The sequence below is a fragment of the Phasianus colchicus genome, chromosome 6 (genome assembly GCF_987193195.1).
Source record: "Phasianus colchicus chromosome 6, bPhaCol1.hap1.1, whole genome shotgun sequence".
In the NCBI taxonomy this organism is placed as follows: Eukaryota; Metazoa; Chordata; class Aves; order Galliformes; family Phasianidae; genus Phasianus; species Phasianus colchicus.
Window position 1 is genome coordinate 51,022,254 of NC_143441.1, and position 67,747 is coordinate 51,090,000.

General features: G+C 44.9%; 1 protein-coding gene and 2 long non-coding RNA genes across 5 annotated transcripts; 2 read left to right on the plus strand and 1 right to left on the minus strand.

Annotated features, from left to right (window-relative positions):
- Positions 1-2,929: 2,929 nt before the first annotated feature.
- WNT3A (Wnt family member 3A) lies at positions 2,930-39,874 on the plus strand. Its single transcript, XM_031607831.2, has 3 exons — positions 2,930-3,146; positions 35,923-36,188; positions 39,353-39,874. The coding sequence occupies exons 1-3, from the start codon at positions 3,020-3,022 to the stop codon at positions 39,830-39,832; spliced, it is 873 nt and encodes a 290-aa protein (XP_031463691.2). The 5' UTR covers positions 2,930-3,019; the 3' UTR covers positions 39,833-39,874.
- Positions 39,875-50,523: 10,649 nt separating this feature from the next.
- Positions 50,524-58,591, plus strand: LOC149917620 (uncharacterized). Its single transcript, XR_016467570.1, has 3 exons — positions 50,524-50,689; positions 55,726-55,768; positions 58,471-58,591. It is a non-coding gene; the product is annotated as an uncharacterized LOC149917620 (long non-coding RNA).
- On the minus strand, positions 51,544-67,349 carry LOC116238290 (uncharacterized). Of its 3 annotated transcripts, XR_004168933.2 has the most exons (6): positions 66,216-67,349; positions 65,849-65,892; positions 64,971-65,053; positions 54,641-54,778; positions 51,911-52,030; positions 51,544-51,751 (listed from the first exon to the last, which is right to left on the minus strand). It is a non-coding gene; the product is annotated as an uncharacterized LOC116238290 (long non-coding RNA). The 3 variants fall into 3 exon arrangements; XR_016467569.1 differs by having other exon boundaries at positions 51,544-52,030; positions 65,849-65,889; XR_004168932.2 differs by having other exon boundaries at positions 51,544-52,030.
- Positions 67,350-67,747: the final 398 nt, after the last annotated feature.

The window sequence follows — 67,747 nt, forward strand, 5'->3', positions numbered from 1 at the left end:
TGAGTTTGGCTGTTCAGATAAACTGAAGTTTAATCGGTGTCCTAAAGTTTCATCTAGCTTCTGTTGAAGTGGCTGAAGAAAGTCCTCATCTTGGCTTCACAATATGGCACACCAAGCCTACAGCAGGTCGATCCTACAGTGGATACTTTTTTAGGAAAGCTTTGGGATGTGTGCTGGTGATGTGGGAACAAGCTCTGTAAATTTTTAACCCAAGTTAGCTTTAAGTACTGAAAGGAGCCATCCTAGACTCTCGCTATCGTCAGTGGAGGAACTATTCTCTGAAGGATGAGTCAGAGCAAATGCTGGTGCTCTTCTCTGGAGGCTGGAGGCTTCAGTGAAAACACCTATTTCTCCTCACTGTTTACAGAGATAAGGGCCATCTAACTTCAGAGGTTAAAGTATTCTAAGTTGCCTTCTGGGAATAGCTGCTATCTCCCATGCATTTGGGCTCTGAATAGACTTGGAGTTGGAGATGTGGCACCCAGGTCTCTGTATGCCCAGCAAGGCCATATGGGCAACACCCTAAGTAAGCCCCCTGCAGCCTGAAGTAGTGTTTCAAAAGGTGTTTTTAGTCCATCAAGTGTGATCCAGCGCTTTGTTTATTGCTTAACAATTAAATTAAAAGTACACTGTGAAGTCAAAGTGAAAACACCCTTTGGTCTGGCATGGGATCCATTCACAGGTGCTTTTCTGCCACTAGTTTTTCCCTGAATTAATCAAAAGTTCAAGAAAACCCACATCAAGACACATAGATAGGGAAAACAAGTTAGCTGGGTCCTTTTCTTGGCTTTCTTCTGCGGGCTCCTGCAGGAACTCACCTCCCTTCTACAGCCTGAGTCTTTGCACAGACTTCAGCACAGCACTCACCTTTCCTGGGTGGGAAATTTTAAGGAACTTAGCCATACCCGTTGTTAGATGTAATGACATGATTCATCTGGAGACTTGTACAGTGCAGACATATCCCACTCAACTGCTCAACCAGGGTTTTTTCTCTCTAGTCTAGCCAATACACTCAATGGAGGCAAGGCCATGATTCACCTCATCCTAAGCAGATGTCTAAAATGGGGCAGATGATTCGTGCCCTAGAAACGCCTGTTTCTCTCCTCAGACTGATTACAAAGGCAGCTTGGGTTGTGTAGATCAGCTGGAGACATAAGAAGGTAGATGAAATGAGCACAGCTCCTAGTCAGTGTCAGCTACCTGCCCTCCTCTTATTGGGAAGAGGCAAGCACTTCTGGAGGGCAGTCCATAGTTGCCTCCTATTCCCTCCCTGGAATAGGAAGAATTGTCCTTCAATGTTAGGTGAGATGAATCTTCAACTCAAACCACAGCTGAAGTGGAAAAAGGCCCCTAAGTTTTGGAAATCAGCTGAAAAATGTTTGCTTTCACAAACACCTTTCACCTCGTCCATCTAAAATTCATTTACTTGACAATGTTAGAGCAAAAGAGGGGGAAGACATTTCTCTGGGTGCCTGCTGATAATTCAGACACACCAGGCTGCTCCCAAATGAAAACCACATAGCAAAAAAAAAATAATGAATGTAAACAGAAATACACACTGCCCAGGCAGGTTTCTGTTTGTCATTAATTCTGAGCAGAAAAGTCAATCAAGAGATTTAATTAGAAGAATAGGAAATTATATTCTAAAAATCCCTTCAGTTTTAGTAATCAAGGTTATTATTAGAAGCACCAGTAAAAACACTTTAAAAATTTATCTAATTAGCTACGTATCTGCTGATCTATGTGCATAGCTGACTTGTTTGTCTCTAAGGCTTCAACCAACATAATGGTTCGTGGACACTCCTTTCAGAAGACTTCCATTTGGCTCAGCGCAGAATCTGCACTCCAATTGTTGTGGTTTTTTATTTTACCCTGTTCATTTTAACTGCAGCAATTCACAGACTGATGGCCAAAGCAGGTTTTGCATATCCTCGTGACAGCACAGCAAAGCTGGGTTTTATGAAAATGCAACCCTGGTTTTGAAAATTCCCAGATTAAAACTGGTGTGAGAGCAAAGTGAAAATCTGCTGAACTATTATCCAGAGGCAGACTTTTAATACTTAATTTTTTAAGCACTTCAAACTGATAAAGCCTTGCAAAGCACATGCCTGAACTAAGCAGGTGTGGAAATACTAAAGAGCAGAAAATCTTTTCCAGAATGTACTTTCAGAGAGGTCACCAATGGATCCATGGATCCAAAATTCCATGCACCCTTGCACTAATGTTCCTAGTAACACGAGCCCAGTTTTTCATAAAGGAGGACAGCACTGATGTTGGACCAGCATTAAGCTCAGTCAGGTTTTTAGAAGCTCTCAAGGTCCAACCTGCTCAAATCTTTACAGTCAGTCTCAGAAGTTACCTGGTAAGGTTCAAACACAAAGGGCACACAGATTAATTTGGGTGGTATTTGTCAATTCGTGGTGCTCTTCCAAAGTCTTGGAGCACGGTGTCTTCTACTGTCAGTCTTATTACCTTGTGTAGCTTTGGATGTGTTTTTGACTCTCTTGGGCTTACTCAGCTGCAAAGATTTCCAACAAAAATTGCATGTGCTAGTGCAAGTATGCTTGGTTTCCAAAGAAAGAAATGTGGCTTAACCTCTGTTTGCAAATGGAACTGACTGCACGAGGTGAGCATCTTTGGGAAGAGGTACAGGGATGAGAGAATGAAGGAAAGGGAAGGAAGATATTAAAGATAGAGCTGCTCACTTGTTGGTCCTCTAGGAAACTTCAGGAGAGACATAATGATGTTATTTTGGAAAGAGATGACAGTGGAAAGGATGCTTTCTGGTGACGGGATCCACACTGAAACTGAAAATGTTGATTTTCTTTCTCCATTCCTGGAAACCAAATGCAAAACTCAATGTCAGACTGACAGCATCTGTTTTCCTTCTGTTTTGTTTTCCAGGTCCCTGGCAATTGGTCACCAATATTCCTCTCTGGGGACTCAGCCCATCCTCTGTGGGAGCATCCCAGGACTGGTCCCCAAGCAGCTACGATTCTGTCGGAACTATGTGGAGATCATGCCCAGCGTAGCAGAAGGGGTGAAGATTGGGATCCAAGAGTGTCAACACCAGTTTCGAGGGAGGAGGTGGAACTGCACAACTGTCAATGACAGCTTGGCCATCTTCGGACCCGTGCTAGACAAAGGTGAGCCCTGTGCCATGTGTTTGGTGAAAGCAATGACCATGGTGGAATAGCATCAAAGGTTTTGATAAACCCACTGTGAACTTGTTGCTGTGTGATAAAATCCCATGTAAAATGGGCTGGTAGAGACAGGACTGAATTTCATAAAAGGAGGCAAATGGCAGAGGCAAGGAAAAAACTGTGGGCACAGGACTCTATCCAAGATAGTTTTCAAACCTGATGCAGAGGCACTTGGTAGAGACTAGAAGAAATGTAAACCTTCTCATAGGGGTGACAAGTAAATCTATGGCTCTCTGGTGTAAGGTGATGGGCTGCGGGGCAGTGTCTGAATGCAGTCATGGTTGGAGATGGTTCCTAGGGGTTGGACAATCATTGCTGATGCCCTTGCGGGATAAAATGAAGATCAAAAGCCTGAGGAACTCACCTTGAGTCAATGGTGTTGCTTTCACAGGGTTATGAATATGGCAAATTAAAACAAATTCTGACATGGGGCATTGAAAAACTTGGGAAGAAACATCTCTAATAGCTCCCATTTATACCAGTGTTTTGTCCCGAGTTGTTGAATGTAGTGATGTTTGAGTACTTGGCTCTTGATACCCTCTGTTCTTTTCACCTATACGTGAGCAGGGACCTATTTTAGCTGATAAGAATTGTTTTATCCTTCTTTGCCCTTGTAGCATGCCTTCAAAATCCAGTCTGGGCCTACATTTAATAACACACCAGAGAGCACTGCAGCAGCCTGCAGAGAACAGAGCTATGATCTGTATTGCAGGGCTTCCACCAGCCCTACCAGGCATTGCACACACAGCCAAAGGAGCGTGTGTTTCAGCTGATGGATGGATACTGTTACCCCATTAGAGCTGGGATGCTAACACCTCTGTCACTATTCAGGTTTATCAGAGATCAGCCCCAAACAATTACACCTGCAGGAGCTGCAGTGTGGTATGCTTAAGCCCATATCAAGGTGTCATATCACAATGTTTGGCACAGAATTAAAGCAACCATTCCAGGTACATCATTCCTGGGTGACTACAGCATTTGAATTAGGTCAGCAGAGCAAAATATTTTCCCACAGGCACAAGCCCAGGGTGACTTTCCCAAAAGCATACACTGGGCACAGGGAGTAAGTGAGCCAATTAACCTAACACCTTTGTCTTGTCTTGATGTCGTAGAATCATAGAATGTCTTGGGTCGGAAGGGATCTGAAAGATCATCAAGCTCCCACCCCATGCCATGGGCTGGTTGCTCCACATCAGCTCAGGCTGCCAGCATCCATCCAACCTGGCCTTGAGCACCTCCAGGGATGGAGCATCCATAACACCCCTCTGGACAGCAGTGCCAGGGCCTCACCACCTTCTGAGCAAAGAATTTCTTCCTAACATCTGACCTGAATCTTCCCTCTTTTAGTTCAAAGCCATTTCCCCTTGTCCTATCATCATTAGACCATGTAAAAAATTGCTCCCCCTCCTGCTTATAAACTCCCTTCAGTACTGGAAGGGCACAATGAGGTCTCCCCAGAGTTTTCTCTTCTCCAAGATGAACAAGCCCAACTTGAGGACACGAATAACATCTTGGATGAGATGCCTGATGTTGTCCTGTAGGAATGCTAGCAGGAGAGAAGCAATCTTCACCTTCTTGCTTATCGAAGGGGCCCTGATCCCACAAGCCTTATCTCACAGCTATATCAGCACGAAGGGTCCATCCGTGTTCAAGTCTGCAGGCTTTCAGTAACTGGGCGCAGCGAGGGAGAGAAGGCTGGGACGATTTCATAACTGAAGAATGTTGTTCCTTGAGGGAGAATCAAACCACCCTTCAGTTTTGCTTCACCTACAGCAGGAGGGGGGAGAAAAAACAGCTCAGTCACATTCTTGTGCGGCAGATCCCCCAGGGTAGGAACATATTTGAGCTCCTACCCAGAAAGAGAGAAGGAGAAACAGAGAGAGAGAGAGAGAAAGAAAGCAAAACTCTGTTTTGTGGCTGGAATTTTAAGTCACTCTCGATTCGACTTCAGCTCCCCATCTTTGCCAATAGGGGCCCTGTCTTCCTCCCCCCAGTACCAACATGGTCACTAAAGCAACTCCTTTTTTCCTAACATGACTATCTGGACTTCTCTGATTGCAAAGGATTGATTTTAATGCCTTCAAGAAATGCTTCCTAGGCCCCAATCTCTGAGGCTGGCTCAGTGTCTGAGCTGCCCTTGCTGCTTTGCTATCTCATTGCAAATTCAGGGCTAGGCTTGAGTTGTGATTCAGCAGTGCCAAACTGTCACCAGAATGCTCCCCTTAAGACCAATATTCTGATCTGAAACCAAACTCTTTTTCCCCATGAGCCTGTCTGTGGGAAGAAATCCCATTTGTTTTAGCTCCTATAAATATTATATGCATATAAATATATAAATATTGTATATGTAATGTGCATATATATATACATATTTATATTTAGCATATCCGTAACCAGGATTAATGAATCACATATTAAACCACAACGGTATTAATGAGCACATGACAAGGGAACGGTGATGTTCAGAGGATCCAGGTTGGCCTCTGTTTGGAGACAACACCTGACAGGTATGGCCCATGGCCTTTTAACTCAAGCCATATCAGGAGCAGAAGCCCCACAACCCATCCAGCTATTCAGCCCCTTGGTTTTGCCTGCCATTGGCTATGGAATAGATGCTCCTTATTCAAAGGGAACAGTGCTATCTTCTTCACTGCACTGTGGTATCTGCATGGGGAAAGATTCAGGCATCAGCAGGAGGTAACGTTGCTGTGGGGCTGTTGGAAGAGTTTTTCTCCTCCGTTTGGTCTTGCAGCTGTGCAATTTCAGGGAGAAAATTTCAGATAGAAGATTCCACCAGTGGATCTTCCTTCTGAATTGCTAGGAAATGGGTTTTTCAGGTGTCCTATGCTAATGTGAGTGCAGACAATAGGATGCTCTTGTAGGAAAAGAAGCAAATCTGATCTCCTTGTTGAACCCACCCAGCTGCCCATCAGTTGTGTTAAGCTGCTCCAGTTTCTAGCTTCCCCAAAGTTCAAATCTCAGCTACTGTGGAGAGAACGATAACCTTCACTTGAGCTCTTCTAGCAGAGCGAATTCTAGAGGAAAAAAAAAAATCTGTTCTCATTTGTTTCCTTGGGACTCATAATGGGTTTTTTTTTTCCATCTGTATACTGCGAGGCAGTGAAGCAGACTGTGGATATAGCCATGCAATGCTGAGAAACCATGCTAGCCCACAGCTGTGCCTGGCAACTTATCTGAGAGGTTGGGCTGTTTGTAAGGCAGTTTCCATAGCTTCCAGTTTCCAAAGAATGAAGGAAAAATGCTTAAGTTGTCTTTAAAAATATGCAGGATAAAAGTTTGTAGGATGTCATAGAAGGACATGACTTCACCATCAACAGAAAGTGAACCGTGCAACCCAGCAGGCATTTTCCATCTCAGGCTTAAGTGACTGTTGGGAGTGGTGCCACTTGACCTGCTTTTAACATTTAGGGACTGAAGACACTGTTTATGGTTAAGTTGTGGTGCATTTTCTCCCCTCTAACCACAGTGCAAGCTCTCTTTGAAACTCCTCTGGTCAGAAATATGAACCAATCTCAAGAGAAGGAACACAATAAAAGCTTCTCTCAGCCTTGTCTCTGTAAAGGACCTCAGCACATAATTAAGTCAAAATAAAAGTTTCCTCCGTCTCCTCCCCCTTTCAATAAAAGTAAATTACCTCAAACTATTTAAGTCCCTCGGTTGGTTTAAATTTAAAAAGGGAGCCCTTGTCTATCCATTTCTTTCACTCACTCCCACCTCCTTCTGCTAAAGACTGGCTGGGGCTCTAAACCTGCCAGCTGGGCTGAGAAATGGTTAATAGTTATTGTGGAGGAGCAGCTTTTAATGAACTATTGAAGAATGATACATTGATGGAGTAATGGGAGTTTAAGTCTCTCTGTAATGAAACAGGTTCTCAGCGCGGACCCATTGTGGTGTAAATATGGCACGTCTCTCCCACTGTTTGGTCAGGGCTAAATAGCAAAGGCCAGAGGGGGGTCAGCTTATGGGGTCTCCGCTTTAGTTAATCAATCTGATTGGATTAGGGTCACTGCGATCCCTAATAATGTCAAAGGTTACGCCAAACTGGATTAAATGCTTTGTTGGGGAGGGCTCAGGTTCTTTCAGCTTTCACCGATGGGGCTTGTTTATTAGAGTTTAACACTCGTGCAACCTTTGGAAGCCACTCCATCTCCTTTTTGTACATCAGGGCATTTGCTGGCGTGCAATGGGGCTTGGACGAGCCGGGGCGGGTGGCTTTGTCAAGCATCTGCGCCCGTCGGATGTGCCCTCTGAGGACATATATCAAATTCCCTGCTGGACAAATGAGAGCCTAATGGGTGATGCGGAGGTTCAGGGGCATAAATTCATTCCGGAAATAATTGTTGGCCCTGCTAGAATGGGAATGACCAAAGCCACAAAAACAATGGAGTGCCCTGTTGTTCATGGCAAAGAGATGCTCACTGTGGTACGGTTCCAATCTGTGCAGATACCAGGATGGGCAGATGTGAAATACAACTTATCTGAGATCATACCATTGCTTCAGCTGGGCGGAGGTCTTGCTTTCCAGCACAAATCAAGGTGGGATGGCATGTCATCCAGGGCGACCACGAATCCCACAGAATTACTGAAACCTTCACTCATAATCATGGAATAATAGAATCACAGAATCATAAAATCACAGAACTGCCTGGGTTGAAAAGGACCACAATGCTCATCCAGTTCCAACCCCCTGCTATGAGCAGGGTCACCAACCAGCAGACCAGGCTGCCCAGAGCCACATCCAGCCTGGCCTTGAATGCCTGCAGGGATGGGGCATCCACAGCCTCCTTGGGCAACCTGTTCCAGTGCCTCACCACCCTCCATGTGAAAAACTGCCTCCTCATATCTAACCTAAACCTCCCCTGTCTCAGTTTAAAACCATTCCCCCAAAGGACAGTGCCCTGTAGACAGCAAAGCATCCTTCAGAAATTGATTCCAAATTGTTTCCTTGGTGGCCATCTGGCAAAGGAAAGGGTCAGCAATAATAGCATGTTATTGATACAGATGTCTCTGCCCTCCTTCCATTACTTTCTTTCCTGCAGTAGTGTTGATATTTAAGGCACATCAGGACTGCCAGTGCATCTGGATTTCTTGCATGGTGCATGCTGAAGCATTTCACCTCAAGACTTCTGGAAAGAACCCAAAACCTGAATTTGACTAGGACATCTCTTTCCAAAAGATGCCTTATCTCAATGTACCACCAAGAGATAGACAGCACTCCTTTTAGTAGTCTCAATGCAACACTGCTCTGGCATTGACAACCATCCACTATATTTACCTCTCCTAGATTCAGGACAACTCTTTTAGAGCAAAGCACTGTCTTTGCTTCTTACTCTAAACACGGTGCTTGGGAGAACTTCCAACTTTGTTCTCTACCAGAGGAAATTCAAAAGTTGAAACTGAGGGCTGCAGAAGAGCATGGGTCAGCAAAATTTTGGGTGCACTGTATCAGACAGCGAGACAGGTCATGGGAGTTTCATCTGATGCTGGGGTCCTCTGGGGCATGATTCATCTGATGTCTTGTAGACATCTGGGATGAGACTATTCACACCCTGACATTTCTGCATCTCTACATCAACCCAGGATGGGAAACCAGGGAGGCTGGCTCTTTGGTGGGAAGACTTCTGCTCCCAAGACCACATGAGGGGCAGAACAGGCTTGGAGATGTGGGGATTCAGGTGACAGCTGATATTGCATGGAATGCAGGGCACTGTTTGAAGCTAAACTTAATTTCAATTCTGGATCTTCTGGAAATAAGGCCTCTCTCAAGATGCAGCTGTGTCAATGTGTCCTTTTTCCCTTCTACCCATGTATGACACCTTGTGCCTAACAAAACCCATCTGAGCTTTTCCTCAGGTTCAGCAGGAACAGAACAAAAACTCCCAAATTCAGTTATAATACCTGGGGGAGACAAGTCTCCTTTTTTTTTTTTCTTGTGTTGTAACAATACTGCTCCACAGGCTCTCAGATAGTGCTGATCTCATCTCCCAGAGTTAGATGTCAAAGTCTGAGCTAGTCACCCCAGGCTCCCTTTGTAGTCACTGGAGAGCAATCGCTATCTCCGGAGTGCAATTCATCTGACCTATCTGAGACACCTATCTCAGGATAACATGAATCATACCAAGATGTTTATTCCTCTCCATTGACTATAGAGGGAGCCTAGGGCTACAGCCTCAGCCTTCCATGTGTGCTTCTTAGAGGCCCACTTTGGGGGCAGAGAGCTCCCACCCCCATCTCTCTCTTGTTGGAAAGTGGTCCTGACACCCAGCCTCTATTGGAAAGGTCATTTTAGTAACATTAGAACATAGCACTGGGAAGGATCTCCTGGACCACTGAATACAGGCAACCCTTTGCTATTTCAGGCATAATCCCATCTCATAATGTCTTGCATGATTTAAAATTAAGATGTTTAGCAGACCTCATCATATTTTCCTGATGGCATTCTGGCATCTCTGTTGTCTCCGTGCCAAATGCTTCCCCCCCCCTTTCCCTGCTCTAGATCAGGCTTCTTCACTGCTGCAATAAAGTAAGGCATGAGCAGAAAGCCACAAGATACTGATCCATCCAGGAGGTTAGTTACATGTAGGAGGTACTCTCTGCTCTCTCATGAAACTCTTCCCAAGAGGATCTGATTTCCAACCACACCCTGTCTACCTCTCCGCTAATGGCAATTTGGGCAGCTGCCCTGGTATCAACAACGGAGATCTACAAACTCTACCCTGTAACTATGGGGAAGGAAACTGGAAGGATCAGGATTGAAAATGTGACTATGCAAGCTCCGCTCAGCCATCAAGATGCATAAATACTGCAGGCCGGAGATTTGCCAGTGCTGCTGAGAAACAGACTGGCAGCTCCTGGCTGAGGACAGAAGCATTGGTTGTGTTCAGCGTCAGCATAAGCTGAGCATGGAGCTGGAGATTACTTTGGGAGAAAAGTCAGCCCTAAGTATATTATACCAGTATATTATATATATTTTATATAAGCCAGTGTATTGTGTGCATTACATAAGTCAGTGTATCACAGGGAGGTGGTGGAGTCACCATCCCTGCAAGTGTTCAGGAAGCATGGAGATGTGGCTCTGAGGGATGTGGTCACTGGGCACAGTGGGGGTGGGTTGGGTTTGGACAGGATGATCTTAGTGGTCTTTTCTAATCTTAATCTGTGATTCTGTTCTGTGATAGGATAGCACCCAGAGGATTATGTTAGCATCACAGCTGGTTGCATTTGCCTCTCCAAGGCGAACAGCTGAGTCAGCTGAAGGCTGGTGTGGCTGGGTGGGCTCAGGTGTAGTCTGGTTTTCTTTGCAGGAGGTTTTGCCCTGTTCACCTTTCCACCTGGAAAAAGACCTGGTTTTTGCACCTCTGCAGGAGGTTCTGCAGAGAGACAGCCCATGCAAAGAGCTGCTTTCTGCAGCCAACCCCCTGGCACGAGCTTAAACCCGAGAGAGGAGTGATGGTGAAAAGGAAACGGCAGCAGCGCCAGGAGCCGATCCTGTTTGTTTGCCGTGCTTCCTCCTACCTCCCACCTCACCAGCCTTCAGCTGTCAGCCCCGACGTGGAGAATGGCGACTAAAACACGAGACTGGAGATCGGGGAGGGGAACGGGAACAAGACAGCTCGTGGCTACAAAACCTGTGCCGTCTTTCCCGGCGGCGGGAGGCACTGGAAACTTCTGCCTCCGGCAGCGCACAATGCGATGGGCTGGCAGTTATAGATTTATTTCCTTCCCTCCCCCCCCCCCCCCGCCCTCCCCTTTCCCTGCTGGATACATCGCATTCCCCAACTGGGCTCAGGCTGGTTGCAACAAGGAGCTCCCTCTGCCGCATCCCAGAGTGCCAAGTCCAAGCGTGGGAGCTAGTCCTAGACAAAAGGCAACAGTAGAGGGAGCTGATTAGCATCCCTTTGTCCTGGGAGAATCCCGGCCCCAAATGGGCCCTCGGCGCTCAACGGGCGGCACAAACACGCACACGCATGGACGAAAGCCAGGGAGGGAAAAAGGGGACAGCAAGGCCACCGCGGTGGGCACTGGGGGAAGGGGACGTGGTGGCTTCAACCCTCAGCACGGCTGGGATCGACCATGCTATGGGACGGGTCCTGGGCTGGGGTCCATGAGGGTATGCTTGTATGTACCAAATGTCCCAAACAAGCAAAGTCTTCTGACAAAGAGGGATCCGAGCTTGTGAATGTGGCTCTCTCTCTCTCTCTCTTTTTTTTTTTTTTCTCTTTTAACCCTGTGTTGGGAGCTGGCAGCGCTGAATAAAGGCAGGGATTTTAAGGGCTGTGGGATCATCTGGTTGGATTCGTATATAAGAAGCAGAGAATTTTCTCCAGCGTCTCTCCCCAGACAGATATGGTTGGGCAGCAAGAAGGAAAACAGAGCATATAAATCTGCCCTACACACTCCTTTCTGCATGGCAGGGGAATGGATGTGATGCAGAGGTCATCCCCATGGCCTATCTCCCTTCTTGGCACTTCCAGTGGGGCTGAAAAGCAAAGCACAGCCCTGCAAAGGTCTGCTGCAGGAGAAAGTGTGTTTCTTGATGGATTCATTCCTATGGTTCCCTGCTCCCTCGGCCTCATCTTTCAGGGAGTACATTCATCAAAGGAAGGACTCTCATCATCCAAGAAGGTCCGTAGGATTAACAGAGAAGCAGGAGTTGGGAATCAGCGAGACAGAAAGGTTAAAAGGGATTGCTATGACTCTGTTTCTGTTCTGTTCTACCTGTGAATGATGTGCTGGAGTGATTAGGGCCCTGCTGCACTGGCTGCTGCACAGTTGATTGAGCAGCAATGACAAAGCAAGGAGAGTAAAGCAGAGTTCTGGGTTTCCAAACACTTGGGGGACACAAGGTCACAGAATTTGTGGGAAGCAGCGCCCTGCAGAAGTACAGGATCTTAGGTTGGAAGAGATGGGATGGACCTTAAGGATCATTTGGTTTAAACATGCTTTAGTGTGCATGGTGGTGATGGGTTGGTGGTTGGACTAGATGATCTGAATGGTCTCTTTTCCAACCTTAATGATTCTATGATTCAGTGATGTAGTTCCAACCCCCCTGCCATGAGCTGGTTGCCACCTACCAGATCAGGTTGTCCAGGGCTCCATTCAACCTGGCCTTGAATGCCTCCAGGGATGGGGCAAAGTAAGCAGGGACTACCAGGACTACTCCTGGTAGTCAGGGGTGCTGCACAAGAGAGGCATTTTTTGGACAATCAGCATAAGATAGGTGAAGACAAAGTACCTGAGGGTGATGTAAGGTGGACCCCCAAGGTATTAAGCAGGGAAGCTCCATCTGCTACTCACCTCCAGCACACTCCCATGGGTCACAGAATCACAGAATCACAGAATCACAGAATGACCTGGGTTGGAGGGGACCTCAAGGATCATGTAGTTCCAACCCCCCTGCCTAGCAGGGCCACCAAACATACACCTTTACTAGATCAGGTTGCCCAGAGCCTCGTCCAACCTGGTCTTGAACACCTCCAAGGACGGGGCATCCACAACATCCCTGGGCAGCCTGTTCCAGGACCTAACCACCCTCCTAGTAAAAAACTTCCCCCTAACATCCAACCTAAATCTTCCCTCTTTTAACTTAAAACCATTTCCCCGTGTCCTGCTATTATCAGCCCTTATGAAGAGTTTACTCCCCTCCTGGGAGTAAGTTCCCTTCAGATATTGAAAGGCTGCAATGAGGTCGCCCCGCAACCTTCTCTTCTCCAGGCTGAACAAACCCAACTCCCTCAGCCTGTCCTCATAGGGGAGGTGCTCCAGCCCCCTGATCATCTTCGTGGCCCTCCTCTGGACCCTTTCCAAAATCTCCATGTCTTTTTTGTACTGAGGGCTCCACACCTGAACACAGTACTCCAGATGGGGCCTCACAAGAGCAGAGTAGAGAGGGACAATCACCTCCCTATCCCTGCTGACCACCCCTCTCCTGATGGAGCCCAGGATCCCATTTGCTTTCCGGGCTGCCAGAGCGCACTGCTCTGGTCACTGAGATGCTTCCAGCCCACAGGACAACACTGTGAAAGAGCTCATAAAAGTGGACTAGGAATATGTCTCAATATGGGTATACTTCAGGGAAAGACTTGAAGGAAGTGGTCATGGTCCTGTTCTGATTGAGGTTGGGAGCAGGGAGTCTTTTTTAGGAAATAGGAGTGAGCATGGTGAAACTCAAGCAGGTTTTTTGAGCTTTGGCTGCATGACCATAGAACCTAAAGGAAAAGCACAGACAGAAAGACAGAATGTTCACCAGAAAGAGGGAAATACACTGCTACTGTACACAAGCTGTACACAAGGCTTGAGGTGGAACTTGGAAATGGATACAGGTCATGAGTGGAGGAATGGAGAGCATCTTTTTATTTCATCTTGTCTCATCTCATCCTTCCCATAGAAGGAAAAACAGTTTGTAAAGCATACTTGTTAATTAGCTGCCTTTTCCAGACCCAGTTTGAGCCAGAGATGGGGAACAAGGCAGAAAAGAGAGATTCTAGTTCTGTTTCAGGCTCTGCTTTTGACTTTGATAGAGACAGTGGAGCAGGTCCTTCTTCTGCTCCATATCCATTTGCTATGGAGAAGACCACAGAAATGACAGCATATTTCTAAAAGCAGGTTGTAGATAGGGCCCTGAAGCTCTTCCAATGTCATTTAGGTAGCTTTATTGGCCTACTTGTAGCTGTTGTTCTCAAGTTTGATCAATGGGGCAGTAATGCATCACAGAACGTTTCCTGTGAGGCTGCAGTTTGTTGACTAAGCATCTGGCACAATTTCCTCTCCATTATTTCCAGGTGCTAAATCACATTAAATGATAGCTAATAATTATGGTTTATTCTTTCCTAATCGTGCTGCTTTCCCAGGGAAGCTGTTGCCACAGGGATGTTGTGGGAGTGTGAATGGGTGGGTAGGACACCAGGAGATATTTCTATTGACCTGGAGCCATAAAAATGTTGGAGACCCCTTAGGCTAAGCACACAGAATCCAACCTAGGATATATTATATCCTGCTTGGAATGTATTTATTTATTTTCTGGGCCATTTTTTTTTTTTCTATCAGAAAAGTCAACTGCATCAAAATGGAGATGTTTTGCAAGACTTCCTGAATTTCATGGCAAAAAAAAAGGACAGTTTTGACTTTCATTCTTTGTACTTTTCAAATAATTTGAGTTCTTGAAAATAACTCATTTTACTTCTTTTCATTTTGATCATGATCTTATGTCAAAATAGCAAGTCATTATACTATCAAAGAAACTCATTGCAGAGCATTTAATATTTTGTAGAATATTGAAGCGTTTGGATATAATTGAAGCAGAATAATTCTTTCTTGTCAAAATTTCAATGCCGACAAGAAGAAATGCTTCAACAACATTTTTTCCCCAGTCTTCTATTGTGTAGTATCATTCAGACACTCATATTTTCTGTCTAATTTTGAACTCTCTCTCTCTCTCTCTCCCTCCCCCCCAAAAAAAAAAGAAAAAAAATGAACTCAGAATTTCCCATAATATGTAAATTTGATTCTTTTGGCCCTCGTTACTCGCCCGAGGCACGGCGCACTCCTCAGATAACTCCTTCAATTTGACAAGCTGCCTAAATCCAAATTTACTGAGAGTGAAGTATCAGCAGTGCTCTCCTAAGGACCCCTAAATTCATAAAGCAGCCTTACAGCTCTATAAAACGAGGGCTGTAACAGGTAGGCCCCAAACCCATGACTCATTCTCCCCTGTCATAAAACTCTGAGTCCCATCGTGAAGATGCTCCAACAGGAAATTGCACAGATTCTTCTTAGAGAAGTAACAAAAGGTGGCAAAGCATTTTAGTGCTGTTGATTCTTGGTGGAGAAAGATGTCTGTGTTCATCTAGCATTTTCAGTCTGCTTCCCTAACTGCATTTTGGATAAAGATTCCTCTACAGCTGAACTTAAGTATGTAGATGTGTCTTGAGAGCCAGTCTGTAGGATGTCCAGTCATTGCTCAGTGCAGTGGCAGTGCTGTAATAGAGACAGAATATAGTGCAGCTTAAATTAAGAATATTGTCTAGTTAGCTCTCCTGAGCAGTGTCTTCTCAAGCAGATGTTACCAAGCACATCACTTTTGCCTGAAAGCATTGGAGATGACTTTGTGAGCTCCTGAAAGGAAAACACCTACACATGATAGGTTTTGCCAAGTTCTCCATATAACTTTATTAATTATAACCTGGATCTAGCAATACAGTGTTAAAGTTGAGGAAAATACAAATACAACAAAATACTGCACAGCCCCATTGAGCTGCATGCAGCTCTCCGACAGCATCTTGCCTTCTTGTGATGGCCAAGTGGACACTAAAGCTTTTGAACTTCTCTGTCAGTTCCATGTTTCCTATGCTTGCCCAAACATAGCAGAAACCTAATAATCAAACATAAGAGTTAAAAGCTGTCCCTGAGGCTTTGTCATTTCTACCTAAGACAACCCTTAGCCTTCAGAAAATATCTGTTCTGCCATACACTCGTATTTTAGCTCGTTATCCATGTTAAGGCCAATGCTTTCAAACACGCCACAGAGAAGAAAGAGTGAAAAAAGAGTTTGTTTTATACTTCTTTAAAGGAATCCAAGCATCTCTCTGTGTTTAACCTAACTTTCCCAATGGATGTTTTAGAAATGGATAACACTGTGCTGTAACAGCCACACTCACCATTAGTGCTTGGCACAAGCCTGATACCTGCTGCTCACTGCAAAATAGTAGTCACACAGTCTTCAGAGGAGGAAAGATGCAATTAAAAAATGTTTGTATCAGCATTACAGCTTCACTGGAAAAGAAGCTGTAATCATCAGTGTTGCAACTCAGTGAGATCACTGCATCAAGCAGTCTCAACTACGTGCATCTGTGTATGTTATGGTGTTGATCACTACTGTGTTTTTACCAAAAGCTGACAGCATACTGGGCTTCTCTTGCTAGGACTGGGTCTTTGAGGGGCTGTGGGGCTGATTGCTCCTTTACTATTCAATTGCTGCTCCTCCTCTCAAGAGGTTTGTGCCTGCTGATGTTTCAGACTATTCTTTGATCCTATCAACCCTTTGAGAATAAGAAGGGTGTTCTCAATTCACATTGAGTAACCAAACCAGGTAACCCGGATTAAAATGACTGATGATCTAGGCTTGGTTCTGACTGGGATCAGATAGCTTGAGATGAATCCCAATGTGCGAAAGCAAATCTTCCACTCTGTGAGCTGCATGCAGCATAAATCAGGAAATTGAACTTCATGGTGCACCAGTGCTACCTTAGACGATGACCCTGGCTCCTTTGGAGCTGGCCTGGGCAAGCAAGCCATGGCCCAGACTAACAGCAGTACTGGGTTTCAAGTCCCTGAGCAGCATAGCACTGCCACTCACTACATGCCATAGCTGATGCAAAAAACTGTATGCAAACATTGGAAAGCCAGATGTGATTCAGGAGCTGCTGGGGTGTCACCCCTGCTCTGCCAGCCTGAACTTCAGCTACTCAGCCAAACTAATACTCAAACCTGCCTGGAACTTAACTTACTCACCCAAACTAATGCCCAAAATGCTTTGCCTTAAATACTGTTTTAACCTACCTTAGCTTACTGAAGTTGGCCAGTCTATGTGAAGTATGTGTATTCTGTACTTATGAAGGAGAACTCTTCATGTTCATGCTTTGGGTGGCAAGGGTAATGGAAGGACAGTTGGACTAGGTCTTGTATGTCTTTTCCAACCTTGTGATTCTCTGATTCTTAAGTTAAATGCATTTACTTAGCAGGACTTGGAGCCTCAAAGATTGACTTGTTGTACTTCGTAAGGGCAAATATGGGCTCTGAAATCTGAATAATCCCTGCAATTCCCCACCAAAATCTCTCTTCTCTAGAGGAGGTCACATCTGGGTGAAGTCAAAACCATTCTCACCTCTGCTTTGCTCAGCTCTGCTCTGAGTTTCTAAACTTTCTGTGGGCTCCCTGCAGTCCTAAAATCAGCACCTGAGTTTATTGTGATGCCTGTAGTGTCTGTGCATATCCAGCACAGACAACCAAACATGCAGATTCATAAGCAAGAAATACAACATAAAAACAGTACATAGTCAAGAAAAGCAAGAAGACGGGGATAAAAACGAGTAATTTATGGGCAGGAGATAATGTTTCTTTCCAGCACTGCCATTGTTCAAATACAGGATAGTTTTGATCGGTGCGTGTTGGATGACTCAACTTCACCATCTCCACGTAGCTGACTTCTCCAACAGGAGGGTGTCCAGCAGCCCCCATGACATCTGAGCCCTATGGTTGGTCACCACTGATAGACCCAGCACGGGATCCACAGTTGAATTGCTGAAGAAATTCAGCTCAAGAGCAGCGATGTGGTCAGTCATAAGCCAGGACCCAAGCCTGATTGCCTTTAGCCTGCTGACAGCTTTCCACCCTCCCCAGCTCATCTCCATTGTGAACACATGCAAAGGTTCCATATCCCCTTTGCTGCTTGCTTAATCCATTCCTTCCCGCCCCACTGCAGATACAATAATGCCCCACTGAGGAGATCCACCCACCAGGAAATCTCTCTTTAACACCCTGCAAAGGAGCAGCCAGGTTTATCTTTACTGCTTTTCTGGAAAACTAAATGAGGACTCATCTGCTATAATCCCTCCTTAAGTCTCCAAGAGGCGGCCTCTGTTCCCATTTTAGCATATCTAACAGCTCCTACGTGTGTACTGCAAGGCTGCTGCTGCTCCATGGAGCCAAATCACGTAGCAGCACGTACTTCAAGTCCTTACTGTTTCCCTCCGGAGACATAAATGGCTCTTCAAGTAAATGGCCGAGCCTTTGCAACTTCATAAAAATGCCTGAAGAGTTGGTTTAAATGGTCCTGGAGATCTCCATGAAGAATGAATCTCCTGACTCGTTTACAGCCTCCTGCTAGAGAATTTGGGAGCAGTCCTTCAGTGTGGTGACGCACACCATTGCCATAGGCCTCACTTTTGAGTATGGCAGCAATGACACCCCTGTTTGAGAAAACCCATGACATTTCTGCTCCAGAATGACAGCAAAGCTTCTCCAGACTTTCACGAGTCCAGAAAAACCTTAAAAAAGCCTCTGGGCAAATGTTATCCACAGAGCAGATGAAGGTTTGGGTTGAAGGTGATCACTTGGGATGCTTCTTGCTGTTTTTTGCAGTTTCATAGTGAAAGTCTTGAGTTTGTTAGAGAGCACAGGGAGGTGTTTGTGTTGTTTGTGATGGACAGTAGAAGGCTGGGAAGGATTGGAGAAGCCACAGGCCTCCATCAGCACTGGCTGGGTTCCCACCCTGAGTCACGTTTGTGTCCTCACTGTTATCCCAACCAGTGGGCACTATGCACAACACACCCAGCCTTCCTGTGGGGAGTTGTCCTGGGCAGAATTTCAAACTAAACCACTATTATACTGTTACATTAAACTGCTGGAGACCGAAATTTCTGACCAAGGTTGTGAATCAGATCTGGATGATGTTAAACTAAAGACTGGGTGATTTGATCTCGGCCTTTTCCCAAGACCCAAATCAAGTGGATCCTGTTAGCATAAACAAATCTGGATGACGTTTCCTTTGCTTTTGGGGTCACGGTTTCTATTTGCCTCCTTTATTTGCATTGTCCCTGCCTATCTGGAAGCAGGAAATGCTAATATTTCTGCAAAGCTCCTGAATCATGTTGTCCACTACAGAGACTTGTTGGGCCACGCAATATGCAAACCCAAGAGCTTTTACCCCTCCCTGCTAACTTTGGAGAAGCATCCATTTGGAAGGTTGCATTTTCAGGCCTGTAGACGTCAAAAGCTTTGTTGTGCCAGCACAAATCCCAATTCCCATTTCCATACTCACTCCTGCAAGCCTTTTGCTGGCAAGTCTGGAGCTGCACCGAAGAAGTGAGCTATTTGCATGTTTAAAGGTTGCAGGACCAAGCTGATTAGAAAGATTCAGCAAATTTTCCAATCAGAGCATTAGCACAGATCCCCACTGTGTGAGGAGCTGGCTCTGCGTGCGTAGTTGGCTTCTCCTCAGAGACATGGAGTACCTTCCACTGGTTTCCACCAAGAGCTAGAAGTTCTCAGCTGCTCTTGGGATTGATCTCTGCACCTGCAGAGTGAATGCCTGTAAATAATGTTTGTGGTTTTGGTGGCTTTTTCTTTATAATATCAAAACCTTCTGCTTTGATTAGAGATGGGGGTGGAATCTGACACTGTTCTCTGGCGTTTAGCTCCTAATTGGAATATTCCCTGTGGGTATTTAAAAAAAAAATATTAAATTGGCCCAGATATTTTTTTATGAATAATGCTTTAATTAAATTTTTACATATTAAATGTACATCAATAGAAATAGTTAGACAAATAGCACGAGTGTTAGTCATGTACAAGCAAAAGGATGAATCAGCCGAAGACTGCGTGTGTTACAACACCCTCACCCTCTGAGGGCACATGTGAGATGCTGAAAGGCAAAGGAAATTACCATGAGAGATGGAAACGAGTGAGAAGAGGGAGCTTAGGAAAAAAGCCAGGAGGAAGGAGGGGTACCTCTGGGATTAATAAGGTAAGGGCTCCCCACTGATGTTGTGACTCAGACACAAGTCACAGAGCCAAGGGACTTGAGCTCCATTCCCAACTCTATCACAGATGCTACACTGCTTTGCAACATTCCTTCATCTTCCTCTCTTTCTTCCCACTTCCACCTCCTTCTTTGCTTTGACCAGGTTAGTTTGATGAGCTCTTGTTCACGTCCACTTCAATCGCAGGTGGGGGATTGGGGTTAGACCTTCAGAAGTGAGGTCTGATGGTGAGGGTAGTGAAGCATGAGAATAGATCGCCTGGGGAAGGGGTGGGAGCTCCAACCTGGGAGGTTTTTAAGAACAGGTTAGGCAAACATCTGTCAGGGATAGCTTAGGCAGACTGGATCCTGCCTTTAGGCAGAGAGGGGCAAGGTCCAGCTCTGATTTTTATGATTTTAAGCTTTTCTGGATCTTTTCTGAGCTGGCCAGTGCATCTCTAAAGTGCTTTCCTTCAGACAAAGTGCTTCCAAACAACAGCTTCCTGCAAAATTGCAGGAAGTGAGCTGTCTCAGAATAATACTTCTGTAACAAGAGGCACCCTCAGTAACACTGGCTTAACTTCTCCTTCCACAACATCAGACAAAGGCCTCTCTAATTTACACCAGGCCAAGAGGAGAATCAAGCCCCATATTTTTCTGCTGATGGCCAAACTACATTTTCTGCTTTACCAGATTTATTCAGTAACTGATTTTCAAAGACATTTCCTAAGGGTTCTTGGTTGTTCTCTTATTTTTTTTCACGCTTCGCATACCATCCGCCTCCACTTATTACATAGGGCAGTGTCAGCCCTGCCACCAAGGGAGATTACATTTCATAGCAAGAGAGAAATCTTTCGCAGCTCCCATCCCAAGAGACCACAGATGCAAGACTTTGATTTGCTGCTGTAAGATAGGCAAGGATGAAAGCGATGTGTGCTGTTAGTAAACCCTTAAGGTACTGGGTTCATCCAGCAGCCTGATAAATGCCTTCCACTTCCACTAAAGTCACTGAAGGCAGTGGATGCAGATCAGGTCATCATTCTTCCTTCTCATCCCAATTGATGTGTAGGGTCCTGCGTTATTCCCACCAGCTCTGGGCTGCCCACACTTCAGCTATGAGATGCGGATGCTCTTTTGCACCATGCAGCAGAACTACAGGAGCATTTGGGATGCAAAATCAGGAATAGCATCATGATCAGTTGTCAGACATGAAGGCAGGGCTGGTATAAGAGCAAATAGGCATTTAGTGTATGTGAAACAAAATGAATAAGAGGTGTAAGCTGGGAGTTGCAAGATTTTGTGCTATCATAGAGTCATAGAGTCATTTGAGTTGGAAGGAACTCTTATAGGCTATCTGGTCCAAATCCCCTTCAGTGAACAGGGACACCCACAGCCCCATCAAATGCTCACAGCCCCATCTGCCCTGAGCTTGAGTGTCTTTGGGGATGGGGTACCCACCACCTCTCTGGGCAGGCACCTCTCTCAAAGCTCTGTAGCAGACTCACAGTACAAAAGAGAAGAATCAAAATTAGTAGTGATGTATAGCCTGAGGAGGAAACTGCTTCATCAAAGCAAAGGTTTTCATTTGGCTTTTGATGGATTAATGCAGATGAACCCATAGACAGAGGTGGAAGCTGGAACCCTACATTTCTTCTGCGAAATAAAACCCACAGCACCTGTCTCTTCTTCCCACTTGCTCACACCCCCTGTTTTCAAAGAAGCTTTCAACACCACCTGGCAGTTATGCAGTCTGTGTGTCCATCATTTTCCTTGCCTGGGAGGATCAAACCCATGTGCAGATCAGGCTGGAAGAGATCATCTCCATAGCAGAGCATCTCTATAGTCTGCACGCTTCCAGCTCCACTCACCACAAGGGCTGACGAGTGTACGACACGGGGCTGGGTGAGAAAAATGCATCTCTCTAATTAGGTGGGTGGGTGTTGTGTGAGTTAAGGAACTTAAAATAATTTAAGCATAAGATTAACGAAATTGGCTTGTTTTATGAATACAAATGATGACTGGTTGAGAAAGAGTTGTCTGGAGGTGTTACGTATCGTTTGCTTTCGCAGCAAGTTGGGTTTTTTTGAGGTCAGGTCACTATCTCATGCTGCAACAACTCTGCTGCTGTTCTGATTATGGGAGGGATCAAATAGCAGGAGACCAAAGCTTTACAGTACTAACAGCTATTCCTAATTTTAAACTTGTTTGCTGGTCACCAGTTCAGAAATCTGTGTGACTCAGTGAGGAACAGAAAACTGTCATGTCTGAAAGTTTCTTGGTGGGCATCAGGTTGGATGTTCCAGTTGAAGACATACTGCTGATGGAGCTCATCCCTGCACTAAGAGCATGTTTCACAGCAGGTCAATCCTTATGGCCACTTCCAAACTAAGCCATTCTATGATTCTATGCTTCTATGACATTTGTCCACACCACACAATGAGAACTGTATGGCATCCATCCTCAATGTAGTTACAGACACATACTTGGTGGGGCCAACCTAGACAGTTTGTGTGAGATCTTCCAGTATTTAAAATCACAAGTAGATCCAAGCTACACGCTTTGTATTGTTGGTATTGCTATTTAAACTCTGTCTAACACTTGACACCCTAATTAAATAGGCCAACATTGACAGTGAAGCTGAAGGAGATCTTCCATTTATCTAATTTCTGTGGTCTTAGTATTTACCAGGAGCTAAAATCTTTGGCTTTACATTAAAAATGACAGACTGCCAGATGATCTCCTAGCCAAGCATTCACCCTGCATGCTCTTGCTCAGCTTCCTGATTCAAACTAATGATGCATTTTCTATTCTGCAGAGTAATAGGCTAACTCTTCATGGCAGCTAAAATGAACCATTATGGACATACATGCAACACAGGGAGAGCTGTAGTTTAAAAGCACTGTGGTTCAGATTTTCCTCATCAGTTTTTAAGTGGAAGGACCCATTTCTCCATGACCAGGACCAAGACCAGGATGATCACCATTTCACAGACTTCTCTTAGCAAAACTGCCTTTGGACAGGGATGTATAGCCATAAGATTTATGCATGACAAAGTTCAAGATCTGCACCCACCTGGCCAGCAGATGTCTTTATGGAGTAAAAGAGCTATTTCCTTCAGAAAAGGGTAGTGTATTTCCATTCTTGAGGTTACAGCTTTGATGAGCGTATAGATCTGTTCATTTGCACACCTTTAGAAAATACACCCCGTGCTGTATTGTCCTTACATGCACTCTGATGGACAAGTACAGAACTGAACACATCTTTAGACAGATGTTCAATATATTTAGCTCACTTTTCTGCTTGCAGATAGTACAACAGCTTCAATTATAATCAGAATATCTGTCATCCAGAGCTTATCTCCTGACTCATAATTGCTTGTAAATCATTCAGTCAGTGTCCCAGGCTTTGCAATGTTCTTATTCCTCTCTGTCTAAATAGATGTTCAGTCCCATTGCTTCAGCTGCTAGTTGAAGTAGCAGGGATTAGAAAGCAGGACAACTGAGGTGGAGGCAGGGCAGGTGAGCTGCTCTGAAGTCAGGCTGTGAGTGTGAGCCCCTCATTCTCCAAGAACCACAGATCCAGACTCCAAATCATGTTCCCTTTCCCAAGCTATTGATGAAGTGTATTGTGTGCTCTGGTAGTTGCATAAAACATCTCTGCCTCTCTGGTTGTGTGAAACTGAAACCCCCAAAAAAAGAAAAGAAAAGAGGAAGGGAGAGAAGGAGGAAGGAAAGAGAGAAAAAAAGAGGAGAAAGGAAGGAAGGAAGGAAAAGAGGAAGGAAGGAAGGAAGGAAGGAAGGAAGGAAGGAAGGAAGGAAGGAAGGAAGGAAGGAAGGAAGGAAGGAAGGAAGGAAGGAAGGAAGGAAGGAAGGAAGGAAGGAAAAGGGGAAAAGGGAAAAGGGAAAAGGGAAAAGGGAAAAGGGGAAGGAAAGAAAGAATTGACAAAGGTTGCTGGGGAGTGAGCAGTTCCCCTGAAGTTCCTCCAGCACCCAGATCTCCTTCCTGAAGCCTGCAAAGCAAAAGCTTCTGCAAGCCGAGAAAAAAAATTGCTTAATTGCTTCAAATTGATTCCATGGTTTTATTAAGATATTTGCCCAGCTCTATTATGGTTAATTATTTGTATTACAGTAGACTCCAAGGCCCCAAGCAGAGATGAGGGCTCCATTGTGCCGAATACTGTACAAGCACATAATAACAAAATCACTCCTTGCCCCAGATAGCTTACGATTAGGTGGAAAGCTGCAGTGGAAACATACCACAGCTGGTGTGAACATCTTCTGGGAGAGGCTAATGTAGATTTCCAAAGCCAAAAGGGAAATTGGAGAGAGCATGGACTACTTTCACTGTGCGTGAGCCTGCAGCCCCTGTCTTCTTGCAAGGGAGAATATTGAGCAATGGAAGAACCCCTTCCAGCCAACACTTTGTGTTTTGATGGGGGGGGGTGGGGAAATAGAGAAGAGCAAAGGGGGAAAAAAAAGAGTTCCTGTACATCTCAAAGCTCTGGCCTTGGAAGCCTGGCTGTGGGAGGTTCATGAAAGAGCTTGTTTCCCTGGGGATTTCCAGTTACATTTTGCAGATGCACCGATGCACCACGTTCCCCTGTTTAGGTAAATGCTGAAATGGAGACTCTTCCTCAACCTCGTGGAGACCCTGTGCCTGCTGCCACTGCCTGCCTCTGCTCCCCAGCCAGAGTGAGAAATAGGAGCAAAAACCTAACAGAGGGGAACCCTACACTTCTCCTTCCCCTCTGCTTTCAACCCTCTGTGCTGCTCAAGCTCTGAGTGCAGCTCTGAGCTGTGTAGGAAGCACCTTGTATTGCCCATCACTTGCTTGCACTTTTCCTCTCAGTGCAGGGTTGAAAGGATGCAAAAGACAGCAAACTGTAGGCAATAATAATAATCATCATAATAATAATACTGGGAAAATCCCATTGTTTCTAACACCAAACTCAAGCCTCAAGCCTCAGTAGAGATAGCTCAGTGCCTATGTGTGTGTGTGTCTGTCTGTGTGCAAAACGGCCCGGCAGAATCCCCCAGCTTTAGCCAGGCTTTGAAAAAGATCTGGGTGGTGATTCAAAATCCAGGTTACGACCTGTGACCTTTGGATGAGAAATTGTTGCCATTTAGGATGTGTTAGGAGGTCCATCCTTTTCATCAAATGCGTGTTTCTTCTTGCTGCGGGAGGCAATCACACCGGTATATCATTAACTCGCAGAAAAGGAGGCTGTAAAAGAAGTTGATGGGGGACCTTAGCCCACACCCTGCTGGGGTCTGCTCGGAGCACAATATCCCAGCGACCATGAGATTAAGCTAAAGAGAAAAGTGAAAATGCTTTTCACGATTCACACGCCCTTTAGATTGTTTTATTAAACCATTTGAATAGGGATTTCCCTTTCGGCCGACAACGGGGCCCGGCCAATGCATAGTTCTAGGTTGCTATGACTTAGTTGGTGCTGGCTAATCACAAGTGAGGGCAAATTTCATATAAAATATCTGGGGCCATTGTCAACCTAATGCGGCGTGACAGTGCCAGCACAAAGGGGGATTCATTCACCCCAGCAGGTAATAAGGACGATTTGCCATACCAACCAGGCAGTCTCGAGGGGGGCTGTCAAATACGATCAGAGCAGCAAAATGGAGCCTCGCATTCCATTCTCAGGTGGGCGAAGGCAATCCTTTTGTTGGACCATGTTGCTTCTGATAACAGAATACAATTATTTTTCTTTTCTCGCCCATATCCTATTGACCAGCGGGGCTGTTTTGCATAGCACTCTTTGGGACTTGTCTTTTCTTCTTGCCTTCTTTCGAGGCCAGGAGAGACCCCGGTGATCCCTTTAACCTGGAAGGCGCCGCGGAGAATTTCAGCCTTGTCTTTCCCTGCTCCCTCTCCACCTTCCCCTTTCATTAAGGACTCAGTCCTGCCACAATGAGCATGGTGTATCTCTGCTAATAACCCCCAATTGGCACACAGCTTCCTTTTGTCTCAAGCCTTCCAGGGACATCAGGCGGATGGGGAGACAAGGGTAATTTGGGGCAGTTTGAGAGACCGTGAGTTTCAGGCCTTGAGACAGAGATGAAATATTCAGAAGACATTTACGGGAGGTGGGGGGGAACCACCGCTGAGCGTTTCACACATGACCAAGCCAACAGAAAGACAGATAAAACGTGCTTGCATTGAGCAGAGTAGGTAGAGAGACATACATGACAATGATTAGATCGACAGAGAGATTGGGCGATAGAGAAGGAGATAGGGGGATGTTTGCTTTGCAAGCAACAGACGCGGGTTACTGATACCAGACCATCCTGCTGATTTGCTTATCTTGGGGGTCTGCTTACCTGCAGTCACCTGGGGTTATTTTGACAGCAGCTAATTAGCGAGAGCATTCCAGCCCCCGACCCACCCTGCTCTGCTCAGCAGGCAGCGCGCATTGGCCCCGCTCCATGAGCTGGCTCTACCTGTTTGGGAGCACAGGCAATGGAGGTTGCAGCCTCAGTGTGTGCTGAGCGCAATGATAACCATAAGCAACCAACAAGGGGGAAAAATAAATAAATAAAAGAATAAATAAAACCACTGTTCACATGCTTTAGAGGAACTCAGCCTTCAGGATTTTACGAACCGAGTTCATCCAACCTCATTCCATCCAACGTTCTCTCTTATCCTTTGTGTTCCTTGGCAGGAATTGCCCATTTAATAATTTCCCTCCAATGATCTGAATCATGGCTAATCTGATCAAATGTCTTTTTAGGGCCTTTCATCTTTGCAGGGATGTGTTGACACTAGCACGCTGGTTCAGAGGAAACAAGAACTCAATCAGAACTTCGTTCAAAACACAGATGGGACCCAAACCTAACCTTTCCTTTAAGATATGCAAAAGTGTGGTTAGCTTCTTGTTATTATGCTTTGCATTTGCATAAGTCTTTGCATTTTGGGGCCTGATTTTTACGAGGATAAAATAGTCAAACAAACCCTGGAGCTGGATTTTGATGAGAAACAGTGCAGAATCAGCTGGGCATGGAGTTGGCATGGTTTCTTGTGGTGAAGGGCAGAGGCTGTGGCATCATGCAGAGCCCAGCATGGAGCTGTAGGGGAGCTCTGTGGGATCTGTGGGCGTTCTGCACTCACGGATGCTCTGAAGCCTGCAGTGGGAGAGCTGCATGTATTCCATCTCTTTTGGGAGTTAGACCTAATATTGTTGTTTACCTGCAGCCACCAAACACTGGGATTTTTGCAAAGTAGTCTCCCCTAAGCACAGAGAGAAGCCTGCTTTGGAAATGCACTTAAAGACGAAGGGACCCAAGACAAACCTGCACGTCACCAAAAGGCAGCAGATATTTGGATTTCAGTAGCATGTGGCTCCAAACCATTCAGATCAGTCTGTAAACCTATGTCGAGACTGTCATCTTATGAAGGGCTGGTAGGGGAAAGGACTTGATGATCCTTCTGTATCCAGGGATCCTGTGCCATAATAGATTCTACTCTCGTCCAAGGGATCCCATGCAATCCCGCTCTTCTGGAAAAGACTGATGGAGGTTTGAGTAGTTGTGGGCATGTCTTCCCTGTGCAATACAGAGCTGCTCTGGAAAGTCCTGGAGGTACTGCCAAGACCTGCAGTAGGTTTAAGTCCAGATGAGGTGCTCATTAGAAAGTAGCCATGGTCTGCACAGCACACATGCAGATTGAGGTACCAATGCTCTACTGGAATCATTGAATCAAAGAATCACCAAGATTGGAAAAGGATCATCCATTCCAACCATCCACCTACGACTAATACTTCCATGTGCCCTGGAAGGCTCTATGGAAGAGTGACCCAAGCATGAGCATCACTCCATGTGTAATGAGACATGATGCAGTATAGGTCAAAGAGAAAAATTCTCCCTTTTGCCCTTCTCCCCTGTAACGTGCTAGGCTGATAGAATACTTAAAGCTCCAGCTATGGGGTGTAAGCTGAACTTTTTGACTATCCTCTATGGCTAGTACACCAAATCTGGCCAGTGGTGTGAGTTATTAGAGAACAACCATTTGAATGCATCCATGAGTGCTTCTTTATGTTCCATGATATATGAATTTTGTGCATTTCTGCAAATAGGGAAACTGAAGCAAGTTACATGGTTGCTCATGTCCAGAGAAGGACTTTGGTCAGTATTTGTAGCCCACTGGGTGATGAAGTCATTGGGATCCAACCTTTCTGTAGCCTTCCTGAAGCCCTCAAAGATATTTGAGAATAACATGTTGGAAGCTTCCTGCCTGACTGAGAGTGTTGTGATTAAATGGAAACTCAGAGCCTAGCTACTTGGCTCCTTGGCATTTAGACTTGGAGGACCACCAAGTACAGAAATGGAAGCTTTAAGCAAGTTCAAGATCTCTTCCTACTGCTTTGACTTTGGAAAGTGCTTTATAGTCAGCATAATTATAGGCAGCATGCACTGCTGAATTTGGGAATTTGCTCTTTGGAATGATTTGCCTTACCACCAAGAAGCATAGCTCACCCCTTTCTTTCTTGTGATGAGCACATCCAAGGCCACCGCTTGCTTCTCTTCACCTTTCCTAGTGGGTGGAAGGGGAATCTTTAAAAACAACCCAAAGCTTTGGTAAAAGGATCCCCTCTCACTGTGCTCAGGGTGTAATTGAGGAGACTCCAGTGGCAGGCCTGGAGATGGTGATGCAGGAGGTCAATGTGTTGAGGTTGGCAAGGCTGGGTTGAGGGAACACGAACACTGGGATCACTCTGGAGCAGAGCTAAAGGAAGCCTGAAGCTGAGCCAGTCAGCTTCTATAAACTCCTTTTAGTTGGTTTATCTGAGCTGAAATCTTCTATTGCTACAATCAGGAGGAATACCTCTGAGGCTATGAAAGCCAATATTTTGTTTCCAGCATTCCCACTATTTTCCCTGTGATACCTCTGTGATACTCCCCCACTTTTACTATGGGAACAACTCTTGTTCCCCTCCAGCACTTGGACACTGGCTCTGCAGCATGGATGGATCTTTCAGACAACATGTGCCATGGGGCTCCCTTCCCCATTTTCACCTGCTGCTATGCCAATATTTAATAGTTCCTATTGGCATACCATTTTCTTCTTTGTGAACATAAAAATAAACTGCCTTTAGACACTTTTTATTTCACCTTTCCTCCTCCTTTCCCTGTGGGAAAAATGCATCCAATGATCAGAGGTGTGATCCTTCACTTCTTTCCTCATCAATTTTTGCAGAAGGGATTGATCTTGTGCAAGGAGCATCATACGGGGGGAGACTTCATCTTCATGTTCTGAATCCTTGGTCCTTGGCTCTGAGGAATCTGTTGGTTGGTAGGTTTAGCACCAGAAGCTGACTGAGCTGAAGGGACTTGAGTCAAAGACTAGGCTTCCTAATCCCTCAAAGCTCATATCGCAAATTCCTCACTGACTTTGGACAATTCCTTCCAGCTCTGTAGTATCCATGATGTCTTATCTGCAAGAACTCCCAACCATAGTAACTAGAGGAGACTGAGCCACTAAGAAAGGCTCTCAGTATAAGAGGTGGGGCTGTGCTGGCTCCAAATTCCAGGATCGCCAGCTTGCATCCAGTTTTATTTCCAGTTTCTTTGGTTGAAGGCTTTATTTACATTATTTTTTAATCCAGAGTCAATGCATTGTTAACTCTTGTGCAAATCCTAGCATGAGAGCTGTGGGTTTGTATTCCCTCAGGCAGGGAGGGAATTTAAACCCTTTCTCACACTCTCTGGGTGCATGCCCTACCAGACAAATGTTGGAAAGGCTTTACACTTTCAACCCCTCAGAGATGAGTTTTCTGAAGCAGGTTGCCTGGGCATCTAAAATAGCTGACACAATAGTTAGCTTTCTCTTCTGTGTTAGCTTTGAAAAACGAAGCAGAGAGAAAGCAGCGTGCTTCTCCTTGAAGTCTTGTTGAGCAGTTGGGACATTTTCTCCATTTCAACCTGCTTCCTAAATAATTCTCCCAAGATGTCTAAAGAAATTGCTGGAAATTTGATGTTTGCAGGCGCATCACAGCAGTGCCATTGGGCTTGGGAGAATGATCCTCTGTTCAAGAGCAGAGACACTAATGATCAACAGAGAGGAGTGTCCAACACCTGGAGACTCTTTCCTTCACTGTTATACATCTCCAGGGGCCATCTGTGACAGTTCTGTTCTGTTTTCATGACGTTCATACGTCACCCAGACCAAAAAGGTACCGAGTCAGTGTTTCATACTAAGGGCCATGTTTTAAAAGGAATGACAGCTAGATCCTGGCAAGCAGAATGCTGCTGGCATGGGAGGTTTAGCTCCACAGAGTAGTGTGAGTAGCTGTCCTAGAGACATCAGGCTCCTATATACTGAAGAACTTCCATACTCTCAATAGGAGCACCCAGAAAAGTGGGATGCTGAGTCCCTTCTGCTCATCTCTGTTCTCCAGGTTGCTGAGGTCTCCTTCCTTCCTCGGAAGGTGTACAGCCCAGAGCCACCTCAAGCAAAAGACCCTTCTTTCTTTTCTTTCTAAGACTGCACGCATCTCACTGCTTTCTTTTAGGAAGTCCTCGATGGAAATAGCAGTTCCTCTCTCTCTAAGAAATATCCTAGCTCTTCCAGCTGTGGTCCAGGGCAAAGAATTTGCAGTTTCAGTTCCTAACATATCTGAGGGTGGGTTATGTGGCCCTCTCACCAGGAGCCTGCTGCTATCTCTGTTCAACTGAGCAGAGAGCAAGGAAAGATGTAGGGTATCAACAGCAGAGAGAAGAGTTCTCAGTGCTCTGGTACAGAAGTAGTGGACTGTGGATTTTTAAAACAGAAATGAACCATTACATTTGTCCCTCTGCTTCACCACAGTCTTTCTTCCCTCACATCTGGAATATCTGTCTGACCTGAGGTTAATCTTTTAGTCACCAAGAGAAAGACTGAGGAAAAATAAGTCACTGTCTGGGCAGCAATACCTATAAGAGCAGGTTTCGTATGTCAGACAGTCAAAATATTTATGTGGTTATTCATTTGCCTTTCTCATCCCACATCTTGATGGAACCTTTGCTCAGCTCCAACGCCTTCTGCCTCTGGTTCTGAAGACACCACTAAACTGAGCATTGCAGGCCCCTGGGGAGATAAGCAGGATTGTTTTCAGGTGTGCGGATAAGGAAGCAGAAGCACAGGCTGACCAAGTCACGTAGGAAAGCTGTGCAAAAGCAGGAAATCGAATCTTATATCACATCATCCTCAGAACTTTGAATTCTTATACTAATACTGCCCAACCATATCCTTCTGCATTCTGAAATGATGCTCCTGCTGAGCACAGGGATGTTCTACATGGACCATTCAGACTCCCAGCCTCACAGAATGGGCTCTTCAGAAAACAATTTTCAGAAATGACAGTGGATCGGTTGGACAGTCAGGTTGGAAAAGACTACTATGATCCTCAAGTCCAACCCCAACCTGCTGACCACATTCCTCAGTGCCACATCTCCACAGTCCTTAAACACTTTCAGGGATGGTTACCCCACCACCTCCCTGGGCAGCCTGTGCCACTACATCACTGCTCTTTCAGAGAACAAGTTATTCCTAATATCCAGTCTGAACCTCCCCTGGTGCAACTTGAGGCCATCCCCTTCCATGTTATTGAGAAGAAGCCAACCCCCGTCTTGCTCCATTCAGGCAGTTGTAGAGAATGATGAGGTCTCCCTTGAGCCTCCTCTTCTCTAGGCTGAAACATCCCAGTTCCCTCAGCTGCTCCCCATCAGGACTTCTGCTCCAGACTCTTCACAGCTCCATTACCCTTCTCTGGACAAATTTGAGCCTCAGTGTCTTTTTCATGGTGAGGGGCCCAGAACTGAACACCGTACCAGGGTACCTTAGATCCCCCCTAAGTCAGGGAAACTTGAGAGCAGAAGCAGGCAGGAATTAAACAAGCCAGAGCTATGGTGACCTTGTGCTGCACTGAAAACAAAGTGTTTAAGATGCTCTTAAGCCAGCATCCCCATGAGATATGAGTGAGTCCCTAGCAACCTTCCCTTGCCAGATGACTTTCCAGAAGCCCTCTTCAAGTCCTAAATGAGATGCTTGTCTCTTGCTAGCAGAACCACCCAGAGAGGAATGAGGCGACCTGACCAACATACTGCACTTTCCTGTTATCTTTGCTAAGTCTCTTGCATTTTTATATGGCACCTTAATAACCCCTCATTTCCATTACAAGTGCATGCTTTCCTTCTGCTTATCTGTATCTCTATACACTCCTTCTCCATTCCTGCAGCCACACCGCCTCCAGCTACAACCTGGGGAGCTCTCTGGTGCTCCATAGGGTCAGGTCTGCTCTGTAATGGGAGTTCAGTCCCATAACCGGGGAGGTGGCAGGACGTGATTCAGCCGATGGCTCTCCTCCATCTGCGTCAATATTGAACTTGCTGCCTGAAGTTAGGGGCAGGAGAAGTAAACCCAGTGCCCTAATTTCATGCAGTCATTAAAGAGATTGGTTGCAACTTTCTCAAGAGACAAACTCCTAACCTCAGTGCCCGGGGCCAGATTTCAGCTTTGCTCTGCCTGCCTGCATTCCCCAGGTAGTTACCATCAGATACAATGCTATTTGCTTCCTGTTGTGTGCTGTTAAGTGGTGGCTGCACTCCACCCCAGGGGTGGCTGCATTTCAAAAGCAGGGGAGTGATTACCGCATATACAGGCTGTAAAAGGCAGTGGGCTTTTTTTTTTTCTTTCTTTTTTTTTTTTTTTTCTGGGAAGAGAAGAGCCAAGTATAATTCTGAGCTTCTTAAGGCAAATCCTATCAATACCCTCCCGGAGCTGAAGGCTTTCAGTAAGGGCCAGCAGCGGTTCACAGTTGATGTAATGGACTGGGATTTAGGCAGAGCTGGGTACCTGCAGAAAAAGCTGTGCTCCTGTGTTCCCCTGTTCAGTTGTGCCCAAGTCCTGGAAAAGGCAGAAGTTTTGCAGCCCCTCTGCCAGCATTGCCTGATGCTCCCTGGGTTTTGGAGAGCTCTGCAGCTGCAAGCAGGGAAACACCTCTGCTCTGAGCTCATGAGTCCCTCCAAAGCCCAGGTAGAATGCAGGACCTGTGGACTCCTAACCCTCCTAACACAGGGCTACCCCTCTCACACCCACTCAGAACAAGGCCCTCTGTACAAACACTGTGGTTGCAGGTGCTTTCTTTTCAGTCCTAGCATGGTAAGGCCCAGGGGATCTCCAAGGCATTTGCAAACATCCTCTTCTCTCAACCTCTTCTCCCACGTAACAGCAATAAGACAAGAGGGGATGGCCTCAAGTTGTGCCAGGGAGGTTCAGGTCAGATATTTGGAAAAACTTCTCAGAAAGAGCAGTGAGGCAGCGGCACAGCTGCCCAGGGAGGTGGTGGGGTCACCATCCCTGAAGATGTTCAAGGACCGTGGAGATGTGGCACTGAGGGATGTGGTCAGTGGGCATGGTGGGATGGGTTGGGGTTGGACTTGGAGATCATAGTGGTCTTTTCCAACCTTCATGATTCTATGATTCTCTGATCATATGAAAAGATTTTAGGATTAGTTGGGCTGCAGCTGGAGGCAGCAGAGATGTTTCAGCTATTCCCTGGTCACTATATCCTCCAACTCTCTGCCAGAGGATAATGGAACTTATCCCAGCAGTTTATCTGACTGGATTCTGTGAGAAGCATTTGCCTTTCACAGACCGTAGGACTGGCCATCGATCTCCTTGGAGACACCATATCAACCTCCCCATGGCAGAGGTTTAGTTTCTGGATCCCATTTGAGCTTAGGAAAGAGCAAAGTGCTGAGTCCTCAGTCCTGTTAGAACTGGATTCACCTGGTCATGCTCTGAAGCCAAGCTTTTGCACAACCAAAGAGCTGCATGGTCACCAGCTTCGGGAAGCTGGGATCCTTCAGGGTGGAGAGATGCTGAATAGGGATTTTTAAAAATCACATTGTGGAACTGAGTGTTCCTTTGGTTCTGGCTCCCAGGGACTTACTAACCTCATGATGCGCAGTAACGTTGCGTTCCAGCACATTGCTCATACCTTCTGCTTGTAAGTTCATGCACATTATTTGATTTGCCTATTGCTGTGTTTGGTAGTCTTCCCAAAGCAAAGCAGCACTACACAAGTTCTTGCTTAAGCCTTCAGTCCAGACGAGACTTCTCTGCAAGCGTGCAGGTTTGATTTCTCCCTGAGAACACACTGGTATTTTGGCTTGGCATATTAAACTCTCCTTGTGTTTGTAAAGCCTGGAAGCATCTAGAAATTAAAGATTAAGCCAAAATGCCCTGGGAAAGCTCAGATCAGCAAAATGTGGTGCACAGAACATTAGAGAGGATTTGTGGAGGTATATCATCAGGTGAAGCAAAGCTTGATGAAAGTTGGTGAAGCTGCATCAACTGGAACCTGACCTCCTGCCTTCATGGGACCGGTCATATTTCAGTACTGTCCTACTCTGATCATTCAACCATTCAAAAGGTTCTTGGTCAGCTGGTCTATAGGCAGGAGATGAGCTCATGTGGTGAAATATGCAAGGTTAAAGGAGGCGGGTTATCAGAACCATTGTCTTCCTAGGACTGCCTCAAGGGATTGAGAACAATCTTTTTAATGATAAAATGCCATTTTCCTGAAGCCAAAACGCATTGCAGAGGTGTTTTCTGAGGTGTAGTGCTGAACTCCACGGTCATTTCCAGTGAGTGAAGAAACAGAATGAAATGTAAACTGAAAATAAAGCCAATCCTTCGGTACATTCCTCTTTTCAAAGCAGTTTGAGTGGTTTTCTTTTCAGTATATTGTGGAAAAAACACTGGAAACCAGGAAAGCCAGGCCAACACTGAGCTGCCCTTCTCCTCCCATCTCTATCTATGATGAAAGGCTGTGAAGGAAGGTTTCTTACGAGGTCCTGGATACTTTTGGCTGATCCCATCCAGCAAATGAGGCAATGGACGGAAAAGGGGAGCTCATTCCAATCCCCTTGGCCAGGAATTTAGTTAGGCAAAGTGAGCAAAGCTTTAGGTACCTGCATGATGCCATATGCTGAGCACCATCTCCAAGGTGGCTTTAGAGTGGAGGGTGGGGATAATGCTTAGTTAGATAAGGAAGCATCTGTCCATCCTGATATTTACCCACTTTCCAGCCATCAGCAGCTCTCCCAGTGAAGGAGCATTGAGTATTGGTCTCACCGTGAAATACAAAGGCTGATGTTAACTGTAGATTTGCATTTTTATGGCCCAAATTCTACTCATCAGAAGCCAACACTGAGGTTCTGTGCATGGCTAAGTGATGCACTGCCTGCAAATTAGTATGTAATATAATTCATATGCCCTAAGATATTTAGTTTTTGATTGCTTTTTGTTTTGACATAGCTCCACCCTAAGAACTTACACAGAATCACAGAATCACAGAATGGCCAGGGTTGGAAGGGACCTCAAAGATCATGAATCTCCAACCCCCCTGCCACCAACCTCCCCATTTAATACTAGCCCAGGCTGCCCAAAGCCTGATCCAACCTGGCCTTGAACACTTCCAAGGATGGACGGGGCATCCACAGCCTCTCTGGGCAGCTGTTCCAGCACCTCACCACTCTCACAGCAAACAACTTGCCCCTGACATCTTCCCTCCCTCAACTTCAAACAATTTCCCTTTGTCCTGCTGTTATCTACCCTTTCAAAGAGTTGATTCCCCTCCTGTTTGTAGGCTCCCTTTAGGTACTGAAAGGCTGCAATGAGGTCACCCAGCAGCCTTCTGTTCTCCAGGCTGAACAAGCCCAGCTCCCTCAGCATGTCTTCATAGAGGAGGTGCTCCAGTCCCCTGATCATCTTTGTGGCTCTCCTCTGGACCCTCTCCAACTGCTCTCCGTTTTAACTTAGTTAAATTGTGTTTTCTGACCTCAGTGAGCCTCCATCCAGCCTGTTTACTTAGAGAAACTGTGAATGCTCCATCCCTGGAGATGCTCAAGGCCAGGTTGGATGGGGCCCTGGGCAGCCTGACCTGGTGAGGGGCAACCCTACTCATAGCAAAGGAGTTGGAACTAGATGATATTTAAGATTTCTTCCAACCCAAGCTATTCTATGATTCTATGGTTGCCTAGTGTAAAACAATGCCTTTGCACCACAGATAAGAGGAGAGTTTCATGGCTTTCTGCCACTCCCTCTAGAGAAGATGTTCACAGCACTGATCACGGCCACACGAGGTCTTTTTGCTGGCCAATGTTCACTGATTTCTTTCTTTCACAGCTACCAGGGAATCCGCCTTCGTCCATGCCATTGCCTCTGCCGGAGTGGCTTTTGCAGTGACCAGGTCCTGCGCCGAAGGCTCGGCCACCATCTGCGGTTGTGACACTCGTCATAAGGGCTCACCAGGGGAAGGCTGGAAATGGGGAGGCTGCAGTGAGGACGTGGAGTTTGGGAGCATGGTGTCTCGGGAATTCGCTGATGCCCGAGAGAACAGACCAGATGCTCGGTCAGCCATGAACAGGCACAACAATGAAGCTGGAAGGACCGTAAGGACATTTGTTTTTACCTTTCTTGATCTCCTATATTGATTTCTTACCTCCAGAGGGAACTAAGAGGAGTAAATAAACATAAATCTGGGCTGCTTTACGTCATGAAGTGGTGATACATGTCCCAAAATGGTTCTTTGCTGGGAGGTGACCAGTGGATCCCTGTGCCTGGTTTTAAAGTAAATTCACCCACTCAGATGTAAGTGTCTAACTTGGAGTTAATTGTCCATATCACTCCATAGTAAGTGGATCAAAACAGGCAGCACTATGGTGGAATATGAAGTTTTGGATCTTGAAATAGCTCAGTTGGGTGATGCCCTATTTGTACCTGGGTGTAGGAAGGAGAGCTGTATGGCCAGAGATGTCTGTGCTGTAGACATCTGAAGTTAAGAGAGATGGACCAAAGTTTATGGGCAGGATTCAGCTGGTTAAGCAAAGGCAATTTAGTTTAACCCAAGAAAGATATTCTGAAGCATCCAGTCTATCCTTGGACTTCTAATGGGGTTCTTCTAGAGGTCTTCTGGAGGTCCTCTTCCATCTCTGATCTGATGCCTTGGACACTCATAGAGCTCAGAAGTGATGTTATATCCTTGTGTTTTGGCAGCTGAATCCTAATCTGAGTGCAGCAGTCACACAGAATACGTGCATCCAGGCCTAGCTATAAAAGAACTCAGCTGCCTAAAGTGAGATTTAGGTAGCCAGATGTACAACTGCAGGCCCCTTCTTTTATACTACAGACCTATAAAATCTATCGATATCTCAGCTTGTGCCTCAGAAGTCCCCAGCATTTGTACCACTCTGGGCATGTCTAGAAGGGTCCATCCTGGAGGAGAAAGCTGAATTGATGGTGTCTGTGGAGTGTGATACTGCAGGAGTTCTTGAAGGGAGCCCAATGGCTTGGAGCCCTTTCCCCTGCTATCCCTGTCCTGCCCTGTAGACTTGAGGGTGGGGAAAAAGCAGGAGAGCATTTCCCACCACTCCTCTTCTCAACGGTGTTCTATTTCCCAGGGAGTATTTAAAAAAAAAAAAAAAAAAAGAGAGAGAATGTGACTCTGGTGCCTTCAGATTTAACATGGACCATGCCTCAAAGCCAGCTAGTGAGTTTTCACTTCTGCCACTGAAAAAAATATACAAAGGAACTGAAAGTATAAAGTTTTGCCCTCATCACAATGGCTGACACATAAACAGTTTTTTTGTAAGGTGGAAAAGTCCCTATCACAGGACATTCTCTTTTTATCTCAAGAATAGTCCATAAATGCCCAAAGAACATAATCGATAGGAAACAATTTGTGAAATTAAATTGCAAAGCTTTTGCTAATGTAGACTATTCCACCACTCCTAGGAGAACTGCTTTTCTTTCTCACGTAGTAAACTTGAATTAGTTCATCCCTCAGTGGAAGAAAGATACATCACCGCAATCAAAAGAGGTTAATGTGGTCTTTTTCCTTCAGGATAAGCCCTCACAAGTGCCTAGGAGGATGCATGGCTGTGCAGAGCCATAGCAAAGCCAGCACAGTTGTGCAATGCTAGGAAGCCTCTCTTTTGCTAGGATTTTCAGGTGGATGCTGTCTAACCTCTGTGGAGTTATTCCACCTCACGCCATAAGACAGCTGGTCTGAAACATGGAGTACAATCTATCAAGATAAAGAAATACCACCTGAAACAGAACTTGTCTGCAAGACAAATACAAGGAGTAATGTGGTTTCCTCAAGCCCTGACCCAAATTATCCCAGGTAACCCAAGGCATTGTGCATTCCTGGGATAGGTGATGAGATACAGAGGACTGTGGGGAAGCCAGGTAGGCTAAAAAGGAGGGATTTACTTTAAAGTGAGAATCCCAGAAAAAGATGTGCTGTGATCTCAGGTCTGGAGAGGTCTTATGTCTGTCAGTTTGGGCACTGAGTTATCTCTGGATCTTCTACAGATTTGAAATCCTCTGTTTTATAAAATGGTGTTTGTCATTCTCACCATGCCAGCACCCATGGGTAGCTCTTCCAACCCTCCATGCTCAAGTGGTTTGAGCTAAGCTTGAGCCCATAGGCAGTGTTTCATATTAGTTCCCATATGAGTTCAAACCCTACCACCAGGCCAGCAGCTTTGATTAAGTTCAGCATGATTACATGAACCAAACATTTTGTGGTTCTCTCTCATTGCTAATTACAACCTCTTTTGTGGCATGTGATACTCTGTAAATAACACAGGAAAGCACCTGGTGAACATCAAGGTGCTGAATCATGGCAAATCTCTTAGGCTCAGGCTGCCACTCGTCTGTTCACGTACCCAGAAATTTGCTGATCAGTCTGAAAGTGCAGATTATCAAGTGAGTTGCATAAGGCTGAGAATACCTGAGGGCAGCATCAATAGAAGCCTCTGGACTAATTTTATGAGTGTTGAGGGCAACCAATGATCAATAATCTTCCTCCCATATATTCTAGGACGGTGCTTTATGTTGAAATGTGAGCTTTTCAAATTCAGAAGTTGAGCTCCTATTTTTTTTTTCTTCTAAATGGTCTTAAGAAAATCATATTTGATTTGAAAATAAATAATATTTGAAAATATATAATGCATTAGTTTTCAGGCTTCTGAACACAGCCATCAGTAAGGCTAGAAACTTGTTTGATGAAGCAAACATGAAAACATATGTAATAAATGGAGTTATGGTCTGGATGGCTAGGACATTTCTCATTCCTTTAATTTCCAAATGAAATAGCTGTATATTTCACTCCTGAATGCATTATTTTAGTAGGTTTCTCCATTCTTTGTTTTTCTGCATGGATATGTCCAAATTGTGTTCTTGGGTGACAACACTGAAATATTCATACATGAACATAGGTAGGAAAATTTTAATGTATACGAAATCACTTCAACCCGTACGGAAAGCAATCGATAGATGTTTAAAATTGGGGTGAGAATCTGAGATAGCTACTGAAAATAACAACTTGTGAATGTTTTGTTTGCCTCAGTACCTTAGCAGCGCAGTGACCGAGGGAAAAAGATGATTCTTGTTCACAAGGTGCAAATGTATCTATGGAAACACTTACACCTTTAGATATGTAGGATTCTATGATTCTAAATCCTGGCTGAATTGGAAAATGCAGTATGTGTTTTGATGGCAGGCTAATGTCTTCCCTCTTCTTTGCTTTTTCTCGTCTTCTCTTTTCCAGTCTATTATTGAACTCATGCATCTGAAGTGCAAATGTCACGGCCTCTCGGGCAGCTGTGAAGTGAAGACCTGCTGGTGGTCTCAGCCTGACTTCAGGGTCATCGGGGACTACCTGAAGGACAAATATGACAGCGCTTCGGAAATGGTGGTGGAAAAACATCGGGAATCCCGTGGTTGGGTCGAGACCCTCCGGCCCAAATACAACTTCTTCAAGGCTCCGACTGAGAAGGACCTGGTTTACTATGAGAACTCACCCAACTTTTGTGAGCCCAACCCTGAGACGGGTTCCTTCGGGACTCGTGACAGGATCTGTAACGTCACTTCCCATGGGATTGACGGTTGTGACCTTTTGTGCTGCGGCCGCGGGCACAACACGAGGACTGAGAAACGGAAAGAGAAGTGCCACTGTATCTTCCACTGGTGCTGCTACGTCCGCTGCCAGGAATGCATACGAGTTTACGATGTCCACACGTGCAAATAAAGCAGGCAAGCCCCTTTGCAGGGCTCCAGGAGGAGAAACAGATTCGAGCCTACTTCCTTTGAGGTTGGAGACAAGAGAGAAGTCTACTTTTTTGATAATAAAAGAATAAAATTAAAAAAAAAAAAATTAAAGGCTAAAAAACTGGTCGGATAGAATAGGTCTAATGACTTCTGGGCTATCCTGAGGTACATCTGGTGGTCACACAAGTTACGCCGCAATGATGCATCCCATAGGAGACAGCGGCTTTTTAGCTGGCCGACAACGCAGAGCTGGAAAGAAGAGCATCAGCAAAAGCATGGATTGGCTCTGCTCTCGCCCATCCGAAGTGATTTGTGTGATTAAGTGTCCTTTGAAAGACTTGCATCTTCCTAGATATCTCCTTTTCCCTCAGCCAGAGAAAGGCTGTGTTGGACACCAGCACTAAGCTTTCTGAGATCTATCTACATACTCAAACGGCCAGACTCTGTGCATAAGAGCAACAACAACAACAGCAAAAGAAATAAAAGCAGATAAGTTAATGATTTAAAAAAAAAAAAAAAAAAAAAAGGAATGAAATTCTCCTTTACTTTTGCCCTGGAACCAGAGAAGTCTAGAAATATATGACAGAGTAGAGTGGGCAGGCTCTTCGCGTGAACTTTTTAGCATAGTAGCTTCTGCCAAATTTGACATAGGATGCAGTGGCACCTACATAGAGGGAGGGAGGGAGAAGGCGAAGGAAAGGGAGAGAGAACTGCCAGTGGTTTCCTGCAGATGCCTTGTTGGTGCACAGGCGACGTGCATGGTACAGAGAAATTCAGTACCTGATATGTGAAGGGAAGAGGACTCCGTGTGTGCATTGAGAAGGAGATGGTCCCGCGATGGGGCATGTTGCTCCACCTGTGTCCCAGCATGAAGCTCAGCCAGTGAGTTTTCACTGAGGACATGGTGCAGGGCAATTCTCCTTGGGATGAACTCTTGCTGCTGGGAAGAGGACATCTGGCTCCTCAGCATCCTGGCTCACTCCAGAAGAGGAGGAAAGGGAAAATGTTTATGTCTCCCACGCCATCACCAAGAGTGGAAAGTGCACTTAGTCCATCCACTCTCTGCACCTCATGCAGGCTTCCCCTGGGCACTTAGCAAAACCCTTAGACCACAAATGTGTCAGGAATTTGACTCTGAATGACGATTTGTCACCTGTGCATTTACATGACAGTGACCCAAACTTCACCCCCAAAGCTGGAGCAGTTTCAGCCTCCAGCCAAATTTGGTTCCTCACCTACTTTATACAGCCATTCCCATCTCTAAAAGTGGCACAGATTAAGATGTGTGGAATCCAGACTCCAAATCAGCTCAGAGTTTGGACACAGAGCCAAATCTCTACTGTGCAATGTTGCCCCATCTCTGCTGTACACTTCCAACTCCCCTTCTGTACATGTTACTCTACTTTTAATTTCATTTTGCCAGGTACAGAAAGAGCTCTCACTTCTGATACAAGCATCAAGGCTTCCTTAAACCATGTGGATATTGGGCCAAACTCTCAGCCCATTGCCTTGGTTTTTACAACACCAGAGTTATTCCTGTTCATTATTGGCATAAACGAGTACTGAATCAAACGTGGAGTTGTAGTCTGTTTAACTTCTTATGTGCTTGCCCAATGTCCTCTTTGTCTTACTCATGCCTTGAGTTCCTATCTTTGGAAAAAGACCAAGGATTGACATTTTTTCTTTCCTATCAATCCAGGGAGTGAAGTGGGTTATGATTCATCTCCCAGTGAATCACAGGAGTCTTTTAATGGACAGCAAAGCAATGTAATTAAGACTGTTGGCTAGCTCAGCCCTGGAAGTCTATGTAGAGAAATCAGAGTGCTCTTCTCTCCCAGAATGTCAGAGAGAGAGAGAGAATATGCAGAAGAGATAGGGAATGAACAGAGCTTAATCAGAAAGAAAACAGGAAGAAATGAGGCCTCCAAGGGTTGGCTCTGAGTCAAGGCATCTCCTGAGACTATCCTAGGCTGGTGCAGTTTGTGCATCACTGTATGTCTCAGGGCTGTGCCCAAGGACACAAGCAAGTTCTGTGTACTGGTGGAAGCACTTCTATTGGTGCACTGCAAAATAGCTGCAATGAAATGAGAGGAGTTATACAGGAGGGAGGGAAGGAAGGAAAGATCAAGAGAGAGAAGGAAAGAAATGGAAAGGGAAACAACTGATCTGTACGCGTGAACACTGCATATAATGGATGGACACACATCATCTGGTAGAAAGCAACAGGTGACGAAAAATTGAGAAAAAGAGGAACCAATGAATGGATAGATGGCTGATTTTTATAAAACAGTCAAGTGGAAAAGGAAAATCCAACCATTATAGCAAATAGAAAAGAAGGCCATTGCAGGGGGACATTGCCACAGTAACAAATATTCAGACAAAAACTGTCAGGAAAGAAAACTCTAGGAAGGTATTGATGAATTGTAAAGATGGGATAAGGGAAGATAAGTCTGATTTATTTAATATAATGCAGTGCTAGCAGTCAGCAAGAGATGTTGGACATCTCCTGCCAGAGACTTCTATCCAAACAGTAAGAATGCAAATTGCTGCAGATGATGTTCTGTGTCAAACCATTGACTTCAGCAGGATCACACCCACAACTAAATTTACCCTAATATCTTTAAGCAAGGTGCTTTCACATTCCTTCTTGTACACCATGCCAGGGAAGGAATGGCTCAAAGGATCTAGCTTCTTTGCATGGGAGTTGGATTCTGACCCCATGCCATCCACAGCATGCTAACATTCACAGTTTCTGCATTTGCACCAGAACCAAGCCCAACATCACTAGTGGGTGGAGCTCTTTGGGAAGCATGGGGAAAAAAATAGACATCTGCTGAGCAATTGCCTCTTATGGTGAAGAAACAGCTTTGACTGCAGTAGTGGGGTCTATTTCACCTCTCTGTGTCAAAGTCAAGCATCTACTCTAAACTGTTTGTCTAATTTTCTACTAGGATCAATGGCAAGACACAAACAAGTGCAGAAGGTGATTCATCATAGGCTAGGATGGTATCTAAGCTGGGTTTGGTAAATTGCCCTCTGGATGTACCTCTGTCTTTCCACTGACCTGAGCTGATGAGCTCATACAAGATGATGAACTTTCAGACTGAGTACAGTCTGATGATGTGAAGTCCACCATGAGTCAAAGAGGTGAAGCTACAATCTGATCATCAGTTGAGATGGGCTGGAAATTCTACTCCTTCTTTTAAATCTGGGGTCAGGCTCAGTGCTTGGGGACTTCCAGCCCATTCAAAGTATTTTTAACAAAGCCTATGCATATTTAATAGGTTTTATTATGTAATTAGTCATCTACTAATAGTAGTAAGGGGTTGTATAGTGTAAGGGATTGAGCAGCTGCTATTGAAGTCAATGACATATGCCTCTGTGTATTCTGCTCATGACCTCATGTCCATCTGAGGGTTCTAGTCCAAAGTCTGACTCTACCCACGTGGAGGGGAAAGGGAGCACCTTCTAAGGGTCTAGGAGTAAGGGACTGATGAGTATACGTGCTAAGCCTGCATCTGGCCCCATGGCTTTGGAGAAATCACTCTGGACCTCGATAGTTTATGCACATCAATTCAGGAAATGTGTTTGAAAAACTAAGGTCCCACTCTGCTATCTTCTCATGGTGTCTCATATCAGGGTTCCACTGCAATGAGCAGTGAGGTGCCATCCCTCCCTATCTGTCATCTCAGATACATGGGGCCTCATTTAGAGAACTTTCTAAATGCAACCCAAAGCCTTCTTCTGCCTCAGGTTCTTTCAGAATGATAGGGTCTTTCTCGCAGAGGAGATTTTGGGTTTTGTTCAATGATACAAGCATCTAGCCACATTTTAGGCCCTGAAATGTTCTACTGGATTGCAGCTGTTGCTCCAATGGGATGGGAATCCCACAGGTCCTGTGTCACACGTGCTAAATCTAGTCAGTTGTGTCAGACCATGGGGTACCCAAAAGGACTCACGTCTCATGATATCTATGTATAGATGCTTGAATTGCTCACTTGTCTGGTGATGGTTTTATGGAAACTTCCTTCCCCCTCAGCTTGTGCTCGTGTGTACTCAAAAGGAAAAGATCACTCATCCCCAACTCAGCCTCCATGGTCCATGGTGCCCTTCCCTTCAGCCTTCACTTGTGGTGAGGTTTCTAGTAAAGATATCATCCAGAAAAGTAACACAGAAGTAAAAAATAAAAATAAAGCTATATAATTTAATTCCTCTTACATGCTGCTATCCAACCTTTCCTTTTGCTGAGCAGATGGGCTTGATGGCCACCATCAGTTCTGCATCCAAGCTTGTTCAAGTCAGCAGAGTTACATGCAAGGGGTGAGTTTGGTTTCATCTCTTTTCTTTCTATGAAAGAAATTGAAAGTGTAGGAGCTTTTTATTGTCTCAGTTTAGTTCTAGAATTTGGAGATTTCTCTTTCTCAGAGAAAAAAAAAGCAAACATGAGGAGGAGAAAGCACAACGTTTTCTATTACTGGTCTCCTATGTATCTCTTTTAGCTGAGTGCCACGCTCAGCACTTCTCCAAAATATTTCAGAAGGCTCCAAAATTATCTTCACTCCTTACAAGGAGCTTCAGGTGCACGATGAAAGCGGTCAGAATTTAATCTTGAGGAGACTACAGGGACTGCCACACCACAAAATGCCATTTGAGGCCGAAATCTCTGAGTTAGCACCAGGCACATCAACCCTGTTAACCTCATAGTACAATTTCATCTGATATTCAATCTAAAATACATTTGGATTTTCTGTGCATTTAGCTCTATTGCCACAAGAATGTCCATGGATTGTAACGCGTTCATCGTGTGCGTTCATGTTTGCCATTTGCCCAGCCTTAAATTCAAATATTGGAAAAATGCTTCCTTGTCTTATGGGCTCTGGGTCACATTTTAGATTCAAGGAAAGGCTTCAGTGCAGAAAATATGTGGATATTCAGAGCTTGAGTACTATGCAGGAGCTGGGAGTCATGAATTCAGCCCTGCGTTCTGTGCTATGAAAATTAGTTCAGGCTTCCCTCTATGCCTTAATGATAAGCTTCAGGAAGATAATATAGGGCCACAAAAAGGCCATCAACCACAGGTTAAAATTAATAAACAGCATCAGCTGACCATAGGAAAATGACTCCTGGCTCCTTCACAGAACTGCTGATTGTCTGGGAGAAAAGCTGTACAGAGAGTGCAGATGATGAGAGAGAATGTGAGCTGGATGAGAGGAGGCCCTGTCTCTTTTCCATAGCTGTACTTCTGTTCTCCATCTCCCCCCAAGCTAAATCTTGTCTGTAACAACACAGACTTAGCACAGGATAGAATCTCTTCTAGATTTCCCTTATCCCATGTGGCAGCAATGGTGGGATCTGGCTCCCTTTTTGCACAATGGTCTTTCTGCATGGCTTAATTACGTTTCCAGCTCTTTCTTATGTGCTCTGACAAAAGCTAATGAACTGCACTTCATCACTGCTCAGCACAGGGACAGGATCCTGCTGTTCTCTGTTAGCTGCTGCTGGGTGCAGATGTTTGCATTTGGAGGGAGGCAGAGGCTCTGGTGGCCTCTATTTTGAGAAATGGGGAGATTTTTCTCAAGCACTAATGGGAGGCCGGAATCTAACTCCAAGGCAGTGGTACCTGAGAATGGGATTCAGGAAATGTAGGTATCTACATGTGAGTTGGGTCCTTGAGGTCCCATACAAGCAATGATGATGAGATCCCTTTGCCTAAATGTAGCATCTAGGGCTGAATTGAATTATTGAAAATAGGCATCTAGAGTCATTTTGGATGCCCCAAGGTATCCCAATGGCAGCTGCTCTGGAAGACTGCAGCCTCCCCTTAATTCCCATGGCATATTTGGGACTCAGACATCTGAGCAGCCCTAGGGCATCTCAGATGGCACTAGATGTCTATGCATGAGCAACCCAGTTGATCTCCTAGTCAGTAGACAGTGAAGGCTAGAGAACAATTCAGCTGGCCAAATGTAAGTGGCCACCATAGGGCAGGTTGAACCACTCTGGGCCCCACTGACTATGCTCATGATCCCCATAAAATATGGGTCTTTAGACATCTAATTGACATGGAGACACATGCTTGTGAGCATCTACAAGTGGGTGTCTCAGTCTCTGAGCTGGACTCCACTTTGGAGACTCTTAGATGGAAATCTATGTCTGAACTCAGTTCTGCATCATTTCCATAATGCCTGACTTATAAGCATTCCAAAAGGAGCAGAAATAGGACCTTTCTATGAAAATAGTTGAAACCAATTTACTGAACAGTATGTAATGTGTTCGACCCCAAAAGAGCATCTCTGCTGCTCCTCTTGGTGAACATATAATGAAAATAAACAAGTCCCACCAAGTCATCTACAGGCAAAATCTTGCTGTTATGTGAATACTATCTAGATAGAGAAAGATCCTGAGGCACAACAGTCACAAGCATGTTCTCCACCTGACTTTGTCTCCTCATCTCTCTCTGTGTACCTTGCTCTTATACATGTTCTGTGGACCGAGGGAGGTCTTGGACAGCCCTGCATGGAAGTGGAGCGTGGGGAAGATGTGAGGAGATGCTTTCCTCATTTTCCTCTCTTTTTTCAAGTTCCTTTTCCTTATTTATTAGTATTTATTTATTTCTCACCACTCATTCCACTCTACCAAAAAGCCTGAAGGCACATCTGCCACAGACATAGGCCAGCAAGCAGCCAAGTGTCACCCATGCTTTTGAGGGAAGGCACCATTTCATCAATGCTTCCTCCCAACATGCACTTGCCATCACTTGCTAACCACAGGAAGCCCAAGTTCCCAAGGCAGGCTCCTAAAACCTCCCAAATCCTCCCCAGCGGAACCTCCATTCCATTGATGCTCATTCCTCCAGACCTGGTTGTCCCACTGCCCACCTGTCCCCCACTGACTGCAGCTCAGCCTTACACCTCTTCATCTCAGTGAATATGTCTCTATTGTGGCATCACTTTCAGTCACTCCTCAGCCAAAATCTGCCCAAACAGGAGACTTCTCATTGCTTTGGACTATTTGACGAGCCCACCAGCATTGTCAAAGGCATGCAACACAGCTCTGTAGCACCACAGGGGATTTCCCCATGGTATGAAACATACTTATCCAGAAGTCAAGGACAAGTATCTTCTTGTGGGTGGGTTTTTTGCTGTTACTTTCCCTTCCCACAGACTGTCTGCCTGATCACATCACCCTGTTCAGAGCTACGTCACTGTCTGTAACCCTTCCCTAGCCTGCCCCTGCCCCCACCCCACTGAGCACCCCTTTGTACAGAATGCATGTATGATACAACCTGAAATTCCAAAGCTATTGTACAAAGTAGGATCGTCACTTTTTTCCTCAGTATTTTGTTAAGTCTGATGATTTTTTTTTTTTTATGATTATTTATTTTATGAATAAATGTATATATTAGTAAGAGTATATATTTGCGGAAATAACTCATCGGGACAGTGTTGTTGCTCTGCTGTTGTGCTTGTCACCTCATTGGCTTTTCCAGTTTTTCCAATACCCTCTTTTCTACTGACAGCACACTAGAGATGTCTTGTAACTGTTCTTTTGTTACCAGTTAAGTTTGATAGATGTGTTAACTTTATAATGAAAATTAAAAAAAAAAAAAAGAAAAAAAAAAGCATTAATTTTAACTTGCGTTTGGGTATTTCTCCAACCATTCCACAGCCCCAGTTTTGATGGGATGCCATGCCATATCATGGGCTGAAACAGAGCTGGAAAGAGGTCAGGAAGAAATATACATATATTCCTTTGTAGGACAGAAGCTGTGTGTTTTGAAAGAAGAGATGCCACTTGAGCTGGTGCCAAACCTCAAACCCATGCCCACTTTCTGCAGTGACAATCCAGTTCAGAATAGAACACGTACACTTAAACAGCCACGAACCCATTTCTCAGCTGAGCATCTCTGGGGCAGGGAACCATAGAATGGTTTGGGTTGGAAGGGACTTTAAGAACACCCAGTTACAATCCCCTGCCATGGGTAGAGTTGCCCCCCATCCGTCTTGGCCTTGAGCACTTCCAGGGATGGGGCATCCACAACATGCATCAACACCTCACCACCCTCTCTGTGAAAAACTTCCTCCTGACTTCTAATATAAATCTCCCCTTTTTTTAGTTTAAAACCATTCCCAGTTGTCCTATAGGATGTAATTAAGGTAGGGCAGTTCTGATGGGGAAAGCTATGGTGTTCCTTTCACTGGAACCCCGTGCCTGTTTGCCACCATATTCACAAAAACAGAAGCAGATCACATCCTACAGGTCTTTTGGGGGGATTTAAACCACCCAGCTTTAGCCCTCACAGACCAGATGTCTCCTCTGTGTCCATCCTTGATGACCTCCTTATAGAAAATTGAGGGAGCTGAATACGCCCGGAGATTCATCTCACTTCTTTAAAACAAAATACTGTGATGGTATAGATCATCTTCTCAAGATCTCTGGGTTGTTTTTTTTTTTTTTTTCCTATAATGTTTCTAAATGGGCAAAAAAAAAAAAAAAAAAAAAGACCATTTCCTATGGTTGGACAGGATGATCTTGGAAGTCTTTTCCAACGTTGGTGATTCTATGATTCTATGGGAAGGTCCTGGGTGACTAGTAGCATACTGTGTTGTCCCAGAAACAATATCCCCCCCCCAGACACATACCCACACCTTGTTTCAAATAACACAGGTCAAACACCACAGAGAGCTCTTGGCATACCGAGCTCAGCATATTTTCCAGAAATAAATGATAAACATTCTTATTAAAGAGCCCTTGAGATAAGGTTGTCAAGCTGAGGGTTTTTTTTTTTTTTTTTTTTTTGGCTTATGTAGAAAAAACTAAGAAATTTGTGTACATCTCAGTAACTCTTAGCTTCTCCATGAGGGCATATTTGCTATTAACCCCCATAGATCCTTTGTGAATTAAAGAAGAGAATCTGGCATTGATAACCCATTGCTGCCCCATGACCTGAAATTTTCACCATGGGGGAACTGCCAAAGTCCTCTCTTTTGCAGAACAGTCCCTTTCCTCTGTAAGGTTGGTAGCATGGTCTAACTATGGTCATATTTAGCCATACCAGAGGGCTTTGCTCATGACAACATAACTCATAGAAGTAATCTAAAGCCATTCCAGTACCAAGTGGCAGCTCTTAGACCCACACAGACAGGAGTTTAGTCCTATCTCCAAGTGAAATTTAAGGACTAATATACACAGACATGTTGACACATGGAGAGAATTAGGTATCTATCCTCCTTGTGAAGAGCAGAGTTGAGATCTTAGCATTTCTTTGACAAACAGTGCTTTGAACTTGGGCAAAGACCTTGTTTCCAGCAAAGAGTTGGTACTGGACTGACAAGACTACTCCTCCTAACCAAATTCATGGCCAGGCTCACATGCCACAATGCTGGTAGCACATCAGCTCTTCTGACTTCTGTCACAAAATCCATAGATTTTATGAAATTAATGAGATTCATAAATTCGTAAGAATCATTATGGCTAGAAAAGACCTCTAAGATCACCAAATCCAGCAATCAATCCATCCCCATCATGCCCACTAAACCATGTCCCTCAGTGCCACGTCTCCATGGTACTTGAGCACCTCCAGGGATGGTGACTCCATTAATCCCTGGGCAGCCTGTGCCAATGCATTACCACTCTTTCTAAAAATAAATTTTTCCTAATGTCCAACCTTCCATGCACAAGCAGCCCGTTCGCATACAAACAGTAACTCAGGCAGGTCTGAGATATGCTAGATCCACAGCACATGTGCAAATTGGTCTCTATGTGATGATCCCAAGGCTTCCGAGAGCCCACGGTGTCCTTGTGCCTGAACACAAGCCTGGTGGAGTCAAGACACCAAGAGTCAGGCAAATCTGCATATGAGCAAGGTATCCAAAGCCTCCACAAACTTGCAGACTTGCCACACAGGCTTCACTGATTACAAGGAGTGGGATTCAGCTCGCAGACTCAAACACAGAAATGTAGGTACCCACAGAACCACAAACAAGCTTATCAGTGTCCTGCAGGCATTTTGATCTGGAGCAACCTGCCTGTCCTCTAGGAGCAGTTCCAGAACCATCATGGATCTATGTCATGCCTGGCAGCTCTAGAAAGATGTCTCAGATGGCCCAAGATGTTGCCAAAAGCAACAGACTGTTGAGATTAGGCAGGTGAACTGAGCCAAAATTTCCCGTGAACTTCCTGTTTCATGTTCCTATATTTTGTCAGTAAAGTCAAAAGAGGGCTTTATTTCAGCTTCCCTAGGTGCAACATTGCCTGGGCTTGGTTCTTGTTATACCAAAGACCCTGTAGGAGACCTATGCCCATTGAATCATTAGTTGGATACTCAAAGGAATTATCCCAGGTGATATCAGATACCTGTGTATAGGCAAACATTGAAAATTCAGTCTCCAATGGTTGTAGCAGGAGTTTAGACTCTCCGAGCACATGCAGTACTCTCCTACACACATGTTGAGATGTTTTAATCTGCAAGTTGAATCCTGCTTGAACAATCAGTCTAACACAGCATCCTTTGAAGCAGCAAAACCCAGCAGCAAGCAATTCTTTGACCAGCAGCTAACCAGGCCATGAAGAAAGAAGCTGTGACCCAATGTAATTTGAAAGCTTTGCCGTTTCATTGCTACCCAGCCTGGCTTTGGAATTTGCTTACTGATCTCTTTTATTTGCAGGTGTGGATTATTTTCCCTCATCGTACAGTCATTTGGAGGCACATAGCCAGATTTACATTCCACAGGGCTACAATCCGGTCTGGGATTTGCCTGCGAGTGTCAACAGGTGAAGTGTTAAGTAATGAACTCGGTGGTAGTGTTAAGAGGAGGTCAGCTCCGCTTCTCTCCAGGTTGGTTTCATGCAAGGTCTGCAGCATTAGGTCGATTCAAACAGCCGTCTAAAATAGATCTGTGCTCTGAGCCTGACCCTTTGAAGCCTTATTCCATCTTTTGCATTTCCTGACACCCTAAATTGTGTTTCCTTTTGTCAAAGAGGAGGTACAACAAGGCTATGTTGAGTACCTCTCAGCTGGCACTCAAGAAACGAGAAATAAACCAGTTCTGTGATATTCCTTCCTGGGATATGTGAGATAATGGCCATTCCCAATTCTGCAGCACTGATGTGTGTGGGAAGTGGTGGTAGCCATAAGGTGTCAGCTTGTTATAGTGAGGATTTATTTCATGCAAGCATCCATCGTCTTGGACCTGTTTTTTTCTGCCCTAGTCATTGATGTTGGGAATATCAACCAAGGAATATCAAGGTCACTGTGCAAAACTGGATAGCTTCAGTGAGAAAACTATCCCAGGACAGCCACACAGCAAGGGCAACATGCAGCAGTTAGAAATCCATGTGCAAGCATCCCCTCCCTATCAGACAGGGTAGAGACTTGAACCATAGTAGAGACTTGATTCCCCTGGCTGAGTCACCAGCCATCCTGAGTGACTGATAACTCCAGCCCAGTCTTGAGCAACCTTACAGGAACTCTGATTTCAACAATCTGTAGCTTTCCCAAGGAAAAATTCTTCCTTTGAAATTGCTGCTCCCCTCTCTGTTTCTCGTGCTGCTACCTCACAAAGCTTGGATTCCAAGTGCTTTCAAAATTAAAGAAGTAACTGGGGTCCCACCTCTCCTTTAGACCCACGTTCACAGTTGAGATTGCAAGTAGCCTTCAGCTAGTTGGTGTGAATAGAAATAGGTGTGTTTTATTTTTTTAAATATTGATTGCCATCACACCTAGACTGAGGTGATACACAGCACCTTCAAACATCCAGCAGATGTTTTTTATTTTCCATGCTGCCAGAACAGAAGATTTGACTTTGCAGGAGTTCTCTCAGAGGCATGGTTTCTGCAGTGTCAGCTGGGACAATAGAGCATCTTAATGAGGTGGAGCTGGCAGGACAAGTAAATAGCTCTGAAATGGGTACATGAAGGATGTGGGCTGTTATGAACAGCTAAGTCAATAAATGCACATTTACTGGTTCAAATGTGGAGTGAGAACACCATCCCCTATCTTTCCTCGCTGGGTCACCAGGGAGGAGTTTGGCAAATGGAGGGCTGTGAAGAAGCTGACCTTTAAGCTTGTTAATTAGTGATAATTGAGTGGTCCTCAAGAGCTCTGAATAAGTTCCTCGGCTGCTACAGGTTGGCAGGGCCTGCTTGGCACACCCAGTCTTAACTGCAGATGTTGTTCCTGTGAGAAAGAGGAAGGTTACACATGAAAATGCAGCAGACACTCCAAATTCATACGGAATGACACGCAACCCAAAGGCTGGCTGCGCAACTTCGTTGAATTAGTTCTTTCTCCCCTGTAATTAGGAGGGTTTGAGATCTGGCTGCTATTGTTGTGATGATAGTCTCGATCACAATCATACTCCCTGCTTTGTGGAGGTGTCTCCAGTGCCCACCACCACTGAGGACCACTCCTAGTGCCAGGTGATGTGCAAATACAAGACGAGGCAATGGACCCGATCCTAAAGCTCTCAAGTCCAAGAGATCTTTTTTTTACCTAACCCCATTTACATCCATCAGCAATGATGGCATATAAACACCCCCTGGCTATTAGTGTAGGTTGGCTGAGCCAGTTTGCCTGCTGGCAGAACAGCCATAGCCAAGGAGGCCACCAAGTCATACCTGTCAAGCAGATGTTTTGTATATCATCTAAATGCAAAACTAACATTAAGGTCATAACAGTAACACGGCCCGGCTTAACTAGAGAAAAATGAGGTTCACCTTTTAGCAACAGTTATCAGATGTGTTATATCAAGGAAATTATTTTTTGCCATGTGAAGTTTGGAAGTAGTACAAGTCAATAAAAAAGTTGTTGGAATTCTGCTAGCTCACCAAGCATGTGTTTATACCTTGCTGGCATAAAGAAGGTTGGAACTGCTCTGCAAGTAGAGGCCATGGGCTAAAAGCTGACATGATCTGCAGGGAAGAAATCCGAGAAGTAGCCAGGCATGGAGAGACAATACGTCTGAGAAGGGAATATAGAACAACCATCCACCATTTCTCATAATATTAAAACTAGGAGACATCCACTGCAATTTACAAGTCAAAAGCAGAAGTGTTTTTTCTCCTCATGGGACATAGTTCCAACAGTCGAGCTCATTGCTGCTGGGATAAATATTTAAATTTATCCGGGTTTAAAAGGAGTGAAACAAAATTCATTGAGGAAAAATGCATGAAGATTTTTTTGAACTCAAAGATGGAACTCAATTAGAAATCTCTATGCTGGAGATTGCTGGAAGTACCCATCAGTGGAACCCTATGTTTGTTCTGTTCTACTCTTCCCAAGCCATCTACTCTTGGCCTCTGCTAGACACAGGAGGTGTTAGATACAGCCAATGCTGCCCTCTAACAGATTCACCAAGAGGTAAATGGCCATGAAGAAAAACCTGGGAGAGGTTAATGTTCTTTTCTGTACGTAGGGAGAATGGCTTTCAGTAAAAAAGTGATTTATTCTTTCAGTCTGACTAAAGAATGTGAAGACTGGGTTAATTTCACCTAATATGAAACAATAAAAAAGTTCAATAAATAGAACAGGACATGTCCAGCTGATGATTTGTGTGACCAACCTTAGGTGTCTCTTTTAGAGATAAATCTCCCCCTAGGAGTGGCTCTTTTCTGTCTCAACTACAGAGCAAGCCTGGGCTAACTAACATCTAAGTTTTAGAAGCCTATGTTAGGACAGATGAAACCCTCCCAGAACTGCAAGCCTCACCTCAAACTTGCAGGAATCTCAATTGTGGCAAGAAGGTAGAACATAGGAAAAGTTTAAAAAAATAATAATATATATAGATACATAGATATATATATAGCATTAAGCTCTGAATAAAATACATGTATGTGAGTAAATAGTGTTGTGCTGGATAACTAAATTTTGATACCAACATTTATGTCAGACCATCAGGTTAGCATGCCATCTCCTAGCCCAACAGTAGTTTTTACTTGAGAATGTTAGAAGTCTATGATGTTTCCCATGGTCACAGAATCATTGGCTTGGTTTGGAAGGGATTTTAAAGATGGTGTAGTTCCAACCCCCTTGCTGTGGGCAGGGTTACCACCCACAGGATCAGTTGTCCACGGCCTCATCCAACTTGGCCTTATTGAAACTCATTTTCATGGATCCACTTTTCAAGCCTGTCCAGATCCCTCTGGATGGCATCCCTTCCTTCAGTTGTATCATCAGCACCACACAGCTTGGTGTCATTAGCAAACCTGTTGAGGGTGCACTTGATCCCACTGTTTGTGTAATGGATCATTGGTCCCACAACAGACCCCTGGAGAACACCACTCATGACCAGCCTACAGCTAGATGTAGATCTGTTGACCACAATGCTCTGGCTGCAGCAATCCAAACAATTCTTTATCCCGAGAATAATCCAGTCTTCAAATCCATCTCTCTCCAATTTAGGTATAAGAATGTGGTGCAGGACCATGGCAAAGGTCTTGCACAAGGGTAGATGACATCAGCTGCCCTTCCTTTGTGCACTGATGCCATCCGTCCATTACAGAAGGCCACAATCTACCTGAAGGAAAAAGCTCTTGAAAATCACAAAAATTTCAAGTAAAGGCCATTTCTAACTAGGGATAAACCCACAGCTGAAAACACTGAAGTAGATTTCATTTCTGTCCCCAAAAAAGGCCTAGAAGTGTGTCCAGACCACAAGACGGTGTATCCTTAGTAGGACTAATCCAAAGACACTGTACTCAACTACAAAGCACAAAAGTTTGGGCTGAGTCAGCTGGATTTTGGTCCTGTGGTTGCAGTGAATCTAGGTAGTTCAAACCCTGCACTCACCTTGCTAAACCTCCTGGTGACAGGTCTTTCAGAGCATGCCAGTGCTGGTGAGTAGAATCCTCTTTCTGGCCCAAAGTCATAGGAGCTGTGTTGTCTTTTCACTTCCACAAGAGAAGATCTTCTTGACAGAGTCAGGTGCTGGTTGTAAATACAAATTGTGCGTGAGTTTGAAGAGTCTGCAAGTGCCACAAACCCAACTCATATTGGTTTTTAAAGACTAATATGAATGTACTGTGGAGAAAAAAGGAAAAAAAAAAAAAAAAGAGAAAAAGCTTCAGGACATTTCCTTCCCAACCTGCTGTAGACTGACTATCAAAGAGAATTAAACAATCAATTCCTAGAAACCAAAGTCATTCACAATTTGTGAGGACATAGTAAGTTGCACGTACTTATTCCAGGTCTTTGATCCCTTAGCATCAGCAATTTCCCTCCTTCTTTTGTAATACTCCAAAATATCATGCTCCCACAATGGTCTCTAACTGTAAAATTCTCAAAATAAGTAGGATGAAAAAGTTACTTCAGACTCCAGCTCATGCAAATACAGGGTATTTGAAGGATGAAATGCTTTAGAATCAACATTCTGGAGAAACAGAAATGAAACCTCTGTCACCGTGTTCTCCATTCAATAAATTCACGTTTGGATGTTCTTTAACTACTTCAGTCCATCTCAGATGCTCCAAGTAATGATAATGCTTTTACCATATCTCCCCTTTCATATTCACTTAGGTGCTCTGGGTTACCAAATGACTTGTGCCCTTTGTTCTTAAACCTTCTCATTAAAGGTCATCTCGTCCATAATGCTCCCCCACTTCTGACCTCCTTAGTGACCTTCTTATTGCTAATCTTTCAACATTGCTGTCATGTATAGCCACAGGCAGACAAAAACTTTAGATTCACAAAGCCTTGGGGAATATTTATTCTGTGCCCCGCAACCCAGGGAAATCTAGAAAAGCCCACCCCTGAAGCAGAGCATCTCTTGAGATGGTGTAAAACCAACTCCTGGAAGAAGATATTAAATAAAAGAGTTACAACTCATAAATAAGCATTTTGACTTGAGTTCCAAAATTGTCTTCCTTGTTCACCAGGGGAGCACGGAGAGACATCTGGCGGCTGAATAATTTTCTGCAGGTAAGCACATCTCGGGACATGTCTTTGCTAGGCAGATGTGCCATTTAGTTCACATGAAACACTATCTCACATATCCCAACTCAACAACAAATCTGTTCAGTGGGGACAAAATGTCAAAAATGTGTCTGATTGCTTCTTGATCTCTTCAACGGCGTATTTTGCTGGGAATTACTGCCAGATCTGAAAGGAACTGGGCATGGTTTTCACTTCTTAATCCACTGAGAAAGACTATAGTTTGGAACAGGAGCAAGTCTGGGTCTGACAAGTTTATATAAACAGCCTCTTGTACTCATCATACACAAATCCTTTTGCTCTAAAAATCTCCTACCATTTAACCTGAACAGTCAATAATCTCAGAACTGCATGTGAGCAGATACGTGAGCATTGTCCTTGAAGAAGACAGTGGTGAGCACGTCCATACTGTACTCTGCAGCGATAGTCACAGTATTCTGTTCAGGTAGAGCTTGAACACCACAACTGCGTTGTCTCCGTTGTGCCAGGGGTAAATCACAGAAGTATGTTGCACTCTCTCAGAGAGAGCTGCAAAGTAGCAAGAAATAGAAGCAAAATCTTAAGAATTCCAGTCCTGGCCTCAAGACTATATATCTCATCCCAATCCTCTTTGTGTTCTCTCATTTCACCTTGAAGACATCCTGAAGGTGGTGATCACCAAGGTCTTGATTTCTCATTTTCTCAACTAAACGTTAGTAAAAAGACATCTTTTCTCCCACCAGGCTTCGTAAGAAACTCTTCTATACTCAACAGTAGAGGTTCAGGTGAGGCACAGGATGGGTTAATGCTTGCAGCCCTCCTGAGCAAAAGCTGATTAAAGAGTAGAGCTACGAAATTCTAAGCAGCAACAAGAAAGTAATCCAACAGAGGCACTGTCAGTAACTCCAGCTAATCCTCCACTGCATGACTGGTGTGGAAACTTCCTCAAGATCTTTAGATGCTGGACTTGCTGGAGATGCCACACCTTGTCTGATGGTTAATCCCTCCTCAGACTCAACTTGAAGACTCATCAAGATAGACATTTACTCTAGAGTTGTCTACTTCTGGGATGAAATAAAAGGCAAGAAAATATTGACAAAAATGAGCTTCTGTCTGCTCTGTAGCACTGCATTACTACATTGTCTTCTCGTGTTTCTTGGCATCCTGAGAACTGAAGTGCTGTACAGAGCTGGATGACTATCACTATCCCCATCTTGCTATGGGATTCATTAAGGCACAGGAGTCCATAGCAGCTGTTTTAAGCTGTAAATATCCATCATCATAAGTGCTGCAGTAGTGGCATATACTCTTTGCCCACCTGTGCTGGTTAAATTCCTTTTCCCACTCCAGCTCCCTAACAATCAAAAGGCTTTTTGGCACTCGCTAAACTCCAAGGTTGGAAAAGACCCACAGGATCACCCAGTCCAACCATCCACTATTTTGTCTTCTATTATCAGCATTGCACTGTATTTCCCCTTTACAAATCCTCTTCAATACTCATGACCACTTCAGAGAGCAACAGTGAGTAGCAATGCAACAAGAGTACAGCCACTCTTTACACAAGCCTGGACGTAAAACCAACAGTTAAATTTGACAGTGAACTGTTGGTGTTGACAAAATGGAATAACTCATCACTTCTATCCATCTCAAACATGATTTTTTCAGGCCTAGCAAAGACCATGCCATCATAGCTTTGTTAAAACTCTTTAGCGCAGACCTTCTGCTTCAGTCATGGAATGACTGAGCATGGAAAGGACCTAAAGTTAAAGCACAATGATGGGCCAACCTCCCCACAAGGCCACACTAGGCATTAATACCAAAACCATGACAACAGTTTCTCTACGCCTTTCCTTAACTAGTTCTTCTAGTAGTGAGTCAATATGTACATAAATTCCCCAGTCCATTTTATTTCAGGCAAGTAGGTACACTTCCTTATCTCAGGACCCAACTGGTTGTTTCACCAACTGAAGTGCAACCCCTGTGTAACTGAGACTGCAACCCGTGATGCCTCCCAGTGGTAGCATTTGATTTTGGCTACTGAGCTTATAGGAAAAGGGATGACTTTCTCTGAACAACATGCTTTCCCTCACTGTCCAGCAAAGCAAAAGATAGCAGATGCTGGGATTATTAACCTACGCTGCCCTTCCAGCTTTGTGACCTCAGCATTTGAGCACCTCATGGTCCTTATCATATTATTTCCCACATCTTCTCCATGAGGCAGTGAAGTTGTCTATATTTTATGAATGAGAAACAGAGGCATCAAGAAACCAAGAGCCATTTCACCTAGATTCATTCCTCTGAATATTAGGTATTAAATTCTCCTGCTGTCCTTGAGAGAGACAGATGGGTACATCTCCCTCTACAAAACCTGCTGAAATGAGAATTTGACTGGTAGCACCTTGAGCTTATGATTTTGCTCTGCCCTTGAAATGGATGAGATAAATCACTTTCTGGACAACTAGATCTCTCTAACTGTAGAAGGTGAAAGACTAGCTCAGATTCGTGTCTTGTGAGAGGTGCCCCATATCAAATAACATCTCCACTGTTACATTAAGGAATTGCATCACAGCAATCAAACCCCTTCATCCAAAGAGTCCACCTTTCAACCTTTCTAAGATGCCTTTCAGCAAAAAGGGAAAATATTTGATCCATGTATTGGGTAGGGAATGGGTCTTGCAACAGACTGACCTTGCAACTCCTTCTTCTCCTAGATTTCCACTGACGTCCTCAGGACCTTTTTCTCAAACAAGGTGAGGCAGTACAAATGATTGTAGCTGGAAAAGGCCCTGAAGCTTCATTCTGAGCGTAGCTTGATGAGATAAGGCTCTGCCGATGCTACAGCTGGGAGGCTGAAAACCATTTACCACTACAGAGCACAATCTAATCTACCTATTTTGTTGGTCTAATCTCTCCTAATTTTGAGTAATCTGGATAAAGAGATGTTTTGTACCCAGAAGTACTTTCTGCTCCAGGTGTATCAGATGGCTTACATAAGATATCTCTCCTCCCTGCAACCTCGAAGTGGCCTAAATCTGTTGTTGTAGCGTTGATTTTCCCCTGCATATACAGCGTGTTTCTCACTACAAATTCAAGGTCCTGACTGAAGGAACATCTCTCACTCTCCTTTTCCCCAATAAACTGCCCAGATTTTTCATTTTCTATCAAAGTACCAAAAAACACATGGATTGCTCCCTCAGAACAGCTGCCAGAGGCTCAGAGATGCTTTCTGATGCTGCCTAAACTTCATCATTCAAAAGGCTGATGAAACAGAAGCAACACCTCCACCAGGGTTGGGTGATCCTGGAGGCTGGTCACTAGCCAGCAGCAGAGGCCAGCTTGCCAGCTGGAGCCAATTGACCTGCTTAAACACATACTGGATCCAAAGCAGAGTCCCACTCCCTCTTAGAATAGAAGTCACCTGAGGGAGGATTTGCTTTATCATCACTCTTGCAAATCTGTGTCTAAACCAAGCAGTGCCTCTCCGAGGCATTTGAGAGCACCAGGCTCCTGGAGGAGCCTCTTGGACCCCGTTATATGTAGCTCACCTTGGCTGACTTGCGTTTAGACAACTACGTTTTAACCAAGAATACCCTGTTCTTGCTGGGTGCACGAAACCCACACAGTGCTCTAAGTATGGCATGAATACAGCCACTTTGTTCCTGACCTTCATTAGATCAGAAATTCCCATTCATTATCATATCTCGTTCTACACATACACATTTCAACTGCAAAACAACAAGGGTTTTCCTAAGCAGAGTAATTAATCTGGAACAAAATTGCTTTCCTTTGGAATAGTGGAAAGCTAATTCTGAAATATCTATTCTGGTCACATTTTCCATGAAGACAAGTCCTGAGGAGATGTAAAACTGGCAGCACAGACCTTAGCTTCGTATCCCCTGTAGTGAATTTCTCAAAGAATGCCTATTGTCTTGCTTGCCTCTGACTGAGAGATGATAAAACCAAGGAGCTGAGGGGAGCGCAGAAAGGAAAAGCTCTGCTGCGTAGGGAGCGCTGCACATTGCATGGGAAATCTGGGCTCCTTTCTGGCAAATGTATTTTAATTACCCCCCTTTGTTGACAGGACCAGTTCTCGTACTGTCCTACAGCACTACCCGTGCCAAGCAACCCAATCTTTCCAATCCTCCTCCCATTTAAATGATGAGATCTATTTAGAAATCATGATGCTTTAGGAATAGTTCAAGCTGGATTCCTGTCATTTATTCTGATTCCTGAGTCCTTGCGCCCTCAAGTCTGGCTCTGAGTACTAAAATTCCAGGGAAGATATATATATATTGACTTTTCAATTCATTTATCACATATCTGACAATGGGAACATCAGCAAAGTCCAACATGAAAATTTTCTAGTATAATCACAAGCTTACCATAAGCAAGGAAAGAGTCAGCCAGAAGATATGATCATTGCACATCGGGCACTGCACACGAAGATAGATGTGTGTGTGTATAAAAATATATATATAGTTCATCCTAGCACTGATGTGGGTGGGCACCTACACTATAAGGCACCTGTTATAATGCATCTCCAGTGAATTTTGCCCCCCAAAAAATCATCTGTAAATTTCTCTTTTGCAAATTGCCTTTAGCCAGGATGCAAAAGCTCCAGCATGTGTCTTGGGGAGAGCAGAGGCTCTGTACAAGGGGACATGCTGGTGTACAGTTTATTCCAGTGAAATTCACAAGCTATTCATAATGAAAGATGAGCAGCTGAATAATTTCTGGTTGAGAATTCATTTGTGGACCCAGAAAGAAAGATCTGGATTTGTTGAGTAATTCTGTTGTGCTGATGCTTCCCAGCACCTGTTGCTGTCCTTGTAATTTTCCCATCCATGGAATTGTCATTGTATTTATCCAGGCCAGTCCTTGTGCATGACAGTAGATCTGTCCATTTTGATATGAACCAGGAGTGAATGAGGATTGCCTGTGGTAAGGCAGCCAGGAAAAGGTCTGATCCTCCGCTTATCTCCAGGCAGGGACCTTTCATTTCTAAATTGTTAATAAAGGGACGTGTGCACCACCAGCAACCACCACCCACCTATTTAACAAACTTAACTGTGAAATTGGATCCTTCCCATTTAGCCTGGTTTTGCCTTTGATGCAGTTCCAAAGCTTAGGTTGCCTTATTTGCCTTTAATTTCTAATCCAGGCATATAGCCAAGTTTAGGACACATTGTATGTATTACAATAACCTCAGCACCACTGTTACACCAGCATCCTACAGCTCAATAACAGCTCTGATGAGTCAGACCAAGAGTCTGCTAAGCCCCCAAACCTATCTTCATTAGTAAACAAAAGAAGATGCTCAGAGATGACTGCAAGAAACAAGAGGAGGATCCCTTCTCCTGCTAGCTCTCCTTAGAGCCCCATGCTGTTGAAGAGGATGGCTGGATATCATCAGGATGAGGCCTGTCCTCATGAAGGTGTTGCTCAACCAAACACTGTTGTGTCAGTTGTCCCTTCTTGGCCATATTCGGGTGTTCAGCCTTCATCTCTGATGTGCCCAAATCGGTGCAGAGGTGTGGCTGTGGGGTCGGTAATGGGAATCACAGTGGGGGAAGCCATGGAGCTTCAGGGCTCTCTCTCCTCTGTACCCATGGGAGTTATCAGCTGGTATTTCTGTATGGTGCCTGACAACAGGCAGAGTGGGATCCAGACACGGAATGGAGAACAGGTTTGGCTAACTAGGAAAATAGATGTATGGCCATGATCTTATATCCGTGGACTATCTAGGATGGGGTAATGCTGTTCTTTAGTCGGGAGTATTCAGATCATCAATGCTGAAAGATATGAGGATGCTTTGAAAAGGGTCAGGAGCAACAGTACCATCAAAGGAGGTGCAAGTAAAACACTTGGGTTGCTGCACCATCATCTCAGATGGAAAGAGAGGTGATTTTGCCCTGTCCTTCCCTGAAGTAAAGATGGGATGGGTAATAAACATCTTACCCAAAAAAGGGTACACCCACTGGACCAGGTTGGCCAGGGCCCTGTCCAATAAAAAGGCCTTTGCACATCTCCTTCCTGAGCAAGCCTTGTGCCAAGGATACAGAGAGACAACTCTATCCCTGGGAGTATGCCAAAAAAGACCCAACTTAGGAAAATACCACGATAATGCCACTCCTCCCTTCTCCTCGCTGGCACGCAAGCCCTGCATCCCTCCACCTTCCCCCCAGTTTAAAACATCTCAGGCTTCCTGGCTGAACTTGGCTGAGGTCTAAAAACATGAATAAACTTCCCCTGTCCAAAAGCCAACTGGCAAGGCCAGCTTGGATGGAACCCTCTATTTGTTATGGGGAAAACGGCTGGTCCAGTTCTCCTTGTTCAGCAGCGCGCTGCTGGTCGGGAAATAAAGACAGAAGGTCTGTTTGTAACACTGAACACACAATCCCTTCCAGCCTCAAAGACACTGAGACGGCAGAAAATCTACCCTATTCACCAAGATGACCTAGTTCTGTTGTCAATAGGTTAGAGTGGAGCAAAGTTGAGGGAGAATATCCTGATTAGAGGGATCTCCCACAATGGGACAGTGAGTACCCTTTTGTCCCTTAATTTCCCCCCACAGCCCCATGCCCTAATGCCAGGCTTGCTATCAACACATAGCTCAGTGAGTTATGGACTCGTCCACTTCACCTCCTCCTCATTCCATTGGCATCTAAAAGCAAACTTTTTACACTGGGGCAGATCCTTCCTTGTGCTTTGTGTCACCTGGTGTGCATCAGCACATGCAGCAGAGAAAGAGTCAAGCAAAGATATGTAACTCATGTCTGGAAAGCTGCAAAGTCCCTAAATAAGAGAGCAGGGATTAAATTGTTTGTCTGCATCCCTCCAGTGGCTGGAGGATGGACAGACAGACAGACAGTTTCCTTTTCGTTCTTTAATCACATTACAACGCCGCTCCGAAAAGCTTTTCCAAATTCAAAATGCTGAGACATCTGAAAACATGACGTGCTGCAAAGCCATCCCTCTGGATAGCACACTGATGATTTATTGATCGTTAATAAATGTTAGAAATGGAAGGTTGGAAGGAAGCGTTTCTCATTCCTCTCCCCCCTTTCTGGTGGCAACTGTTAATAAGGGATTTAATCACCCGTTTTACATCCTGCTTAAAAGAGAAGGGGCTTTCCCAATAACAGATGCCCCTCTGGCCAACTGGCAGAGAAAAGGCGAAGATACAGGGTATATAAATCTGTTTGAGATGAGAGGGAACAAACCGAGGGAGAAGGAAAGACAGAGGGAGAGTGAGAAGGAGGGAGGGAGGAAGAAGAGGTTAAGGGGGGGAGAAAAAAAAAAAGAAAAAAAAATCCTGAAAGGATTAGAAATGAAAAAGAAGGTATTTTGTGCTGAGCTAAATATTATTTTGTTTCCATTGAAAGGGTTAAGAAAACAAAGACAGAGTTGACAATTTCTCCCGACTGGAAGCTGGGAATGGCCCACGGTGGCACAATGCTATTATTCTTGCATGGGCCCATTCTCACTGGATTTTCCACAAAATCTTTAATAATTTGATTCTTTTCAGCCTCAGCAGCCAGCTGAGCTCTTTAAGAAACAGTAACAAAAACCCAGAGAAAAACCCACTACTGAGAGGGGAGCTTTGGCGGAGAGCTGAGCTGAAGCCGATTAGTTTGGCCTGAATAGAGGCAGCCGGGTCCTCGAGCTCTTGCTCAGCCTGGAGCCCTCCGCCTCATTCATCCCAGCACAATATCACCACCAGAGCCCGGGCCTAGACACTAAATTACACTATTATAAAACTAGATTGATACACAAACTTTCCCTCCCAGGCCGAGTGGGGGACTTTGAAAACAATGTTTTTGGGGGCTCGGGGCTCTATTCAAGCATTTCGAAGCATCCCCATTCATATTGAGCATATCAATTCTTAATTGTGCCACACACACAAGTTGAGGGGAGGGGATGCGATCCTCACCGGGGGGGGGGGGGGGCTCGTATTGTCCCCAGGAATTCACCTCAGAGCGGGGCTGGGGGAACGCGGGCGCTTGGCCCTCATCCCATGCTGGTCCTCTGGGCTCTGTGGGCATGCCATGGTTGTGCCCTTCCCCTGTGTCTTTGCTGGAGGGGGAAGGAGAAATAAAAGAATAACCCCTCTCGTGGTGCCCGGCGGGGATCTGCCTTTCATTTTCAAGCTGTCCACAAATGGGTTTTGCCGTGCGTTCCTAAATGGAGGCGCCATGGAGGATCACCAAAGGTGCTGCATGGCTCCGGGTGGATGGATGTGGTTTGGGTCACAGTGTCCCATCCTGCCTTCCTACAGTTGATGTCTGCTCTTTTTTTTCCTCCAAAAACACTAAATCTGTATTTAGGAGAGAGGTGTCCCCAACAGGCTCACCTCCTTCCTCAGCCTGCAGGGAAATAATGCTCGTTTCAGGCTGTGAAAGGCAAAATTAGAAACACCACGTGGAAAAGAATCAAGTTTGGGGAAAGGAGAGGGTAGGAGGGGTCGGGAAGGAAGCATTTTAAATAGTAGAAATCACAGATGTGTCCCACAGACCCAAAAACATGGCACTTGGATGTGTCCCAACCCCATGTGCCCTCATCCTCATGGACAGCCCCCACTTGGCAAACCCACACAGATGTGCAGGACTTGATGATGTGCCTGGAGATCTTCACCTTTTTCTCTCCGTGTCCCTTCTTCAGCCCATTTGTGGGCAGTATTTATGTGTCTTCATTCATTATCTTTCATAGAACCATAGAATCATAGAATCATAGAGTCGTAGGATCATAGAATGGCTTGGGTTGGAAGGGGATTCTGTCTATATCTATCCTTGCCTTTTATTATTGTTATTATTATTTCTTTATTTGTCATCGGTGCGATGATTACTTTTAAAGGAGATGTCATTAAAGAAATAATTATAAAGGAGGAAGGGTAGGCTTTTTAAAAATTTTCCCTGGGAAAAACATAGAAAAAAATCACTTTCCTTGCCAGTGCTGGCACCTGTGGAATTTATTTTCTCCATTTTTTTCATTTCTTTACTGAAAGCCACATTCACCAGGGGAAACAATCTCACTCTCCAAACCTCAGGCTTCCCAAACGCTATGAATACATTAAATACAACACAAAAAGAGCAGCAACCCAACATGCAAATGAAATTAAAACTCCCTTTCCGCAAGAGGGAAATAAACAAACAAACAAAACCCCCACAGCTTATATATACACACAAAGAGGAGAAATTAAAAGAGACTTAACAGTTCCGAGGAATTTGGACGGTTTTCAATGGCTTTGCTGAATGGGAGCTGTTAAATGACATCAGCACTGAATTTCGGCCATTTCTGGAAAAGAGAGATTTTCACGAATCATTCATTAACCGGAAAGTCCTTTCAAGTAGTTCCCACTTCACATATTTTGGACACAGTAAATATCAGGAAAGGCAATCGTGGCACCGGTTATCGATGTTATCTATCTCCATAGTTTATAAGTGCTATCTCTGGAGTGAGTGACACAAATTTGGTACACGGCCACAGCAGACTTCAAGCTTGGGAATCCCTCTAATTGAGATAGCACGATTACAAAGCAACAGCAGCATCGCAGAGATGGGGTGTGTTCTCAGGCACCCAGGCCTTGGCTTTGCTTCATGTGTGCCCATAGGGAGGTTTCAGCACAGGAATGTGACAAACATACACCCGTGTGCTGCATGGGCAGCATGGCCAGGAGTGATACCTGAAACCCAATTAGGGCTGAAGAAGTCGTTAGCTTCGCAGCACGTGGGGGAAGGACCCTAAAGGTGCTTGTGGAGAGAAAGAAAAGAGGCAACAGAGAGAAGAAAACAGCAATTAGAAAGGAAAGAATGAGCTGGGCTGCTGAACCACAGATCTGCAAATGGACACACAAATTTTTTTTGTTCTGCTTTTCTCACTGGCTGAGTGAAAAATCGTGCAGGAAGGATAAGATCAGCCCTACTTAATGACCAAGGTTCAGTCTCTCTGGGGTAAGGCCAGTGCAGATTCTTGAATTTTAATTCAGTTAATTCTGATATTCACCAAAATTACTGAAGTATATTCCTGGGAAGGAAGCAGGCATTTCCTTGAAAAGGTGTGGCTTTAGGACATAGTGCAATCACAAATTACCATTCTTTCCAAAATTATGCAACTCCCGTGCTCCATCAGTGCTGCTGTAACAAAACAAAAACCACATGTAGGACAAGGCAGGGATATGGAGATGCTCAGCAACTGCTTGGCTCTTAAGGCATGAGGTGGCTTCCTCCTTCCAATGGCTGAGAGGAGGGAGCTGGGAGAAAATCAGGGAGAAAACACGAGGGCTGGCATCCAGCTGTGTCCAGCTTGACAAAGGCACATCTTACATTTGACATGGGGTAGAAGATTGGAAAAGAGAGCAGATTGTGTTGGCATTGCTGGGTTAGCTAACCATTAGGGTAGGTACCCCCAAAAAACTTCAGAAACAGAGGAAAAATAAAAACTCATGGGAATTTTGGACCTCTCTGCCACTGCAAGGTGCCCAATGGGAAGTGCACAACAATCCCCTCAGCTTTTGCTGCTGAAAGTTGATATCCAGCCTTGTAGCCTTCTATGACATCATAACCAGCTGGGTAGTTGAGTGGAGAGGGTGGATGTTGTGTACCTTGACTTCAGCGAGATGTTTGACACTGTCTGCCACAAGGACAGGTGTAGGGCTCTGTACCTGGGGAGGAATGACTGCACACATCAGCACATTGCAGGAGCTGACCTACTGGAAAGGAGCTCTGTGGAGAAGGACCTGGGTTTGACCCAATAGACAACATGTTGACCATGAGTCAATTGGCTAACACCACCAGTGGTGTGACCCAAAGGGCACAATATGGAACTGATATCAACCAGAGGGTTTTCATTCTGCAAAGAAAAGCAATAGAAGACTACAGGCAGCCCCATGGGGTCAGGATGCTGAGCAGGAGCCTTGCGTGTGGCTGAGTTTTTACCATCCTCTGACACCCCATGGCATCAATCTGGCAAGTTGGACAAGTGCCCAGAGAGGGAATGAGTGTTTTGATTTGAGGCTGGGGCAGATGTTGGCTATCTATCTGCATACATTTTGCCAAGTCACTCAGCAGCCTTCCCACACCTCGGCATGCAGAGGGGTTCACAGCATGGCCATCCCTCCAAAGATATTGTATGGCAGTAGGGACACCAAAGCTTCAGAGATGCTCCCACACCAAGGTGGGATGCACAAATTGCAGGTTAGATGTTATGTACTCCTACTTCACTACAACCCGAAATGTGAGCATTTTCAAGCCCTTGGGTTCTGTCCAAGCAGACTTTTAATATTTTTTTATTACTCTTCTAAAGTATTTTTATTATTATTTTCCTTATTTCAATGATACCACAGCATCAAGCAGTTCCCCAGACAGGAGGCTGACACGATGGCTATGCACCTTTTGCACTGTGCTCACACCCCTCACTTTCACCCTAATGGAAACCCAGATGATCCATCCTCAATACAAATGCTTTTCATACCACGGACTCTCCTTCCCAGCACAGAGAGAAGGGCAGAGCCAGGCCCTGGGGTGCTGGGCGTCCCCATCCAGCCAGCTCTGAGCCTTCTTGGCCAAGCTTAACCAATGTCCCATGCTGCTTCTTCACCACCACCCCCCAAACACACTCTTTTTTTTTTTTCTCCCCCACTGCATTTTTCTGGCATTTCCTAACGTGTTTTTTCTTGCGTTACATTTCTCTGCCTGATGAGCAGCAAATCATTATTAATTCCTCAGGTATTTGCTCTAATACATTTAACCCCCTATGCGCCATACTTCAAGCTGTGCTTCCCAGAGAACCCCCAGTCTCCATCCATCCCTAGTACTCCATGGTGGTGATCAAAACCAATCCATGGGCAAAAAAATGTGTGAGAGAGAGATCCACTGCTCTCCAGGCAGTAATTAGAATCATAGAATCATTAAGGTTGGAAAAGATCACTAAGATCAAGTCCAACTGCCAGCCCATCCCCACTATGCCTACTGACCACGTCCCTCAGTGCCA

Excerpts from the sequence above, each read along its gene's own strand:
- WNT3A (XM_031607831.2), top strand. The coding sequence starts at position 3,020 with ATGCCCAGCGTAGCAGAAGGGGTGAAGATTGGGATCCAAGAGTGTCAA. Across the intron at positions 3,147-35,922 it reads CGGACCCGTGCTAGACAAAG|CTACCAGGGAATCCGCCTTC; the intron begins GTGAGCCCTGTG and ends TTTCTTTCACAG. Across the intron at positions 36,189-39,352 it reads ACAATGAAGCTGGAAGGACC|TCTATTATTGAACTCATGCA; the intron begins GTAAGGACATTT and ends TCTCTTTTCCAG.